General features: G+C 38.7%; 1 protein-coding gene across 1 annotated transcript; it reads left to right on the forward strand.

The window, feature by feature from the left end:
• Nucleotides 1-31705: 31705 nt before the first annotated feature.
• On the forward strand, nucleotides 31706-32434 carry LOC124924563. The gene is made up of 2 exons (XM_047464583.1): nucleotides 31706-31836; nucleotides 32056-32434. The coding sequence occupies exons 1-2, from the start codon at nucleotides 31706-31708 to the stop codon at nucleotides 32432-32434; spliced, it is 510 nt and encodes a 169-aa protein (XP_047320539.1).
• The last annotated feature ends 39655 nt before the right edge of the window (nucleotides 32435-72089 follow it).

Consider the following 72089-nt stretch of genomic DNA (forward strand, 5'->3'; position numbering starts at 1 on the left):
TTAGGTCGGGATTATTAGGTCCTAGGTCGTACATCTCGGTACTTGATATAAAAATCCTCGGTCGGATTTTTTAGTCCTAGGTCTTAGTCAGGACTGATGATCGTCGGTCGGACCTCTCGATCCTAAAGAACACAAAAGTGTAGGGTTTGTATTTTTGATTTAAGCTTGATTCTTTGATCCAAGAGTTTGATAGCTTGAAAAAGCTCTCAAGAACATGTTGATCATCATATCAAGGTATAAATCAACCTAGATGATAATTTTTTTATCAAAATAGTTTATGATCAAATATAATTTTTGATTTTAAAATTGTTTTGTGGAGAAATGAGTTATCCAATATGATAGGATCGGCTTAATCAATAGAGACGGGGGTCTGGCGATTGATGAAGGCTTATGAAAAACTATTTGAAAGAAATATTGTTAGGGATTTAATTCGCTTTCTATTCTACGCAAACCCTTATAAACACTTGAAACAGAAATAAGGCGGAATTGTTTACTTAGGTTTGAAGTTCGATGAAGAATGTGAAGATGACAGAAATAAAAAGACATAACAGTTTGTTTATGGATGTTCGGAGCAAACTCTCCTATGTCACCCCTTCTTCCACCCACCTGAAGGATTCACTATAATATGATTCAAATCAAAATACAGTTTGCACACACTTAGCTCACTATTGAACAGAACACACTCTGTTCAATTTACAAGATGAAGAATATCACTGAACTAAAGGTGTTTTTGATTCTAGCTCTCTCTTGATTCACACACAGTACAATCAGGAAAGCAGCTCACAGCTTGAATATTCAAATAATTGATTACACAGTAATTCCAGTAAGCAAGATGATCGAGAAATTGTAGTGAAGCCGAGAGATTGTCCGTTATCCTTGAGATTTGATAAATACTAGGCAGAGACTAACGATCGAATATTCAGAATGATACGAGGCACTCTTCCATTAAAAAGCCTCCATAGTACACAATAGGTTCTGAGCACAGGGATCGTGGTCTTACACCAACTGGTAGTGCGTCGAATATTCTATTAGAGATGTACCTGCAAAACAAGTAATGTGAGCGAAATTCTCTTATGTGGCATTCGTTGGTTGGTTGCGTATAACTATCGTACTAATCTTCACTAGAAAGTGGAGCAAGAGTAGAGTACAACTATAGCACATGGGTAGGCGAGTGCTAACTTCAAGCATACTACTTAAGCATAGCATTAGACATATTTCAATTAGACGACCTCGTCTAATGAAATCAAACGTCCCTGTCTAAAAGAAGAATCCATTAGACCACCTGGTCTAATGGGATTAAACTTACGTCTAATTATAATCACTTCAGACTAATCTGAAGGAGTTAGACTAACCGTATAACTTTCACCAATTAGACTTCACGTCTAATCTTTCACAAACCATTAGACTGCACGTCTAACTCCGCTGAGTTAGACTGCACGTCTAATTCTGGTTCTACTTCAGACTTGTCTGAAGGAGTTAGACTACACGTTTAACTTTAAGGTTTCATTAGACTGCATGTCTAACTCCACGAGTTATACTGCACGTCTAATTCCGAATTCATTAGACTGCAAGTCTAACTCCACGAGTTAGACTGCACGTCTAATTCCGAATTCATTAGACTGCACGTTTAACTCCACGAGTTAGACTACACGTCTAATTCCGAATTCATTAGACTGCACGTCTAACTCCACGAGTTAGACTACACGTCTAATTCTGAATTCATTAGACTGCACGTCTAACTCCACGAGTTAGACTACACGTCTAATTCCGAATTCATTAGACTGCACGTCTAACTCCACGAGTTAGACTGCACGTATAACTCTACGAGTTAGACTGAACGTCTAACTCCACGAGTTAGACTACACGTCTAATTCCGAATTCATTAGACTACACGTTTAACTCCACGAGTTTGACTGCACGTCTAATTCCGAATTCATGAGACTGTACGTCTAACTCTACTGAGTTAGACTGCACATCTAATTACGAGTTCATTAGACTACACGTCTAACTCCGATGAGTTAGACTGCACGTCTAATTCTAAATTCATTAGACTACACGTCTAACTCTGCTGAGTTTGACTGCACGTCTAATTACGAGTTCATTAGACTGCACGTCTAACTCCGCTGAGTTAGACTGCACGTCTAATTCCGAATTCATTAGACTGCATGTCTAACTCCACGAGTTAGACTACACGTCTAACTCCACGAGTTAGACTACACGTCTAATTACGGAGTCTATTAGACTGCACGTCTAACTCCGCTGAGTTAGACTACACGTCTAATTCCTCTAGTTAGACTGCACGTCTAATACTACTTAGTTAGACTACATGTCTAATTTCGCTAGTTAGACTGCACGTCTAACTCTGTGCATCTAATGTCAAATCGGTCTAATGAATCTTATTAGAGCCAAGTCTTATGAAATCTGATTTCGATACACCTGCATCAAAACGCATAAATCATTTCATCATCAAAATCCCAATAGTCAAACTATTTCAACACTTAGTCAAAATAATTTGACCCAACAATTTCCCCCTTTTTGATGGTGAAATTGAAAACCTGCATATATAATAAAATACGCATTCATCATATAAATTTAAACAAACCCCTGTTTACATGCAAATATATCATTCAGAATAACAGATTCATAAACATCCAAATATGAATATTTTCAGAAGAAACACACAAAATATTGTTTAAAAAATAATCAAAATACGTTCATAATTAAACATTATCAAAAGATCTTCAAAAACTTCATCTTAAATGAGAATAATTTCTATTCTAATCTTCTTCTTCTTTCTAATCGTTTCTCTGGAAAGGATAGTCTTCAACCTAGGAAGTCTTTAAGACTGCAGTTAGAGGAGGGTTGAAGACATCTCTTTTCCTTTTCTTGGACTTGAGCCTCTTCACCCTAAGAACGTATTCTACAACCTTCTGGTTGTTCAGAATTTTGGAAGGAAGGTGAAAGCTTTTACCGGGTACATCCAGAAGGAAGCAAAGGAAGGCGCCAAGAGGACCGTCAAAACCAAAGATAGTCTTTCGGGCACAAACCATTTTAACAAGGTTTCCGAAGAGGAAGCTTGTCCAGTTGACTGGCACACCCATTGTGATAGCCACCATCATCTCGAAAACCTTAGAACAAAACATGTAGGAAGATTCTTTGCCGAGAATAGATTTAGAGATGATTTCACTTAGAAGAGCAAATTCATTTTTCAGGAAATTTTTCTTCCCATAAATATCCATTTGAGGAGAATCAGAGAAGACTTTCATCATAGTAAACATGATTTCAGGAGGGGAGCGAGGAAACTAATGAATACCTACAGTGGGAAGTTGAAAGAATATACCGAATGAATCTTCGGAGATACAAATCATTTGGCCCATAACAATCTCAGCAACGATTTTGTCCTAATAGAAAACCGTTGTTTTGAAGAATTCACGAACCAACTGTTTGTGATAGAGATGATGAGGGGTGAGAAAGTTTCTCAGCCCGGAGGCTTTCAAGGATTTAAACATCTTAGCCATACCCGGAGATTTCAACGTGGAAACTGATTTGAAGTCAAGTTGAATGGATTTCGGAGAGAAGGAAGTCATTTCGACTTGATGAGCAATAGCTTAGTCGATTCGAATTCTAGAGAGAGATGGATTTGGAAGAACTCTATCTTTAGAGTAAATTACTCATTAAATATCAAGGTCTAACGTGTAGATAATATATAATGATTACTCCTACCGTCAAAAGTTCAAAGGTCTGTTCCCAATAAATATAGCATTTAATATTATCATGAAAACGAATAGTTAATCCTAAATATGCAAGCAAAAGTTGTTAGAAATATTAGTCATTCCTTATGTATTGAGAGACACGTGTCTTTAATTCTTTTGAGGAATGACTGATTTGATTTTTGGCGGGAAAATGCACTTGAGCAGATACATAAGCAAATGACAGCTGTCCAAATAGCCAGAAGATGAAAGATCTAATTACACCAGTAGTTAGACGTTTATTCTCCTTTTCACATTTTCAAATTTTTCTTGGAAATCAGTCTAGTAGACGTATACGTCTAATTATGTAAGAACACCACGAGCAACACGCGTGTCTGGTTAGACGTGAGCATCCTCTTGCTCATGACGTAAAAACGTCTAACCTCTATTAGACGTATCCGTCTAACCATGCAGGTTAATATAACCAAGACAAATATTCCAAAGGAATATTAAACTGCTAGAGTAGACGTACGTATAAATAGCTGTTTTTCTCAAACCCTTAATTCTTAGGACATATTAAGACCTTTGTGTTTTATGTTTGTTCAGTTACGTTTTGAACAATACGTTCCCCCTCAATTTATTCACTCAATCACATCAATCAAGATCAACAAGACCCAAAATGTTTATAAAGTGAGAGAACTTAGCTACGGGTAGAGATGTTTATAAAGTTAGAAAATAAAAGTGGCGGTTGTTCTTATCCTTCCGGTGATGTGTTGGAGAAGATGGTCGTAGGTGAAAACGACGTTGTTTTAAGGTTGGGGCGCGTCCCATCAACGGTCAATTCAACGTCGTTCGCGTTTGGGCATTTCGTTAGCAATTTGAATAATGGGTGTTATCCATTCAATTGCGACGCGGGTGCGCGTTCCTTTTGTCATAGAAGTTACACTGGTGTGTTTAAGGCGTTGGACGAACATCTAACATAGATCTAATGGGCACGGTTCCGATTGTATGATTCATTCCGGATTTTGGCTACACCCGATTACTATTTTATTTTTATTTTAAAACCTTAAGTATTTGTTTAAAATTGATTTTTCTTTTATCATTTTGACTTTAATTTTAAATGCACAAAATATTGAAATAAATATAAAAAATATTTTACCAATTTATTTTATTTATTTATTGTATATATTTAGGTTTAAATAAATAATTATGGGGATGAAATGTGTACTTCATTTCATCCTAAATTATTTATTTTAATTTCTGATTTTTTTTTTCTAAAATTATTTTAAGATAAAATGAGTACACATTTATCCCAAATAATTTTATTTTTTACTTAATTAATTAGGCTTTAATTATCACAATAATTGATTTAATTAAGTATTGGCCATTGAGCTAATTATTTTGATTTCATTTATTCAAAAATAAATCAAAATAATTATTTTATTTTTATAAATTGATGTGTAGTGTTTTAGTGTTTACAGTCACACTTTCATGCATGTTTGAGAAAAATGAATCATATCATTCTAAAGTGAAAAAAAACAAAGATCTCTCCCGTCGAAACATATTATGTACACAACGAAACGAGTAAACTTTATGACTAAATCCTAAATCAGATATTGTTTCAGATACCAAGTGAGTTTGAATATCTCTAAAAAAATGATATGAATGAGTATCCATCTTAGTTCATTCTCTCGTGTATTGTTAAAACTTTTTAGACTCTGTGAAGAGGTGCTGACGTTTAAAACATTAATCTCAAGGTTAAGAAGATTAGGGAAATTATCCAACTTCTTAAAAAAATGATGAAAAGAGAGTTTGATTTTAAATGAAGAGTTGTCGAGCAAAAAGATATCAATGAGAAAAGTATTCCTCACAAAGTTGAGACAGTGAAAACATGACTGAAAATCTCGCTAGGTTTGTTGATTTGTCAGATATACCGATGATATTTCAAAAAAACAGAAAAATAATGTTCACTTATGTGAAGGTTGAGGTTTTAAAATCAACACTATGCAATAATAGTGCTTTTTATGGGTCTCGTAACACTGTAAATGCTTCGTCCCGGAGCTAATCATGCGATAATAGGATCGAAATCTTCACTGATTTTTAAGATAAAAAAGAAAAACATCTTGGTATTCACCAATCTGGTTTTCGAGCTTGCATTCATTTTAGCATGAAGTTAATCATGCATTTTTCATAGAGTGTTTTTGAAGTTTTAAAATATGCACATATTTGTTACTAGTCAAGGCTAACAAATGCATTATGGTCACGGCCTAAGAGGTTGAGCCTTCATTCATGCATCAAGGAAGAAAACACATGCATGTTGTTGGGTTATTTATTTCACTTTGAATATCGAGTTTGGGAAATCCTCAAAATAGGAAGTAAGGATTATTTATATTCGTCTTATGTCACAGATCCAAGAGAGATATGTTAAGTCATGAGAGTCAGTAGTCTTAAGCGTGTTGTACCCATCGTATGTCATAGATCTAGGAGCGATCTGTTGTGTAACAAGAATCAACAACTTAAGAAAACTTTACTCGTCATATGATCCAAGAGTGATCTATTGTGTCACTAAAGTTAGAAGCCTTAAGCATACTATAATCGTCGTATGTCATAGATACATGAGCGATTTGTTGTGTCACAAGAATTGACAACCTTAAACGTGGTATAAACGTTGTATGTCACAGATCCATGAGCGATCTGTTGTGTCACGAGAGTCAGCAGCCTTAAACGTGTTGTATTCGTTGTATATCACATATCCAATAGTAATATGTTGCGTCACAAGAGTCAGTAATCTTAAGCGTGTTGTACTCTTCGTATGGCATAGATCCAAGAGCGGTTTGATTTATCATGAGAGTTAGCAACCATAATCGTGTTGTACTTGTTGTGTGTCATAGACGTGGGAGAGGTATGTTTTATCTTGGGAGTCAGCAACCATATTGATGATGTATTCATTGTGTATCAATAGATACGGGAGGGATTTGTTGTGTCATGAGAGTCAACAACCTTAAGCATGTTATACTCGCCGTATATTTCAGATCCAATAGCGGTATGTTTTATCATGAGAGTCAGCAGCCAGAAGCGTGTTGTACTCGTCATATGTCATAGATCTAGGAGTGGTTTGTTTTATCATGAGAGTTAGCAGTCATAAGCGTGTTGTACTCGTTGTGTGTCATAGACCCGAGAGCGGTTTGTTTTATCATGGGATTCGTTATCCATGGCGTGTCGTACTCATCATGTATCAAAAGATCTGAGCATTATTTACTTTTGTTCCGAGAGTCAGCAACCATAGCGTGCTTACCCATCATGCATCAACAGATCCTGGTGCAACCTGATACATTCTTGGAATCGGTAGCTTAGCGTGCTAAATTCTTTACTCGTGTCTTTTTTTGAGTGAGAAGCCTGGACATGTTGGACTCCAAACTTGTTACACAAGTTTCTCAACATTTATCGATGTGAGAAATTATTGTTTTCTTTGAGTGGGTCCTTATCTTAGTTAACAAGGTTCTATATTTGTTACACAATTGGTTTGTCATCCTTGCAATGAAAGAACTTGTTCTTTTTTTTTTTTTGCAGATTTCTCATTAACTTTTTCTTTGAGAATTTCATAAACTTGATGTTTTCTATATAAGTGGCTCATTATCTTGCGATATGAGAACTTAATCATCTTGAGGATCTTTCATCATCGGTTTGATGAAATTCTTTAATATGTTGTTTGTTTTGGTTCTCTTAGGACATAAAAAGTGGACATCTTACAATGTCATTGTCATGTGTGATTTTTGGTGGTAGGCTTATGGAATATTTGAAACCTTCGTAGCCAAAATCCAAATTAGCATCCCAATATGAATTTCTGTCAAAAAGGTCCGAGTTCTGTTTCTATCATCGATGTACTTCCTAAATCATCGTGGTCAGGTAATCAATAAAACACAAGATATTCCACAATTCAGGGTTGTCAGCTTGTTATCAATTTTTTTTGTAGGAGACACTAATTTAGAGAGTATCTCTTCATCTTTGATCGTCAGATAGAACTGCCTATGCACATCATCTTTTGAATGTGAATGGATTCCTTATACAAGGACAAATGATTGCAATATACTATGCCTGTATATATTTCTATCATGTACATATTTTTGCAGGGATGATGTTATTGTCACGCAACCGATTCCTCAAAACATGTCATCGTTATTAAAGGTAAAGTAGAGAAGAGGGTGCATGACATAAGTTGTATCTTTCTTCTTTTCCTTGGTATTTTACATGTTGGGGTTACAAAATTGGTGCCTATTTGAACAAGCTTGGACATGTATTTTGAAAAGTGTGAGGTCATCTTCTCCAAACTCTGTTCAGAGGGGCATTCTGTAGGCACTCAATTTTTACACCCCTTAAATTAAAATGGATCTATCTGGTTTAGTGTAATGTTCATACTTGATTATTAGACTGTGAGAACAAAAAAACTTACTTTGATAAATTGGCTTTGAGGGACCCTCGAGTAGCGGTCTAAATGCCAGATTTCAAAAGTACTCGAGCTTCACCTTTAATGACGATGACGTGTGTCGTGCATCTTCTGCTCAACTGGATGCGAATTGGAGCATGGGGTGACTTTGAAAATTAATATTTTTTTGGCTCAACTATTTTGAGCAAACAAGATAGAATTTGAAAGGTATTTGAGTTAGCTTTCATATGATACCAAGTAGCGCTCATGGTTCGACATACAGCCATGTGAAGTTGCTCGTAATCCAAGTTGTCTACTTCAAGACTCATGTTATTCCATTGATATTTTTATGGACCTGTGGCCCGTCTTGAAATTTTCTTCTAACACCAAAGTGTAAACCAACAAACTCACATTTCCAATGCATACTAGCTCAGCCTAAATCGTGGCCTATATCAAAGGTTATGGTTGTTTGAAATTTTGGTTGATCTAGAATGGTATGAAACCGAAACTATAAAAGGCCTAACTTCAAAAATTCATAACTCGATCTACACTTAACCATCTGGTCGGAGCAAGGACTTTAAATTAGCGTGATCGGTTACCTATACAAGAAAAATAAGTTGAGATGCGGCTTATGAGGATTTTAGGTCGATTGAACTCACTGAAATAGTTGTCGGTTTGCCTAAATACCCTAATTCCTAAGTTAACCTTTGTCTAAAGGGTATATAATGGATTCACATCATTAGATTAAGGGACTATTACTCAATTGATAGATTTCATACTTAAGAGGATGGAGAAAGACATGAGAACAAAGAAACCAAATGAATATCATCATGAAGGTGATTCCGACTAACTTCAAAGTTTCCGGCGAAGGTCAGTTCAAGTTTGATTTCCTCTTCGATTATGTTGCTTCAGGTACATCTCTTTATTCTACTGGCTTTGTAATTGATATATGACGTTAGTTTTGAACACTGACATTAACATTTAATTGAAACACAATTCGTTTGATTTAATTTATATTTGATAAATTGATTGAATATTGTTTAGATTCTTGTTTGATTTTCGATTAAACATTAGCTGATAGTGTTTAGGTTACTTGAGTCTAGACATAGAAAGAGGCTAGATCAAGACTAGCCTCATTTCTGAAATTTCTCCTCGATGGAAGCATCAACAATTGGTTGTCCGTGGAAGAACTGTCATCCAGATCTTCAGCGACGTTCCAGAAGACTTCTTCGGCTAGGCATAGGTGCATTCGAGGTTTAAGCATTTCTCTTGTGATATCCATAGAGATAATGCCTCAACGAACGATGAGTTAGTAGAGGTAACCATCGCCTGATTTTCAGATCTATAGAGGAACAATCTTTGTTTCCTCTGTTTTTATTCCTATTTGATGAAATGTTTTTTCAAGACTTTTAATACTCTAACGAATCTCCATATCGGCGAGTTCTAGCAAACTGAGGCAGAGAAGAAGTCATTACGACATCATTGTCGGATGTTGGAGGTTTCGATTAGAATAGAATAGAACTCTTTTGTTTTGTAATGCGACAAAACAGCAAAATGACGAGAGCTTATTCTGAGGCAACTTTCGAGCACGCGAACTTGCAGGATGTTTGGAAGGAGGAGCGGCTGTAGGTGGAAGAAGATGAACGGACGTCGTCCGATTTCCTGAACTTCTAGAGAGCGTTCAATTTGACAACTGGACTTCTTATACTTATAAAATCGTCAAAGAACTTCTTATTTGGAACTAATTTTAATTCTGAATTAATTCAACCCTTGAACTTCAAGCCTATGTTCAAATTTAACCTAAACTTCCAAATCTGAATTATTTTCTGAGAGAATCAAAAGGTCTTCATAAGATGAAGTTGCATGATGTCATTGAAGATTTGAAAGCATATGAGTTCGAAATAAAATCAAGAAATGAAGATGAGACCTCGGCTTCAACAACTACCAGAGCTCTAGTGACCTCCGTGGTACCAGCAGCTCCAGTACCTGTCAAATCGGCTGAACAGTTCAGCTATGATGCAATGGCCATGCTTTCCAGGAAGTTCGGAAAGTTCATGAAGAAGAACCAACCCACTAACTCATACAACTACAACAACTATAACGGTAACAAAGCTAGCGTTCTCTTCTTTAATTGTAATTCTTTAGGTCACTACAGATCGGAATGTCGGAAGCCAAGAAGAGACGATAGAAAGCCAACCGATCAGAACCAAAAGGAAGATCAACAATCAAACAATCAAGGTAAGGAAATCCAAAAGGCATTACTAGTTGATGATGGTGGAAGCCAGTGGGCACAAAGTGATTCGGACAGTGATGATGAATGAATTAGATGTCTTATGGAAAATGAGGAAGAGTTATTCGACTTTGCCTTTGTGGAATTCACCCGAGAATATTTGATTACTGCACTTAATGACATGGTCATTGAGTATAGGAATCTGTCTAATCTCGTACCAACCTGGCTAAAAAATCAAACCAGTGGAACGATTGAACTATCCTCTAAGAATGAGAAGTTCAAGGAGATAGTCCAATTGTTGACTGAAGAAAACGAAAGAACTAAATACGTGATTGCTGCATGAAAGAAATATAGGGATGTTTTGAGCCAGATGATGAGTCATCAAAGACCTCATAATTGCATGTTCGGTCTACGCTATGACAACAGCAATCCAGATAAGTCTAGATCTTCTAACTGCAAAGAATTGAAACTCAGTAAAGACAAACTTCCATTTATAAACTTTGTCAAGAGTACATCAACCAATAATGAAGCAAGTCATGATTCAGAACTGGAAAAGGAACCAACATATGTAGGACCAACCGACAAGTCGCGATGGCTTAACCTAGAGATTAGGAGAGCCAACCGACCGGTTATGCAAGAACACGACAAAAGGTCACAAAAGTTTCATCAAAGACCATCATCACAATACAATGAGGTATTTAAAGGCAGACATCAGACAGAGAGATGTCAAGCCTGTGACAAGTAGAACTATTAAGACTATTACATGGAGTTCATTCGATTAATTCGAGTATGAATTCCCAAGGGACTAATTAACCGTGTGACCCAATTAAATATGGGTACTAAAGGGTGTAAATAACTGTATTTTGCAGGGTAAACATATCAAGCGATTAAAGGATTCAGAATGGTATTTGGACAGTGGGTGCTCAAGGCATATGATGGGAAACAGCAAGTTGTTAACCGATATTGTGAAAGAATCCAGTTCAAAATTCATTTTCGGTGACAACTCTAAGTGTAAGGCTGTGGGCAAGGGTATGATTGTCCATTGCAACCTAACCATATATAACATATTACTTGTTGAAAATATATGTTTTAATCTACTCAGTATTAGTCAAATGTGTGACATAGGATATACTGTCGAATTTCACAAACAAGCATGCTTAGTTAAAAACCAACAGGCAGCACTTTGTTGATAGGGCATAGGATATGAAACATTTATAAAGTAGACTGGAAAACTAAATGTCTTATTTATGTTTTCATAATTGCTAAAAATGATCAAAAATGGCTTTAGCATAAACGACTAAATCATTTGAATTTAAAAACAATCAACTATATTTGTTCTAAAGAACTAGTTCAAAGAATCTCTAATATGAAGTTTTTAAAAGATAAAGTATGTTCTGCATGTCAAATGAGTAAACAAATTAAATCAACTTTCAAAAATAAGGGAAACATTCAATTGAGAAGATGCTTAGAACTTCTTCACATGGATCTTTTCGGACCTATTAGTATAACTAGCTTAGGAGGAATGAACTATACTTTAGTCATTATTAATGATTATTCTAGATATACTTAGTTTCCAAAAATCAAGTTACCCCAAATCTGATTAAAATGCTTAAAAGAGTACAAAATGAAAATTTTGTACGTATTAACAAAATCAGAAGCGATAGAGGCACCGAATTTACTAATAGGATTCTAACTTCATATATTAAGGAATCCAGTATTAGACATGAGTTATGTAGTGCTACTCCTAAACAAAATGGATTAGCTGAGAGGAGAAACCGGACCCTCAAGGAAGCTGCAAGATCCATGATAGCCAATTCGAGTATCGCTCAAAATTTTTGGGCAGAGGTTATCAATACCGCATGCTATACTCAAAACTGGTCCATGATAAATAAACATCTTAATAAAACGCCTTTTGAGGTTTACCATGACAAGGTTCCTAATATCCAGTACTTTAGGATCTTTGGTTGTAAGTGTTACATCCACAACAATAGAAAAAACTATTTGACCACTTTTGACACTAAATCAAATGTTGGTATCATGTTAGGATATTGTGAAGTCAGTAAAGCATATATAGTTTATAACAATAGGACTCTTATTGTTGAAGAATCATCCCATGTTGTATTTGATGAATCTTTTGAAAGTAATACTTCCTCAACCATTGACCTATCTAACATATTGGAAAATATAAATATTCAATCTGATAGTGAAGATGAAGTTTCGGTCTACCGAAGATTCGTTTATTATCAACCAGTTAACTACGCTGAAGTTCTGCAAGATCATGCTGCTCCACAACAGGAAGTTGACGCCTCAGAAACGACTGAGGAAGCTGGTCGGCCTGACGTTGATCAGCCTACCGGTCTATCTAACCTTGATCAAATAACTGGTCGGTCAGAAAGCATATCAGGACCGAACTTTAAAAGGAACAAAGATCATCCTCCTGAGATAATTATAGATAACATCTCTGCACCCATCAGAACTAGGCATCAACTGTTAGAAGAATATGCAAATTCTGAAATTTATTTAACAAAATGAACCGAAAAAAGTGGATGAAGCGTTGCTGGATCCCGATTGAATCCTAGCAATGCAAGAGGAACTAAACCAGTTTGAGAGAAACAAAGTCTGACATCTAGTGCTAAGATCAGCAAATCAATCTGTCATTGAAACTAGATGAGTCTTTCGAAATAAACTCAATGGAAACAGTTTGGTTACGAGAAACAAATCTACTCTAGTGGCCCAAGGATACAAACAGGAAGAAGGCATTAATTTTGAAGAATCATTTGCTCATGTTGTCAGACTAGAGGCCATTAGAATCTTTCTAGCATTTGTTGCATTTAAAAATTTCAAAGTTTTTCAAATGGATGTTAAAAGTTATTTCCTTAACGGTATCATATATGAAGAGGTGTACGTAAAATAACCTCCTGGTTTTAAAAATCCTGCTTAGATTAGTTATGTTTATAGATTAAACAAGCTCCTAGAGCATGGTACGATACACTAACGAAGTTTCTGTTTAATCACAACTTTACCATATGATCTGTAGATAAAACCTTATTCAAATTTGAGAAAAATGAGCACATATTACTTGTACATATCTATGTAGATGATAGAATTTTCGGGTCAACTAATCCAAAATTGTGTGATAAATTCTCTAAAATGATGAGTAATAAATTTGAAATGAGTATGATGGGAGATTTGAGCTTCTTCTTAGGCCTTCAGATTCGGCAGATTGAAGGAGGAACATTCATCAATCAGGCTAAATATACAAAAGAGCTATTAAAGAAATTTGGCATGGAAAGTTGTTATACTTCATCAACCCCAATGAGCTCCTCGATCAAACTAGATAAGGATAAAGATGGTCAAAGTGTTGACATCACGGCATATCATTGAATCATTGGATCACTTCTCTATTTAACAGTAAGCCGACCAGACATTCTATTTGCGGTTGGAGTCTGCAAGAGATTTCAGTCTAATCCTAAACAATCTCATTACATTGCTGCTAAAAGAATATTTGAAATATCTTAAAGGAACTCAAGATGTGGGACTGTGGTATCCGAAGGATTCCAGTTTCAATTTGACGAGTTATTCTGATGTAGACTACGCAGGGTGTAAAGTAGACCGAAAAAGTATCAGCGGGTCTTGCCAGTTCTTAGGTGACTGGATCATATCCTGGTACAACAAGAAGAAAACGTCTGTTGCAATCTCAACGGTATAAGCGGAGTACCTTGCAGCTGGTAGCTGCTATGCTCAACTTCTCTAGATTCAACAACAGCTAAAGGATTTCGGTATTACAGTTGAGGAGTCCCCAATATTCTTTGACAATACAAACACCATTGTAATCACATATAATTCGGTGTTGCACTCAAGGACAAAACACATTGACCTCCGACATTATTTTATCTAGGAGCATGTGACGCAAAAACATATTCTGCTACAATATGTTTCAACCGAACAACAAGTGGTCGGTATCTTCACCAAGCCATTCTAGGATGCTAAGTTTACTCACTTTAGAAATATCTTGGGTCTTGTTGTTATTGACTAAACCTTTCCTTAACATACCAACATGCATTTAGGGAGAAACTTCCTCAAAAAGAAGAACATTTTATATTTTGCATTCATGAAAAACCGAGCATGTTCTCAGGAAGAAGCTTTCTCTTCTCAAAAATGTCATCTTAGTAGAAAATCATGATTTCGGTATTTTCTTTAAAACCGATCGGCTCTTTCAAATTTTCGGTATTTTTCAAAACCGGTCGGACATTTACATTTATCTCTCATGTGCATAAATTTAGAAGGAAAAAGTCTCAGACAAATAAAACCGGACAACTCTCTTCTTTTGAAATCGGTAAAATTATTCTACTAAAACAAGTGTAAACAAAACTGAATGGCTTTAGTGAAACGGAGAACCGATTAGTTATTTCTTGACTGAACAACTACCGCCCGATAAAATTTCCGGTTTCGAGCAGAAGCGGTTTTTTTTCAGGATCAAATAATTGATCTTATTAAAACCGAAGTTACAGACAGTCGACCGGTTACTTACATGAAAAATTTTGATAGTCTCATTTTCCATTCAAAATGGGACAGCTGGCTAGTATTTATTAGTACTTGTTTGAATATATTCCTTGTGAAAAAGCAAATATTCATTCCTCAAACAACGTGAAGACCTATGTCTATCACTATTTAAATTGGAAAGACTAATATCCTAGTCAAAACCACTTTTCTAGAAATAAAACGGCTACATTTATTTATCCATTGAAATCTAGGATGAAATCCTTTCTTATCCAATAGTTACTAGGATATATTCCAAGTTACAATCCTTCTATATAATGAAATTCTCACAATACCGAACAAAACACTTTTAAAAATTTTCAAAATTATCATCTCTCAAAAGATCATCCTTACAAGATTAATCTATTTCTTTCCAATAACACTATCCTCGTAGATTTCGAATCAATCCTATCCTGTAAAGATGAAGCGGTATCCTCTATGTTTAGGTCTCTAGAAGCAACTAGTTTAAGACCATTTCTTGAGGATCTCTATTCTATTAACAACGAGGTAGTTCTTGAATTCTTCAAGAAAGATAAGTTGATCCATGGGGATCTTATCTTATCTATGGTTCGAGTCAAGCAACTCGTCTTCAATGAAAAAGACTTTGCACAAAGCTTCGAGCTTCCATCTGAAGGCTTCTCTGATTTCTCATTCTCAAGTGAAGTCATCAATGAGATGCTTCCCCACTTCTCTCATTCTCTAAATCTAATCGAAACTCGTGGAGCTAAATTACTCCTACAAACCGAATTTTAGATCCTTAGTGAGATTGTTGGAAAAATATTCTCGCCAAGGAATCAACCAATCTCTATTCCAGAAGAACCTTTGAAATAATATTTTACATCACAAAAGGTATTCCCATAAACTGGTAGAAGGTAATCTTCGACAATCTAAAGAAAATAATATCTTCAGATCAGATGATGACTAGCTATGCACCCCAACTATGCGGTCTCTTCTTTGACATTGACCTCTATCTCGGTCTTGGAGCCATACTTCACCCATCCCAACTTCTCACAAAGGAAAGAGTGCTAGTTTATATCAAAATGGTGGAAAGAGCAAGAATTAGAAAAGAAATGAAGTTCGGGTCCCCAAGCTAGTAGTGTTAGGATTCAAATCTATCAAATGTCTTCGTTCGGAAAGCAAATCGGTCATCTTGCTTCATGAACCGGTTGTGCAAATGTCTTTATTTAACTATAGTTTCCACTAAGTATTAATGAAATTGCGTAAATTAATTAAGAACTTCGACTTTCATTTATTCTCTTATTACCTTGTTCTCATGAAATTCGGGCATACTTTCAGGGAGAATCGGTCGCTTCTCATAAAACCAATCGATTCGGTTTTTCGCCCAGATAATTGATCGGTCACCTTGAAAAGAAACTGGTCAATTACTCTTTTGAACCTTTTGTAAATATTCTTTGAAAAGTTACCTTACACAATCAATTCTTGTTCAATGCTCAAAAAGTGATTCTTCGGGTAACGTGAAAAGACATGTCTCTTAATGACCATCATAACAGTTAGATATCTTCGCCCAATGGACTCTCGGATGACCCTCAATGGGTCTCTCTTATGCCTATTTAAGAATGATCTATCTTAGAACAACTCACAACAAGTTTATATCAAATCTATCTAAAGTCTAAAAATTCTTTCTTCAAGATCTATCCCTCAAAATGAATCTAGCATCCGCTCGCACCTCTCTTATTGTCGATTTCGATTCAGTTTTAACTCTTGACGACTGTGAAAGTCTCGAAATTGTGTTTGAATCTCTGGAAAGTACTGGACTGCAAAAATTTCTTGAAGGATCCCAAAGGATCTTTGAAGAAGAAGTCATTGATTTCTTCGCAAACGGTAGAGTGATTGAAGGTTTTATTGTGTCGAACGTGAGAAGAGAATCCATCACGGTTGGAGAGGAAGACTTCAAACAACTTTTTGATCTCACCACCGAAGGTTTCTCCGATTTCTCTCCATCCCCAGATAATTTCATCCAAGAGATGTCCTTTCTTTTTTCAAACTCTCTAATTCTGGTAGAAACTCATGGAGTCAAATCTAGGTTATGCCCTCACATCCATATCCTTAGTGACATAGTTGGTAGATTCATCTTGGAAGAGGAATCTACTCACTTCTACACAAAGAAAATATTTGAGATGATGATCGCCATAGTCTGTGGCATTCCGATCAACTGGTCTCACGTCATTTTCGAGAATCTAAAGAAAATAGTTTCTTCACCACGAACAATGATCGGTTATATTCCTTAGATCAACAGCTTCATTCTTTCCCTCAACATCAATCTCGACCGAGAATATACGTGAGATCATCTAACATTCTAACCAAATAAAAGGTCGAAAGTTTGATTCATAGGATAGAGGCAGCAGAAATCAGAAGGGATAGAATCTGAGATTTTCAAGTTTTTAAGTTATTTTAGCCTAAGTAAATGTAAACCAGTTATTTTGCCCTAAAATCAGTTATCTTCTTTGAATCGGCATTTTATTAATGAAGTTATTTCCTAAAATTTGCATTTAATATATGTTTTTGAAGAAAAATATTAATTAAAGGGTAAATCATTAAATGTCCTTGAATCGGCATGCTTGAAACGATTATTTATTTAAGATGCAGTTAATACATGTCTTTAAGATCATTGATTAAGGTTTAAACTTTTTTTTAATTTTTATCTTGGGAAAAGACCCACTTACAAATAAGGCGTCATTTTTTCCGGTTTTGAGAGAACGTGGGGTCACACGTCAAAAAGTCACCGTTCATTACCTGTTTTGGAAATAAATCACTTAACCGACACAATATATCATATATAAGGAAGACATGCCGGATTTTAGGATCATATCTTATTTGCTAAACCCTAGAATATCTCTAAAGCTCTAACCTCTCTCTAGAACTTTACTCATTCTCTTTCTTCGTTCAAACTACAAAATGGGAAGATATAATGCCCTGTTTAATCACATTGTTCAGGTAAACTTCGAATGAATCAATTAGGATCTGTCGAGATGCGGAAGCTAATCCAATCTATCGAGGAATCTAGCCTGAGCAACTTTCTAGACGGACCGACGTTCTATTATTCGGAGGCGATTCGTGAGTTCTTTAACACGGCGAAGTTAGTGAACGGATCTATCAAGGCCAAAGTTAACAATGTAGAGTTCACTATCACCGAAAGCCTATTCGCTAAAGTTCTAAAACTTCCAACAAGGGGTCGGGATTTCTCGAAACAACTTTCTTACATCTCGACATCCAAACTTCAAATGATATTTTCCGATACCGATATGCCGGTACATTTCAACAGGAAAAAGAAGTCCCTGAAGTGCGAATACCGGGTCCTATGCGATATAACTTCTAAAGCACTTCAAGCAAAAGGGGAAAATTTTGACAGCCAAACTCGATCCAAGTTCGACATGATGGGCGCTATTGTAAGAGGCGACTGGATAAACTGGGGGCGTATTCTCTTTAATATTCTATGTGAAATGGTCACCCCTAAGTCCACCAGAAGTCTTGGTTATGCAATACAGATTGGCTGAATTCTAAACCATCTGAACCGTCCCCACTGGTCCAGGAACTCCTCTTCCCCACAGCAGAATCTTAACCTTCGCTAGCATAGGGAGATATTTCATTCGAGCAAGCAAGGCTAAAGGATCCATGTTCGGAGGACCTAGCAATCAACAGACTGGCGAATAAGCCGCTAGCAAAGAGACCGATAGCGGTTCTAAGCTCCCTAAACTAGTCGATCAAACAGAATAATTTCAAAGACTTCGGACTGTCGTCGAGTCTACCGCCAGTGCTGGTAGTCTAGCTAAGATAAAGTAGAAGAAAACCGATGAGATCTCCTCAGGTCAGGAGAAACTTCAACATGAGGTAAATATTCCAACCCCACCTCCTTTTAATGCCACATCTGTTATTCAGAAGGAAGCTTCGATACTTCTTAATACTCCGATTGAACTTGCGGTTTTAAAGGCTCAACCGGTAGTATCCGATATTATAAATCAAGTTGTTAATGAAACCGACCGGATGGATGAAACTGATCGGATAAATATTGTTGATGAGACGGGTCAAATAGTTTAAACCGACCGGACATATATTATTGATAAAGCTGATCTGATGGTTAAAACCGATCAAGAAAACATTGACAAAACCAGTAGGTCATCTCTACCGGAAACTGATCGGTCCACCATGCCAAAAACAGGTCAGCTAGAGAAGGCTGCTACTGGTCACACAAATGCAAGTGAAGAGAATTAGGAGAAGATCCCAACCGATATCGTGGACACTCCGATTTTAAATGAGAAGGCAGTCAGAACAGCTGTTCCAAACATCAAAGATGATGAAGAGGCTGGGGAAATTGTTAAGCTTATCCTTAATGAGGTTGATGAGAAAGCAAGTGAAACTCTCGATCTATTCTATGCGTGGGAAAACACAAGGCTGGAAATGAGCTTCGATGAAATATTTCCTAAGGTTCCAGAAGAGAAGAAGTGGTCTGCCCTCGTGTCTTTGGAACAGCTGATCTTCTCCTTGACAAACACTTCATCAGTGACTGATGCCTTGATAAGAAGCAAACTTTTTGAGGCAATTGCTAGAATAAAGGTGTTGCTCCCTATCATAGAGAAACGCAAAGAATATTTTAACCTAAAAGGGGCCACGACAAGAGAGGATAAAAACGTACTTGTATTACTAAAGGCTGCTATGGAGGATTTTCTGGTCACTATCTCTAAATTTGAGGAAGTGCCAATATATGTTAATGAAGTGCCCGTAACGGTTGAAGAAATATCGACGTCTACACCAGTTGAAGAGGGGCTTATTATTCAAGGTGAAATTCAAACTTTCGAAACTGAGCAGCCATTAATTGAAAAGGGACAAACGTCTAGGCCTACGTGGACTTCATCGGAGGAACGAGAGTTGTTTGATGGGTATGATGTCAAAGGGAGATGTGTCAAAGAACAATACCATGGATTCTCTAAACAGACTTGGGATGAGGTTACTGAAAGACAGAAAGTCACTTCAGCTGAGAATTTAGACTCCGATTTGTTGAAGTCAACTTCTAATGAAGAAGAAAATGAGGATAGGCAAGATACCGCCAACTCCAACCCACTACTTGTAGGAAAAGAAATTGCAAATTCTGCCAAATCTTTATCAGGTAAGTATTCTGATCAAAATAACAAAACAAGGGATGATAGTGTTAAAAGACATGCCTGCACGGAACTGTCCCTTCAAATCAGTTCTCATGGGGTACTACCTATTCAATCCAGCGCCTTTGGTTCAACTCGATCCACTTCTAAAGAAATCCCAAGGCTGGACACTAAGCAGATACTCCGAAACATCCTAGCTCCATGAAAAGCTTCTATTGAAGCCAAATTGGCTGAATCAGACAAAGATTGAGCATCCTCATCAAGGTCTCACAATCAGGAATTGGCAACGGTGAGGCATGAATTGGGACAGATAACTCCCATCATCACCAAAACACTCTCGGTCGTTGAAGTCGTATCATCACAACTCTATGAACTGGTTAATTCTCAAAGTGTTGTCAATACTAAGAAATTAAGGGAGCATGAAGAAATTTCCCGTTGTATTCAAGAATAAGAAGATGCGAAAGCAAGGCCGCTGAAAAGGATGATGAAGAGGTCGCACGTCATCTTCAGGAGGAACTCAATGCAAATAAAATATCCATGTCAGCTCCTACCGCCGAAAAGTCTAAGACGGTTAAACGGAAGAATACCAAGAAGTCTGAGGCAGTGGAGAACGAAAATCCGGAGAACGAAAAACCGAATGATGATAAACCGACAGATGATGAAATATCGGAAGAAGAGGATGAAATATCATTGATTCAAAGACGTAGAATTGCAATATCTCAGCCTCAACCGGAAGTACCTCCACTAGAAGTTCCACGTAGTGCTCAGTCAAACCGAAGAATACGAAGAGGTGGCGGGAAATCGGTTGAGCACAATGCTGAAACTAACATTGGCGGTCAAACAAATTATGGTTTCATGAACAAATAGATAAAAGAAGATCTCTCACAACCGATTTCAAAAATGAAAAGAGGGAGACACTAAATTTTACCCTCCTATTTATCCTTTATCTACTATGCCTTTACTTTCTGTATTTTTGGGATTGAAACATCTGGTTTACGTTTACTAACTCTATTTATTATATTTATTAAACATGAATGCCTCATGATAAATCTGTTTTAAAAATGCTAGTTTTGATAATTTTAAGAGTTAAAACAATCAAAAAGGGAGAAATTGCAAGAAAATAAATCACCATTTTTCATAAAAATAAACTGGCTTTGATAATTTATTCCAAAATATCAAAGAGAGAGAAATTGTTAGAATCTAAATTAACTTAAGCGGACAATGATTACAAGATTTTGAATATTTAGATTAAATAATCAAAAGGAGAGAAATTGTTAGATAAATTAGATAATTAATTTGTAAGTAATTAATTATCTAAAGAATTTAACCAAGTTAGTTTTTGTGTAGGATAAAGAAAATCAGAAAGTAAAGAAGTTCGGTTTTTCCTTAAAAGACAAATGCAAAATTCAGCGGAACCGAAAACCGATAAAATTCAGCAAAACCGCAACTGGAATTATATCTTCAGCTCTATAAAGACAGCGCAACCGGTTATCTATTCGGTTATCTATTAAAGAATCGCAACCGGTACTATCTATTCGGCTTTATAAAGACGGCAAAAATTGGTATTATTTGACCGGCTTTATGTTCAGTCATTCATAAGAAGCGGAACTGGTAGTGGGTCGGTTCGGTAGTGGAAATCGGCTCTACCGCTCAGCAAGCTGATCGGTAGACTTATCGGTTATATGTTATGAAGAGGAAAAGGTAGACCGACCGGCAGTCTGACCGGTAGTATTTTCGGTTTATAAAAAACGGCGCAAACAGTAGTTTGTCTAGTAGTCTATCTAGTAATATCTTCGGTTCTTATACATGAAGCGAAACCAGTAGTATCCTTTCTTCAGTATATGCGAAATCGATAATCTGATCGATAGTTTGACCGGTTATTCACATGAAGGAGAAATCAGTAATCTGATCGGTAGTTTTCCCGGTTAGATCCAAGAAGCGGAACCGGTTTTATGCTAAGACTGCTTTATACTAAGCGCAGCCGGAAGTTTTCTATTTAGTGTTTTGCAAAATAATTTCGACAATTACAGAGGGGAGTCTTCACATGTTTAGACTGTATTATTTTTATTTTAATACAAGTCTGTTGAAGCTTCTTGGGAGCAGAAGCCTGCCAAATTAACTTAGACTACCATTTCGGTATAAGTTCGATATAGTCCACTTGGAGTAGTTGTCTATCACATTATCCCAGACAAGCCAAATCATTAGAAGACAAATCTGCATACTGATCTACTCCTCGGAAATCATTAATCAAATTAATGCCATGTTGACTTATTATCAAACAAGATCAGAGGATATCCCAAAGTTATACTACACTAATCCTCAACCAATCAGATTCAAGAAACGAAGTACCATCAAGGAAATATATCTGTTGAAGAAGAATATGACTATTGTCATATTTCAATTTTAGAGAACAAAGCTCAACCGGATTAACTACCTTTTAGAATCTTGAATCTTTCGCACAACATTTTCTCAAGCTTTCAACTTTTGCAACCTTGCTCACGTTCATTTCAATGTGTGTTAAAAATTCAAAGTGTCTTAAAATTTCATCTATTTTGTGTGAGTAGTAAGTATTGTAAGTAGACAGAATTTGTTTCTGTTCAACAGAGTGAGCTTATTAAAAGGTCGAAAAGAGCAGTTACTAAGTCTCGGTTGTTCGACATAAGTGTTGTAAACGGTCTGAATATTCTAAGTTAATATCCTTCTCAAAGTTTTAGAAGAAGGGGTAACGTAGGAGTTTTATCTCCGAACATCCATAAATCATGTCTTGTGTTTTCTTTCACTGTGTGTCATCTTATTATTGTCTAAACCGTGTACTCATTGCTTCAAGTTTAAACAAACACTTACACGCTTGAACTCGGTTCAAGAGTTTTTGACAACTTGTGAAGTATAGAGACCGATAATAACCTCTAACAGGATTATTATCAACTTGTGTGTGTGTAAGCAGTCACCTTAAAGAGAACCTCAGTCTCCTTCGGCGATCCCGATCCTAACACACATAAAATTAATAAAAGACTTTAACTTAACAATTTCTCCCTTTTGATTATTTAAACTAAATTATCAAAACTCGATAAGTTTATAACGTCGATTAATTATCCTAAGTTTATTAGCGATTTTAATCTAACAAATTTTCCATCTTTGATTGTTTAGAATAAATTATCAAAGCCAGTGATATATATCTAGCAATTTCTCCCTTTTTGATTGTTTATCCTAGAAATGATCAAAACCAGTAATTGATTATATTTTAAACATGTACTAGTCAATTTTCCCTATTTGATAGCCAAGTCAAGAAATACAACCAATTAGTATCACTTAATTCAACAAAATCAAGTCAAAGGTTCACAAATAAAAAGACATAAATTAAAGAACTTTTTGGATCCCCCTTGTAGTTCTTTCTTCATTGTCCTCCATCAATTTGGTCACAAAAATTTCCTCGACCACCAGAGTCACGTCCATGTCTTCTTCCTCGTTGGGCTCAAGAGCCACTGCCTCGGGGAGCAGGATCGGACCTATTATGAGCAATCACCTGACTACTTGAAGAGGGCATACGTCTGGAATGGGAACTAAGAGGGTGAATATTCCCTTGATTCGCCATTTCCGTTAAAGTCATATTGTCAGAATCATCCACATCAGCATATTGTTTAGCAGCCTTAGTAGCTACATTCTCCTCATCTTGAAATCTGCGCGCAACTGCATCAGCTTCTTCAATTCATTCCACTTCAGTAGTCTGGAGAGATTTAACCATTTCCATCATTTGAGAGGCAAGAAGATTAATGGATTATTTTTTCTCGCCATGAAGAGTGAGATTCTTGTTGTGATTCATGTTGAATAGGGATTCCATCCTGGTTAATTACTTTCTCATTCTCGAAAGCTCGTGTTTCTCACAACATTTCCGTATGTGGTCCTATGAGCTACAGCTATCTCAGTATGCGCAGAAGAAGATGGTGCATGCAAGCTCTCTATGCGGTCCAACCTTAAGCTAAAGGATTGGAATGCCTCTTGCCACGGACCCAGAGCCTCCATGACAATTTGACAGATATCCACTGTTCTTGGAGACTCCTCTTTGGAATGAGAATGAGTAGAGAGGTGGGAGCCAAGAGGAACAGAACGAATAGGTGCAGGACGAGAACTTACCTGAATGGATAACTCTAGTTCTGCATTCTGGATTGGAGCTTGAGGATTAGGTGCAGAGATTATTGCTTGAGGAACGATCTCATTTCCAAGAACTTCATTTCTCAATCTATGTATATAGCCCGAAATTTCTTTAGAATTGATAGTCATACCAGGGCGAGATATAGAAGGAGTCGGCTGCTTGAACTTTTGAACTTCAAAAATATTCTCCTTAGCAGCCTACTCTTCTAGAGGAGACTGTTGGGTCAAATTATTTTGACTAAGTGTTGAAATAATTTGACTATTAGAATTTTGATGATAAAATGATTTATTCGCTTTGATGCAGGTGTATCGAAATCATATTTCATGACACTTGGCTCTAATGAGGCTCATTAGACCGATTTGGCATTAGATGCACAGAATTAGACGTGTAGTCTAACTAAGTGGAGTTAGACAAGCAGTCTAATGAATTCCGTAATTAGACGTGCAGTCTAACTCGTGGAGTTAGACGTGCAGTCTAATAGATCTCGGAATTAGACACGCAGTCTAACTTAGTGGAGTTAGACGTGCAGTCTAATAGATCTCGGAATTAGACGTGCAGTCTAACTTAGTGGAATTAGACGTGCAGTCTAATAGATCTCGGAATTAGACATGCAGTCTAACTTAGTGGAGTTAGACGTGCAGTTTAATGTATACGGAATTAGACGTGCAGTCTAACTTAGTGGAGTTAGACGTGTAGTCTAATGTATACAAAATTAGACGTGTAGTCTAACTCAGTGGAGTTAGATGTGCAGTCTAATGTATACGGAATTAGACGTGCAGTCTAACTCACTGGAGTTAGACGTGCAGTCTAATGTATGCGGAATTAGACGTGTAGTCTAACTTAGTGGAGTTAGACGTGCAGTCTATAAGATTGTGAAAGTTAGACGTAAGTCTAACTCCTTCAGACAAGTCTAGAGTAGAACTAGAATTAGACGTGCAGTCTAACTCAGTGGAGTTACACATGTAGTCTAATGGTTAGTGAATGATTAGACGTGTAGTCTAACTAGTGAAAGTTAGACGTGTAGTTTAACTCCTTCAGACAAGTCTAAAGTAGAACCGGAATTAGACGTGCAATCTAACTCAGTAGAGTTAGACGTGCAGTCTAATGGTTAGTGAATGATTAGACGTGTAGTCTAATTAGTGAAAGTTAGACGTGTACTCTAACTCCTTCAGATTAGTCTGAAGTGATTGTAATTAGACGTAAGTCTAATCCCATTAGACCAGGCGGTCTAATGGATTCTGCTCTTAGACGGGGATGTTTGATTTCATTAGACGAGGTCGTCTAACTGAAATACGTCTAATGCTCAGCTTAAGCAGTATGCTTGAAGCTAGCACCCGCCTACCCACGTGTTATAGCTATACTCTACTCCTGCTCCACTTTCTATTGGAGATCAGTACGATAACTATATGCAACCAACCAACGAATGTCACGTAAGAGAATTTCCCTCATATTACTTGTTTTGCAGGTACATCCCTGATGGAATATTCGGCGCACTACCAGTTGTTATATGGCCATGATCCTTGTGCTCAGAACCTTCTATGTACTATGGAGGCTTTCCAATTGAAAAGTGCCACGTATCATTCAAAAGATTCGACCGTTAGTCTCTGCCCAGTATTTATCAAATTTCAAGGACAACGGACAATCTGCCCAACTAATTGAAACAATCTCTCTATCATCTTGCTTGCTGGAATTACAGAGAGAAATCAAGCCTTTGAAAATTCATACTGTGAAGCTGCTTTCCTGATTGTACTGTGTGAATCAAGAGAGAGCTAGAATCAAAAACATCATTAGCTGAGTGATATTCTTCATCTTGTAAATTGAATAGAGTGTGTTCTATTCAATAGTGAGCTAAGTGTGTGCATACTGTATTTGATTCTAATCATATTATAGTGAATTTTTCCGGTGGTTGGAAGAAGGGGTGACGTAGGAGAGTTTCTCCGAACATCCATAAACAAACTTCTATGTTCTTTCATTTCTGTCATCTTTTCATTCTTCATCTTGCGCTTCAAAACCAAGCAAACAATTCCGCCTTGAATCTGTTTCAAGTGTTTACAAAGGTTTGCGTAGAATAGAAAGCGAATCAAATCTTTAACAAGATTTCTTTCAAACCGTTTTTCATAAGCCTTCATCAATAGCCAAACCCCCGTCTCTATCGATAAATCTGATCCTATCAATTGGTATTAGAGCCCTGTTTCTATTCTCAAGCTTTTCCTGAAAAATGTCGACCATAACCAAAGATGTCAATGCTACAGCCATTCCAAATTTCTCTCGAGAAAACTACATTGTATGGAAGAAAAGAGTTCGTGCTCATCTTTCTTCTATTCATGACGACATGTGGAGTGTCGTCACAGAAGGTCCTATCAAGATCGATAAGGAGAAAGCTGACTGGACCGCTTAATAAAAGAGGCAGAACAACCTCAACAACATGGCTCTTGATGTTCTGTACAGATATCGCGATGACAGCATGTTCGACTACATTATCGAATGCGATACTGCCAAAGAGGTCTGGGATAGACTCACCCAACTGTGTGAGGGCAATGAGCAAACCAAGGAAAACAAGATTATGGTTTCTACTCAGTAGTTTGATAGCTTCAAGATGCGTCCTGGTGAAACAATGAACGACTTCGACACCCGATTCAGCAAGATTGTCTCCTCCCTATCCATCCTAGGCAAGACCTATAGCAATAGGGAGCTTGCTATCAAGGTCATGCGTGCTCTTCCAAGGGAATGGGAAATAAACACTATGGCAATGAGAGAATCCAAAGATCTTAACAAGATCTCTCTCTTTGATCTCTTCGCTGATCTCAAGGCCTATGAGTTCAAGATGAACTGTAGGATGGAATAAGATCAACCCACATCCGTTATCATTGTCAAGGCGCTGGTGACTGCTGAAGATCCACCAACCGCTCCGGATGTGAAGATGGCAGCTCAGCAGCTGAGCAGCGACGCCATGTCTCTCTTTGTGAATAAATTTAGCGACTTCATGAAGAAGAGCAACTCAAACTCAAACTCTTCAAATTCTAATGACAATAAAAAATCTAAAGTTAATGTTATTTGTTTTAACTGTGGTATTAAAGGTCATTATGCATCGGAATGCCGGAAGCCGAAACGTGAAGATGTCAAGGATGATACAAAAGAGTTGTAGGCTCTTATGGCAGGTGACGGGAAGAACAAACAAAGCAACCGTGATTCTTATTTCTCATCCAGTGAAAGTGATGAAGAAGAAGTGACCTTCTTCATGGCAAGAGAAGATGAAGAAAGGACTCAGGAGACTGAGGTATTTGACTTTTCCTCAGAAAGGTTTTCAAGGGAACAACTGGTAGCTGCATTAGATGACATGGTCATCGAGTACAGAAAGCTAGCAGAATCTCTAAATGAAACTAAATCTTCACCAGATGTAAACAAACCAAATCGGTTTCAAACTGAAGAGTCAAATGTTTTTGAAAAGAAGATTGAAGAGATCTCATTTGAGAATGAGATGCTCAAAGAATAGATTCAAACCCTTTCATCTGAAAACAAAAGGTTAAACTATGTTGTCTATGTATGGACAAGGTTCGGAGAAGCTGTCAAATATAAGATCAGCAAGTTAAAACCTGCTAGATATAGATCCGGATTGGGATTTGATAGCAATGACCCTAACCTGTCATGCAAAAAGTCCATCTCAACTGACAAGCTTAAGCCAATAAGTTTTGTCAAAGGGAATATGACTGACATTGAATTTGATCCTATTCATGAAGAAGTAGCTTTCAAAAATGAAATAATTTATGTTCCGCCAATTATTAGATGGCCTAAGAATAAGCTAGAAGCAGCTAATAAGTCTGGCAATCTAAAACCTGACTCTAAGTCAAGGAATTTTAAAAGAAAGTTTTTTTCAAAAGCTAAGGGATCGGTGGCTAGCAGGAAGTCATCTGCTAAGTCAAAATCCTATGCATTAATTACAACACAAAATGGGAAATTCATCAGAATAACTCAAATATGGATTCCTAAGGGACTAATTGATCGAGTACCCAATTGAATATGGGTACCAAAATGTGTAAATAGTTTCTTTTGTAAGTGATGCGGGAGGATTGCAGGAAGAAAGCAAGAATAATACTCTTTTGAGTACACAGCCTGGAAGATCAATAATGGCTTTTTCCATTCTAGTAGATTAAATGTTTTTATTTGTTAAAAAATTTTGGTCTTTGGACCACAAAAATTGTCTTTTATTCTTTTCTATCCCTATACAAAATGAGAGGGAAAATTATTTTGAAAGTAAAGATACTCTCTAGACGAATATTCTTAATCGGTCTATTAAACAAGTGTGTCTAATAGAAACGGGTTGTAATTAGACGTATTTTTGCTCAAAATCTATACATCTAAGTCTATATGTTGAGGTTTTAAACCTACACGATTAGACGGACACGTCTAATAGACATTAGACGTATTTTTATACAACATGGAATTAGACGTATGCGTCTAATGGACCTATCCGTCTAATAGACGTTTAGTTATATGGATTTGTGCAGTGAGAAAAACGTCTAACTACGTGCCGATTAGACTGATCAAGGACAGCTGTCCCACGTGAGGAATTATCCATTTTTCCCGCTCAAATATCAAACAGTAATCTATTAACAACGTGAAGACACGTGTCTTTTAAGTTTAAAGAAAATGACTGATATACCCTCATTTTTAATGATGACTCTTGAAAAGGACGTCTGACATTTATTGATGGGCCATACCCTTAAGAAAAGTGACGGTTATTCTGTATAACTTTTCTCTATCTATATAAGGATATCCTTGCATGAGTTTGAAAGCTTTTCATCTCTCGAAATCCTTAAGAACCCTAATTTTCTTTGCATTCCTCTCTATAAATCTCCCTGAAATCTTGTGTCTGTTCAGATTCCTCTAAAAATGTTGAACAAAAGAATCACTCTAGGTCATTGTACATTGCAGGTGGACTTTCCATCGGTCTACACTTTCGATCAGCCGGAAGTAGTGGATATGTTTAGAACCCTATAATATTCTGGATTGAGAAAGTATCTTGGAGGTCCATTCATATTCTATGAAAAAGAAGTTCGCGAGTTCTTCAAATCTGTAACAATGGTGGGAGAATCTATCGTAGCAACCGTCAACGGCGTGGAAATATCTTTCGATGAAACTGTATATGCGGAGTTCTTTGAACTTCCGACGGAGGGGCACACGTTCGACATGATTCTTCCAGCAGATATTATGCAAGAGATGAAGAAGGCCTTTTCTGCCGATCGCTCAATGATCCATGTAAATGAAAACAAGAACGTCCTCAAACCCCACTTCATTTTGTTGAACGATGTGATAACAAAAGCTCTCCAAGGGAAATTTGGTTCCTTTCATCTCTATAGTCAAGACCGTTTTGACTATATGTGCGCCATCTCAAAAGGAATCCAGGTAAACTGGGTATCTACCCTTTTCCAGAACCTTTGCTTCTCTATCTGCCAGGCAAACAAGGAAAGCATAACGTATGCGGCTCAACTGAGTCGATTGATGGAGCATTTGGGGGTTCCTATGGGTGAACCTGAGTAGATCAACACTCCCAGGTATTCTCTGCCCTTACAGTTGCTAGTACCATAATAAGAATGAAGAACAATATAGAATCTGCTTCTGGTGCGTCTAGTTATCAGACAGGTGGTAAGCCCTCTACTCGATCCAGACAGCTGTCTGCTTCCATTATGTCAACGGGGGCAAAGAGATCAAAAATTGTGAATGAATCGGAGGCCAGTTCCTCTAGTCTGAAAAGCTCCACAAAGAAGGACTCTGAATTAGTCGATTAAAGATTAAGGCAAGATCCAGGCGTACTTGCTGCTACTCCCATGTCCTCTCTGTCTTCTCTAGCGACCATCCTAAGAAAACCCTCGAGATCCGGTGTCTCGAAAGAAAAGAAGTCGAAGGCGCCTCGCGCGTCTGAATCAATGAAGGTAACCTCTTCTAAACCTCTGGCCGATGTGCCTAAGTTTAATGTTCCTATGATGGAACAAGATGAATCTGTTTTTAATCCGGGAAAAGAAACTGTTGAAGGGCCCGCTGTTGAGTCAGCTGGTTCAAACAATGAAAATCCTAACAGGACTGAGTCTCTTGTTGTTCAACCCGATCAAGTAGCCCCAGGTGCTACAGAAATTGCTCAACTAGAACAAGGTGCAGTTCTTACCCTTTTTGTTGGTAAATCTGCTAAAGAGGAGTCCTATGTTCCTATCAGAGAATCTCCCTTGCCAAATCCCTTTTTAAGAATTTTTAGTGGCCGGTAAGGTCACTCGTGTAGAGCTCCCTGTTGAGCTGCGCAAGAAATCCCAATCAGCGTACGAATCGATGTGTTCCGCAAGGCTGTCATGTGGAATTGTGTTTAGTGAACCCAAACTTGCTCCAAGACCCGTCGAGGTTTTTGGAAAAGGTAAGAGTATAGAAACCCATGTTTATGAAGAAGTATCGGAGGCAACAAGCATTGTTGACCTCGTGTTAGATCAAGTCAAAGCCATTGCGGCTGAGAAGTTGGAAATTTTTTAATCATGGTCCCTGGAAAGATTGTCTGTCAAGTACAATGAAGCCCTGTCAAATTCTGCAATAATCCGAGTATGGAAGAAACGTGTAGCCAATGAGAAGAAAGTTCTCAAGTGGGATAAAACTTCAGAGGTGGCTGAAGCTCTAAAGAGAAAGGAGCTTGTTGAAGCATGCTTAAGTGGAAGAGCATTGTTCCCAATTCTTGAAGCCAGAAAGGCTAATTTTAACCTAGTTGAGAAAGGCTCTGAAGTGGAAGTAAAAGTGTTGAAGAGACTGGATGACATTAGGGATAATTACGTCTTTGTGGCTACCCGATACGTTCATGGCGCTAATTGCTCTAGAGCAAAACCTTTTGATGATGATGAACCGATGGATATCTTTGATGTTAATGATGATGCCGATGAGCTAGATGCTGCTCTTTTGATTGAATTTGGGAATCTTTCTACTAAAGAAAGACGTATTCTGGATCAACCCATTCAAGAGAATCCTCATGTAGAAGAAAAAGTGATTGTTCAAGAGCCTGAACAAGCTCTTCTAACGAATGAAGAAGAAGTAGTTGAAGAAGATGTTGTTGAGGAGTCTGCTCAAGCTCCTATTGATGAAAATGTTTTGATATCCCCTGTTGTGAGAACAGAGGAAGCCCAAGAGAAGGTGGCTGAGGTAACTCAGCCAGAGATTATCATATCTGAGGGGGAACCCTCCAAAGACAAGGATGTTGAAGAAGAAAGTTCCTCATCTAAGGAGGAAAAGGACCAATATTCAAGCTATGCCAGGCCCCTTCCATTCCCCAAGATCATTGCGGGAAGTGTTCATGAAAATGTCAACAATCCTCGTCACTACTCTAAAGATCTGTATACAAGATTTCAGAGAGCTGAAAGTGAACTGTTAGAAGAAGAGCAGAATGAAGCTGATAAGGTAGCTGAGAAGAATCAACCGGAGCAATCCATGCAGATTCATACTCATTTTGAACCTATTCAGAGTATGGCAGCAGAGTCTTAAGAGAATTCATCCAACGAAGAATCCTCTACTGAAGGTATCAAGCTTCTAAAGTCTATGACTTTTGTGCTCTCATCTCTTAAGAATAGCATGATAAAGGCTTTGAACACCCAGGAAGAAGAAAGAAAGGAATTTGCTGAAGTTATCAAAGTTCTTACTGAATATGACAATACTCTGAAGAAGAACACGTATGAGACTCACGTCTCAAATTTAAACTTCTCCAAATTTGAAAAGAAGCTCTACAGTCGTCAATCTGAAATGATGGGCCTTGAAAGGCACGTCAATGATGACCATCATAGGGAGACTATGGATGAATTCAGCCTAATGAAGAATCAGATGGTGGAAATTCAAGGATGTTTAAGAATAACAGATGGTGAACGATAGGAATTTGCTGACTCTATTGCAAGGAAGTTTCAAGCAAAGGAGAATGCTAAAGCTGATGCTGATAGAGATCAACCTCGAATCACCCAAGGTGAGTCAAGCAGAAGAAGTGACGGTGTGTCAACCGGCACTAGATCCAGACGAGCTCCAAGTAACGATGAAAATCCTAGGACAACTAAAAGAGGCAGAGGTCGAAGCGGTGGTGATCGTGGAGGCCGAATCAGTGGTGGTGGTCTCGGTAGGCAATCTGGGTTTGATCAAAGAGGTCATGCCAGTGACGGTGATCGTGGTGATAGACCAAGTGGAAGCGGTCGTGGTGGTCGCAGTCTTCCTCCGTTTCTAAACATGTTAACCGGTCAAGACATGAGCCCAGCCGATCCTCGAGTTAAAGGGGGAGAACAATAATTTCTTTTCTCTTCTCTGTTTAAGTTTCTCGAACAATGTTTCTTTGATGATGTTTTGAATATTGGTCTTGGAAGTTTGTGAAGTGTGATGTAAGTGAACAGGGTTTGTTTATTTATATGATGAATGCATATTTTGGTAAAATGATGCAGGTTTTAAATTTCATCATCAAAAATGGGGAAATTGTTGGGTCAAATTATTTTGACTAGGTGTTGAAATAATTTGACTATTGGGATTTAGATGATAAAATGATTAATGCGCTTTGATACATGTGTATTGAAATCATATTTCATGAGACTTGGCTCATTAGACCGATTTGGCATTAGATGCACAGAATTAGACGTGCAGTCTAACTCAGTGGAGTTACACGTGCAATCTAATGAATTCCGTAATTAGACGTGTAGTCTAACTCGTGGAGTTAGACGTACAGTCTAATGAATTCTGTAATTAGACGTGCAGTCTAACTCGTGGAGTTAGACGTGTAGACTAATAGATCTCGGAATTAGACGTGCAGTCTAACTCAGTAGAATTAGACGTGTAGTCTAATAGATCTCGGAATTAGACGTGCAGTCTAATGTATACGGAATTAGACGTGCAGTCTAACTCAGTGGAGTTAGACGTGCATTCTAATGTATACGGAATTAGACGTGCAGTCTAACTTAGTGGAGTTAGACGTACAGTCTAATGTATACGGAATTAGACGTGCAGTCTAACTCAGTGGAGTTAGACGTGCAGTCTAATGTATGAGGAATTAAACGTGTAGTCTAACTTAGTGGAGTTAGACGTGCAGTCTATTGGATTGTGAAAGTTAGACGTAAGTCTAACTCCTTCAGTCAAGTCTGAAGTAGAACCGAAATTAGACGAGCAGTCTAACTTAAGTGAATTAGACGTGCAGTCTAATGGTTAGTGAATGATTAGACGTGTAGTCTAGTGAAAGTTAGACGTGTAGTCTAACTCCTTCAAACAAGTCGGAAGTAGAACCGGAATTAGACGTGCAGTCTAACTCAGTGGAGTTAGACGTGTAGTCTAATGGTTAGTGAATGATTAGACGTCTAGTCTATTTAGTGAAAGTTAGACGTGTAGTCTAACTCCTTCAGATTAGTCTAAAGTGATTGTAATTAGACGTAAGTCTAATCCCATTAGACCAGGCGGTCTAATGGATTCTGCTCTTAGACGGGGACGTTTGATTTCATTAGAAGAGATCGTCTAACTGAAATATGTCTAATGCTCAGCTTAAGAAGTATGCTTGAAGCTAGAACCCGCCTACCCACGTGCTATAGTTGTACTCTACTCCTGCTCCACTTTCCAGTGAAGATTAGTACGATAGTTACATGCAACCAACCAACGAATGCCACGTAAGAGAATTTCCCTCATATTACTTGTTTTGCAGGTACATCCCTGATGGAATATTCGGCGCACTACCAGTTGTTGTACGGCCACGATCCTGGTGCTCAGAACCTGATGTGTACTATGGAGCCTCTCTAATTGAAAAGTTCCACGTATCATTCAAAAGATTCGACCGTTAGTCTCTACCCAGTATTTATCAAATTTCAAGGACAACGGACAATCTGCCCAACTAATTAAAACAATCTCTCTATCATCTTGCTTGCTGGAATTATAGAGAGAAATCAAGCCTTTGAATATTCATACTGTGAAGTTTCTTTCCTGATTGTATTGTGTGTGAATTAGAGAGAGCTAGAATCAAAACACCATTTGTTGAGTGATATTCTTCATCTTGTAAATTGAATAGAGTGTATTCTGTTCAATAGTGAGCTAAGTGTGTGCAAACTGTATTTGATTTTAATCATATTATAGTGAATCCTTCTGGTGGTTGAAAGAAGGGGTGACGTATGAGAGTTTCTCCGAACATCCATAAACAAATTGTTGTGTTCTTTCATTTCTGTCATCTTTTCATTCTTCATCTTGCGTTTCAAACCCATGTAAACAATTCCGCCTTTAATTTGTTTCAAGTGTTTATAAAGGTTTGCGTAGAATAGAAAGCGAATCAAATCCTTAACAAGATTTCTTTCAAACTGTTTTTCATAAGCCTTCATCAATAGCCAGACCCCCGTCTCTATCGATAAAGCCGATCCTATCAGAGACGATTCAGCACCTGTCGGAGGAGCATTTTCAAGTTGATGAGAAGAAGAGGGAACTTCATCAACTACGGACGAAGGTTTTAAACAAGCTTGATCTCTCTCATCCTCTCTCTCACTTCCTTCGGACTCAGAGAGGGTAACACATGTTGAAACTTTCTCACCATATGGAAACCCTTCTTCCCGCATAGATTCCCAATGGAGCTCCATATCATCCTTAGAGTGGGAAACTGATCTTTAATAAAAGGCCGCAAATGATTACCAAAGTGAAACATTTGAAAGCGACGTTCCTCTACAGAAGAGCTCTCCTATTCTATTAGATACAGCTTTGATTTTTCTTCATCTCCCTCGAAGATCTGTTCAGCTCTGAAGATAAACTGAACCTTTCTCTAAGGAGGTGGCATGTCGTCAAAGAAGTCCATTGGCTCGTCCTCATCATAATAGTTTAAGTCTGTTCGAGTAGTAGGAGCCCGAAGTTCATCTGAACTGGAGGATTCTGTACCATCTACGAATTTAAGAGAAGTAGAATAGTACTAATCCATTAGCCCGCTAAGATAGTTCACCACCTCCGCGTCTATTTTCGAAGTATCATCAAAGATATTGAAGTTCCTTCTACAACTTTTATAAAATGGGAACATTGCACGACCTCTCACATAGACAAGAAATTCTCTTTGCTTGAGGGCTTCAGAAACATCTTTTGTTTTGGTCAAGGAAAATATTACATTTTCCAATCTCAGCATTTCATTCCATTTCTCTTCTTTTACAACCTCTAGGAACATTGCACTAAAGCTTGTGCATAGTCTTGTGCTGAGCCAAATATTGAATAGATCAATTTTACCTTGGCAACAACTTCAACCTCCTCGATTATCAGATTAATGGAGGCTTGAGCTTCAGGAGTGACCTCAAGAGGAGAATTTGGCGATGGTTCAGCAATGCTTTTCCCTTCCCTTGTAACTTCGACAGGTTTCGACTCTAGAACAACTCCCCTTATCACGATCCCTCTAGATTTTCTCATCTGGGCAAGGGAGGAAAAGCCTATTGGGATTTTGTCTGTTGAAACAACATTTGTAACATCTTCCACTTCCACATCGATAGCAGCCGAAGAGGGCAAAGCCTCTTGCTGAGTGAAAGGGATAGGGACTGACTTAGTGGCTACCGCGGACACTTTATCAACATCTTTACATGTTAAGGATATTTCAATGGCAATTGGAACCTCCTACTGGATAACCAGAATAACATCGGATGGAACATTAGCAAATACCGTTTGAACCTCTAAAGCCGCAAGCTCAACCGGAATATTAATAGGGGTTGCAGCCTGCACTTGGACTGATTCTTCTTGAACACCTTCTAGCGGTGAACATGATGCAACAAAAGGAGGAGGAGTAGAAAAAAATTACCTCAAACCGAGTTTTCTTATGGGATGAGTTGATTTCGCCAAATTCTCCAGGTTTGTCTCTAACAAAATTGTTGGAACTCGCAGCTGATTCAACTCCAGAAATTTTGAGTCTCTTTGCAAATATCGAACAGTTGGAAGTGTTAATACATTTATAATTTCCCGTCGATTTACCATCGCTTGACTATTGTCCGGAGGCCTCGGAGTTAGACTCCTTGCCCTTCTTTGTTTTGGTGATATATCTTGCAACTGATATGGAATAAACGACCATATTGGGATTTAGAGGAGTACCTGGACCGGTGAGCACTCTCATATGCTTTAAGATCCAGCCAATCTGGACTGAAAAGCCCAGACTTCTTTTAGTATGAGGGGATACCATCTCGAAGAGGATGTAGAATAAGACAGATCCTCAATTCACGTCTACTCCCCTTGTTATCGCAGCCATAATTTCAAACTTGGATTAAGTTATTGAAAAGGATCTTTCTCTCCATTGGTGTGATTTGACATATATATCGCAAAGAATGCGATACTCACTGTTAGATAAAATCAGACCGGTTCAAATAAATCTAACTTAAATAAACTTTCCATGCAGGAACAAGGAACCGGACCGGATAAACAAAAGAACCGGCTAAAGAAACTAACCGGTCAAGCTAGTAAACCGACCAAGAATACCTGGAACTTGACCGCACAAAGAAAGGATCGGCCAAAACTTAAAACCGGAAACATCAAACAGCCGATCAGCCACAAGGCAGAGGAATAACCGGAAGAAGTCCGGTTACATCACTCATACCAAAAGTCATTCGGTTAAGACAAATGGCCGACCAGTACAAGAAGACAATTCGGGTATCTGTTGAGAATGATACCAAAGGAACAGACCGAACACTTCCATATCCATACAAGTCTGAGGAAAGACTGTAGGCTGCAGAAGACAGTACTACCGGATCTCTCCACTTCGGGATAAGTCAGAAAGAAGATCTTCCAAGTACAGACAACTGTCCAACAGACAGTGCCTACATTGAGTAAAAGACAAACCTAGCAGGTCTGTCTTACATACCGGAAGAACAGACTGCCAAGTCTGAGGTTGACCATTAGGTCTGAGGAAACGACCGCAGGTCTGAATCTCTGAAACACTGAATCACTGCACCTTTGCTCAGCCAATCAGATTCAAGGCAGTGAAATATGACCGTTGGCATATTTCACCTATAAAAAGGGCAGTTGAAGAAGAGTAAATGCGGGACACAGCGCGACACAGTGGGACAAGTGAGAAACTCTAAGAGCATTTATTCTACAAGTGATAAGACTGTGTTGTTCTAAGAAAGCCTAAGTGCTAAAGTTAAAGTGTGCTTTACAATTTCGGTTTAAATTGTAAGAGTGTTATCGAGCAGAAAATAAGTCTCGATCGGATTGTACTTGTATTCCTTAGTGAATATCCTTCTCGCGGTTTCGAGAGGAAGGGGTGACGTAGGAGTTTTATCTCCGAACATCCATAAAATCTGTCTTATTATTTACTGTCTGCCGGTTTCATTATCTAACCGATCCGTACCGCTATAACCGACTTAACCCTATCCAAGCCGAACTTCCAGATTACCGAAGCCGACCCATCAAATTTCAAACCTCCATTACACAATACTGATTCTGCCTATCATACAAGTGTGCCGCTTCAACCTGAAAGCAAACCTCTTCCGCGCTTGAACCTAGTTCAAGGGTTTGTGACAGGTTGTGTAGTATTGAAACCCCGGTGTTAATCTCTAACCGGATTAACCACCACCCTTCGAGTGAGAACCGCTAACCGGTCCAACCCCCGGTCCTCTAGCGGCTACCTAGATCCTAACAATTGGTATCAGAGCAGTTAGTTTCAATACTCAAGCAAGCATGTATTAGTATAGGCCTCCAATGCTAGAAGGTGATGACTTTGCCAACTGGAAGGCACGCATGCACCTGCACTTAGTCACATTGGATGATGAAATGGAGTCCATTCTGACCGAAGGACCGATATTCATTGATAAGGACAGAAAGGAATGGACGGCTGAAGATAGGAGAAGAAACAACCTGGATAATCATGCTAGAAACCGGATCTCCAACAGTGTGGACAGAAATACATACTGCAAGATCAGAGACTGCCAAACCGCGAAGGAGACATGGAACACGGTTATCCAGATCTTTGAGGGAAATGAAAGAACAAAGGAGAACAAGATAATGGTGGCCACACAGAAGTTTGAGAGCATCAAGATGAAACCAGGAGAAACTATAAAGGAATACAGTGACCGGTTCACTGGTGTGTTAGATGAGTTAGCAACTTTGGGCAAGAAGTATGACAACAAAGAGGTAATTATGAAAGCTTTGAGATCTCTTCCAAGTACTTGGGACATAAAAACAATGGTAATGAGGGAATCAAAGAGCCTACGTAAGATGAAACTACACGATGTATTCGAAGATCTTAAGGCATATGAGTTCGAAATGAGATCTAGGACTGAAGAAGAAGTCTCGGCCTCAACATCAACTAGAGCACTAATCACATCTACAGAACCGGTTGCACCTGTATCGACACCTGCACCTGTACCGATCAGAACCGCCGAACAGTTCACCGAAGATGCCATGGCAATGCTCGCACAGAAGTTTGGGAGGTTCATGAAAAGAAGCCAACCGACGAACAACTACTATGGTGATAAATCCAATGTAAGATGCTATAACTGTAACTGTTTGGGACATTTTAAGTGGGAATGCAGGAAGCCGAGGAGGGATACCCAGAAACCGGATTATCAAAATGACCGAAACAATTATCAACAAACCGGTGAAGGAAGTGAGGTACCGAAAGCACTGATAGCCGACGATGGAGGAAGTCTATGGGCTCACAGTGACAATGATGATGAACTCACGTGTCTCATGGCAAATGAAGAACAGGTATTTGACTCTCCTTGTGAGGAATTTACTAAAAATGAATTATACAATGCATTGAATGACATGGTAGAAGAATATAGGAACCTACTAGCCATGCTACCTAAGCACCTCAACATTAGAACCGATCCCATAGTACCCATTCCGACAGAACCAGAGGTACTCACTATAACCGAACCGGAGGTCGTACAACCTGATGATACTCATACCTCAGAAAACGAGTTAGATCCTAAGACCGAACAATCTAGTGAACCGACTAGAGAATTAACCGAGGAAGAAAATGCCTGACTTCAATATAAGATGGCCGCCTATAAGAGATCTAGTGATATAGTAAAGAACATGAATAGACACTACAGACATCCTCGTTGCAAGTTTGGCCTAGGATACACAGAGAATAGCTCCAAAGACCGAAAACCCATAGAGAAAGCAAGGCTTACAAGAGGAAACTGTCCCTTTATAAAATTCCTTAAAAGTTCCTGGACCGCTGAAGAAGAGGAGACCTCATACTATAGGGAAGAAAAGCTAAAATACGACTATGTTGGTCCAACCGAATCCGAGAAATGGCTTGACCCTGTGAAAAGAAAAGCTGAAATCCTCAAACATATGAAAGCCTTTCCTGAACCGCGTAGGTCAAACCACAGATCACCGAACCAAAGACCATCACCATTTAAGACCTTTGTAGAAAAACCGAGATACACGAGACCGAGTGCCAAAAGAACAGTTAAAGCCCTAGCAAAGAAGACCGTCCGGTTCATCAAGGTTTGGATACCTAAGGGACTAATCGCTTGTGGACCCAAGTAAATGTGGGTACCAAATAGTTGTAAATATGTACATTTTGCAGGATCCAAAGAAACGGCTAGGAAGCTCTGAATGGTTCTTGGACAGCGGCTGCTCCAGGCACATGACCGGAAACAGTAATATGCTAACCGACATCAGAGCAGTAACCGGTGCTTTAATCACTTTTGGTGACAACTCAAAAGGTAACACTGTGGGCAAGAGTAAGATTGTCCATGGTAACCTAACTATTGATAATGTACTTCTAGTTGAAAACCTACGTTTTAACCTACTTAGCATTAGTCAGATGTGTGATGCTGGATACACGGTAGAATTTCTTAAACATGCATGCTTAGTTAAGAACTCTCAAGGTATCGTACTACTAACCGGAAATAGGATAGGTAACATTTACAAGGTAGACTGGAAATCTAGAGTAGAATATCCTATATGCATGATAGCTAAGACTGATCAAACCTGGTTGTGGCACAAGAGACTAAACCATATAAACATGAAAACTTTAAACTACATTCGTGGTAAAAAGCTAGTTGAGGGCATTCCTGATATAGTATTTAATCAAGATAAGGTCTGCTCAGCATGTCAAATGGGTAAACAAACTAGGTCAACCTTTAAGAGTAAAGGAAATATCCAATCTAGTCGATGCTTAGACCTTCTTCACATGGATTTATTTGGACCGATTCAGGTCATTAGCCTAGGAGGTATGCTTTAAACCATGGTAGTTATTGATGATTACTCTAGATTTACATGGGTAATATTTTTACCATCTAAACGTGAAACCGTATCAAACCTGATTACACTTCTTAAGCGCCTGCAAAATAAAAAATCAACTCGCATTAATAGCATTCGAAGTGATCAAGGAACCGAATTTACCAATAGTACATTAACCGCATATCTTGATGAATCTGGCATTAGACACGAGTTGTCTAGTGCTAGGACTCCTCAACAAAATGGCCTGGCCGAGAGAAGAAACCGGACTCTCAAGGAAGCCGCACGGTCCATGATAGCCGATTCCGGCATTGCTCAGAAATTTTGGGCTGAGGCTATCAACATTGCATGTTATACACAAAACTGGTCTTTAATAAACAGATTTCACAACAAAACACCGTATGAGGTTTATTTTAACAGGGTTCCCAAACTTAAGTACCTCAGGATTTTCGGTTGTAAGTGTTATATACATATAAATGGTAAGACCCAACTCACTGCTTTTGATGCAAAAACCGATACCGGGATCATGCTAGGATACTCAGCAGTAAGTAAAGCATATAGAGTATATAATAATAGAACTGCAACCATGGAGGAAACAATTCACATTGTTTTCGATGAATCGGTTGAAAGAAATACTGTTTCATGCTTTGATCTACACAACAGATTGGAAAATAACAATATTCATTCTGATAGTGAAGATGAGACTCCGGTCTTCAGGCCGTTTGTCCATGACCAAATGGGTAACATTGAAACCCAGCGGATCAAGCTGTTCCACAACAGGAAGCTGACACTTCGGTCCAATCCGAGGAAGTCGGTCGGTCTGACAATCTTGTTCAGCCTACCGACATGTCTAGCCTTGATCAAATAAACGGTAATTTGGTAGACACTCCTGAACTGAACCTCAGAAGAAACAGTAAACATCCTCCTGAGCAAATTATAGGTGACCCTTCAGAACCTGTTCGAACTAGGGGTCAACTTCTAGAAGGATACTGTCCCAGATTGAACCGAAAAGAATAGATGAAGCATTGTCAGATCCGGATTGGATCTTGGGAATGCAAGAAGAGCTAAACCAGTTCGAGAGTAGTAAAGTCTGGTACCTAGTCCCTAGACCGAAAGATCAATCGGTCATAGGAACAAGATGGGTATTTAGAAACAAACTCAATGAGGACGGTTTGGTCACGAGGAACAAAGCCAGATTAGTGGCTCAAGGTTACAAACAGGAAGAAGGCATTGATTTTGAAGAATCATTTGCCCCTGTAGCTAGGATTGAAGCCATTAGGATTTTTCTAGCCTTTGCTGCTTTCAAAAACTTTAAGGTTTATCAAATGGATGTTAAAAGTGCATTTCTGAACGGTGACCTACGTGAAGAGGTGTATGTTGAACAACCACCCGGTTTCAAGAGCGCTGCATTCCCAAACCATGTATACCGGTTAAATAAAGCTTTATACGGTCTAAAGCAAGCACCTAGAGCCTGGTATGATACACTGACCGCATTTCTAGTACAACATGATTTCACCATTGGTTCAGTGGATAAAACTTTGTTTAAATTTGAAAAGAAGGAACATATCCTACTTGTTCAAATTTATGTAGATGATATTATTTTCGGTTCCACTAATCCTAAGCTATGTGATAAGTTTTCAAAAATGATGACTGACAAGTTTGAAATGAGTATGATGGGAGAATTAAGTTTCTTCCTAGGTCTTCAGGTTAAACAACTCAAAGAAGGAACATTCATTAGCCAACTTAAGTACACCATGGAGCTACTAAAGAAGTTCAGGATGGACACTTGCTCCTCGGCGGCTACTCCAATGAGCTCATCAATTAAATTGGACAGGGATGATGAGGGCCAATCGGTAGACCAGATTGCATACCGGGGCATGATCGGTTCCCTCCTATACTTGACAGCGAGTAGACCGGACATCCTGTTTGCAGTTGGTGTATGTGGGAGATTCCAAGCAAATCCAAAACAATCCCACTACACAGCCGCAAAGAGGATACTGAAGTATCTAAAGGGCACACCTGACGTCGGTCTGTGGTACTCAAAGGACTCGTCCTTTAATCTAACAAGTTACTCAGATGCAGACTATGCAGTGAGTAAGATTGACAGGAAAAGCACAAGCGGTACGTGCCAATTCCTAGGTGACCGACTGGTGTCATGGCACAACAAGAAACAGACATCGGTGGCCACATCCACTGCAGAAGCTGAATACCTGGCAGCCGGAAGCTGCTGTTCACAATTATTTTGGATACAACAACAACTGAAGGACTTCGGTGTTATAGCCGAAGAGTTCCCGATTTTCTGTGACAATACAAGTGCCATTGCAATCACCTACAACCCGGTTCTCCACTCCAGAACCAAACATATCGACATAAGGCACCACTTCATCAGGGAACATGTCACGCTGAAACATATTCGGCTGGAATACGTATCGACCGATCAACAAGTAGCCGATATCTTCACGAAGCCCCTACAGGAAGCTAAGTTTTCTCAATTTAGACTTACTCTCGGTTTAACCGACATTAGTCAGATCCTTCCTAAGGATGCTTAAAGGGAAACCGGTTCGGACAGATAAAACCGGTAGTTCCTCCTAAACTGTTGGACTTCAAATTTTCATGATACCTATGGAAGAACCGCCCAGCTCATCAGACAAAGTAAACTGACCGACTACTTGGTGCATGCACCAAATAACCGCATCGGGATGAACAACTGACGACTGACCGGTTTGGAAGTAGGTCATCCTAGATTATTTGAATTCCAAACAGAAGTGGAATAATTATCAGTGTTTAGAGATATCTGTTCTGAAACATTGCCCTTTCAAAGTAAACTGGTCGCGCCTAAAAAAGACGTGAAGATCTTTTGATATCTTTCACAGTCCAGGCCTATGACCAACATCCTAAACTGCAAACCTGCCTATTTCATGCAAAACTTCTTATCCTGTAGTTAATAGATATCATCTCATTTAATACTGGACAATAGGATAGCCCCCCAACTAATATTTAAGTGAAGCAAACATTCACCAAAACATTCAAAAGACAAAAGATCACTCTCTTACTAAGGCAAAAATGTCTCAGTTCCCCAACATCCTTCAGGTTGATTTTCAATCCTGCTCAAGCACAGAACACTATGAGGTGTACAAAATGATCAAATCACTGGAAGATACCGGTCTTCGGTACTTCCTGGACGACAAGCACACCATTTATCCTAAATCCATTTTGGAATTCTTCTATCACGCCAGGGTGTTCAGAGGGACCCCCCACTTTGAAACTCACATTCAATCTAAAGTGGGAGGTATCATCTTTGACTTCACCAAAAGGGACTTCGCGCGGTGCTTTAGCCTGCCAAAGCACGGGTTGACAGATCTAGATGTTCCAGCCGACATAAAGGCCGAAATCTCCATCGCCCTCGCACGGTCAGACGAACCGGTTGAGGATCACGGCACAAAATCGCACTTGAGAGCTGAATATCAGCTCCTCAATGATGTGATCGGGTGGAGCATTTTCGGGAAAGATGTCACAAATACCTACAGTACCTCGAACTTCAACATGATGGCGGCTATAATCACCGGTACACCGGTGAACTGGTCCAGGGTGCTGTTTGACGTCCTTATCTAGATGGTTGGCATCCGATCAGTCGGTTTCATTCCCCAACTAAGCTGCCTTTTTGTGGAGCTTGGTGTTCCAACCTATCCCGGAGAAGGTTTGAACCAAGCCCAAGTGCTGACTAAAGAAGTAACCGACTCCTTTTATGAGCGGTTCGAGAGAGCTTGGAGGAGAAGAAACCGCCGCAATAACCGCAACGGGGTCGTCAACTCTCATGAACACTAAGTCACTCCTTCCTGCACCCGGTCGTTTTGCTTCATGCACCGGGTGCATCCTTATCCAACCTATCTTTGATCGTTTCGGCTTGATCTGTCTTCTTCGGTTTCACTGATGTTCCGTTTGATTCTATGCTTTCTTCGTTATTACCCATGCCTTTTTCGGCACTATCTATGTCATTTTCGGTCTCGTTTGATTAATCTCGGTTATGTGATTGCAATTAATGAAAAAGGGAACCTTAATTAATAAGATAACCCCCAACCACCTGAACATTTAATATTCAACTAACTTGGTTACTTCTCAACTAATACCTACCTCGGGTTCCGCAATCTGCCTCTTCCCCATGCACCTTGGAAACATAAAGATTCATTTGTCTAATAAAACAAAACTCACAATCAATGGTTATATTTTTCCCTCCAAAACCGATCCTATATAAGGAGCCATCCTCTAATCAATTTACCACATCCGAAAGCATAAAACACTTCTGAAATCCTTTGAATTCTATCTCTCTCAATATCGTAATCATGCCGAGCCGAACTTTGGGAAACTTTCTAAGCATCGATTTCGATTCATGCATGGAGGAATGGGACGGGCTGCCCGCAAAGAAACTCATGTTCGAATCACTCATCCTTACCGGCCTTCGACCATTTCTCGAAGAATCCGGTCCGATTCTGATTGAGGACGTTAAAGCGTTCTTCAGAAGCGCCTGTATTAGGGGTAATTACATTGTCTCCACGGTGAGGGACCACACATTCTGGATCGATGAAACCGAGTTTGCCACTCTTTTCAACATCCCACAGAAGGGTTCTCCGATTTTCCACCTCTTGAGGGGCTTGACGAATTCTATTACTCACTCGTCTTTTCTAGAACCATGGAACCGGTGGAAGACCATGGGCCCAAAAACCTTCTGGGCAGACATGCCCAACTTCTTCTTGAGATCGTCACTCGGTCCATTCTTTGTCAGTCCCCTAATCAGCGGTACTCAAAGAATACCTACAATATGATGACCAACATCTTCAGCAACAAGGCTATCAATTGGTCCACGGTCATCTTCCAACGTCTGAAATCCATGATAATAATCAAGAAAGGTCTTGGTTTTGCACCTCACATCAGCAAACTAATCCTATCATTCCGACCAGAGTTCGGACCGGGCACATCGGCCGCCCCCTAAAACATTCTTGACAAGGATTCGGTGGAGGAAAGAATTTCTAGAATGTTTCTTCCATAGACTGTAATTTTCCATTGTTTATGTATGCCTATTCCAATACCGATTTTTCTGTCGGTTTTCTTTCTGCAATATTTCTTGAATTCAATATCATTTCAGTTTAAATGACCGGGTCTTCTTAATACTTTGAATATTTATCTAAGTAACCGGTTAACATGTTCAAACTATAATCGCGCCCTTATCCGGTCACATAAAATTGCTTAAACTGAAATAACCGATTAACTCTAGAAAACCGGCACTTCATTCGGTCTCAAAAGAAGAGTGCGTCGTCAATGGCGTAAGCAAAAGTTTTGAAGGGAAATTTCCCGCCCAAAACTCCCGCCCCCCCGGTTTACCGCCCATGGTTTGGCGCCTTCTCTCTCCCGCTCATGTTTTGCCGCTCTTTTCAACTTGGATGGAAATTTCCCGCCCAATGTTGATGGGACGGTTGGGCTTCCAAACCGCATCTATAAAAGGGACTCTCGGTCATTTTATTTCATTCTCACGCGAATCTGCTTTCTCTCTCTAAGCTCTCTAACTCTCTGAAGCGGTTATCTCTCAAACTCTCTCAAACTCTCTAAGATGGGGCGTGATTCGGCTTTGTTTAGGCACCTATCTTAGGTGGATTTCGAGGAAATCCGGCTGAAAGGTACGTCCGAGGCAAAGGAGGTTATTGACCGGGTAGTCAAAACCGGTCTGGAATATTTCCTTGGCGGTCCTCATGTCCTCTACAAAGATGCGGTCGAGGAATTCTTCAAGACCGCAACTATCTCCGATGACAAAATCACCGCAACTGTATGCGGTACTGAAATAGAGCTCACCGAGGCATCGGTGGTAGAGAGCCTGCGCCTTCCAACAACCGGCCAAGATGCAACGGCGGACATTGAGCTCAAAACCTTTGAGGCAGCTTGCCAGATTCTATCGGCAACTAAAGAGCCAATCAAAGTATCCGGCAGCAAATCAACGTTGAAGCCAAAGTATATTCCAATCTGTGACATCTTCGCAAGAGCGATTCTGGCAAGGGGAGGAAACTATAGCAACCTAACAAGGGACAAAATCAGGATGCTGATCGGCCTGATAGAGGGAAGAAAGGTCAACTGGGCAAAAGCGGTGTTCAACAACTTAATGGATATGGTGAAACCGGATTCAAACCGGTCGTGGGGATACGCCGTTCCTCTCGGTAAGATCTTCCTTCACCACAATCTCAACATCGGTCCCGGCGTCGTTGTCGCAAATAGATGCCTCATCAGATCAAAACAATTTTTAGAAAGGAAGCAGTCGGCCCCCGGTTCCACAGGTGGCCGAAAGAAGAAAGCCGACAAGAAAGCGGCCCCGGCCAAAGCAAAGGCCGAAAGCAAAGGAAAAGAGAAAGTAACTTTCTCAGAACCGCCGCAGCAGACGGAGGATGAAGAGTCGGCTTCCCGCTCTGAAAGAACCGATACAGAGAAGACCGAGGACGAAAGATCGGTCAATGAAGACGAGCATTCGGCCCAGAGCCCCAATAATGCCGGATCTAACACCAACCCTGAGACCACCGAAGGTGGTGAAGAGGATGATGAAGAGGATGGTGAAGAAGCCGGTGATGAAGACGGCGACAAAGATAAAGAGGAGGCCGAAGAAGCAGAGGCCGATAGGGTAACTCTAAAACTCCTAAAGATCGCCAAAGAGTGGGCCGAGTCGATTGAGGAGTTATACCTGGAATGGCACGAGCACCGGTTCGGCACACCGTATAGAGAAATCCTACCGGGCCACACAGACTTGGAATGCATCCATAGACTAGAGGAGGTGGAGGACCTGATCATGAATCTCACAAACTCCAACACAATTCAAGAGGTATTACACCGAACTTGCCTCTTAAAACCAAAGGTCCAACTACGAAAGCTAACCACACGCATCCGGAAAATTACGGAAGAGTTCGAAGCGGTGGGACCGGAAGACACCTTAACACCGCGGGTGTTAGAAAGGCTTGAAAAAGTCAAAGGAGACCTCATTCAAGAAATTGACCGACTAGAAGCAATATGCAGTCAAAGAAAGATACCGATCTACACTGCTCCCCGGATCGAAACAAGTCCGGATCACTGCACAACACCTCCAAGGGAGAATGCGGCATCAAAAGAATCCGATGAAAGAGCGGATACTAAACCCACCGGGCAATCCCCTCCTTCACAACCGGAAGTCTCCGCATCAGACTTCACAAAGGAATGGGTTGAGGGCCGTCTCCAAAGGTTTGAAGACTCAACAGCAGAACGGATTGATAGCCGCATACAAGAGTTTGACGAGTCCGCGGTTCAGCCGTTCAAGGAGAGATCCCAAAGAATCGTTGGCTCGGCACTCAAGTTCGCCGACACCACAAGGTATCTCTTGAATAACAATCGGGACCGACTCTCAGAAATCGACGAAGATCTACAGGAAGAGGCGGCTCTGCGCAGCAAATACTTTAAACGAACCGTAATTTTGGAGGATTTGACCTCCGAGTTAAAAGAAGACTTCGACCGGCTTGAAAGAGAAACCGATCAACGATTGGCGGAGGTTGCTCAAGATCTGGTCGGCACAACACTCGGACGGGTCTCCGAACTCGAGAACAAAAATGTGGGTCTCGAGGCCGAACTTAAGGCACTTTCCGAACAAGTTGCCGAATTGCTAAGGGTAAAGATGAACGCGGACGCCGCGGCTGTAGCGGCTGATGCCCAAGCGGCTAAGAGGGTCCAGGATGCGCTGGATGCCGAAGCGGGTAAAGAGAAGGAGGCACCGCGATCATCCCAACTTACCGAAGAGGAAGAGGAAGCCGAGCGGATTCGAAGGTCAGAGGGCATGTTCCCAGGACTTGCTAAGAAAGCAGCCGCTCAGGCTGCGAAGGATGCTGAGCGGTTGGAAAGGGAAACACGGAGGCTGGAAGGCTTCGCAGCCGACAACAAGAAGAAAAAGGCGGCCGTCTCCGTTTCAGCGCCGAAAAAGCGAAAGAGGGAAGCCCCAAAGAAAGTTCAAATAGCCGACCTGCTCAATGAGGTCACTGAAACGGTCATCACGAGTACATCGCAGCAGGCTGCTCTGGTCGAAGAGGATGAAGTTGAAGAACACCTGCAGGCCCAGTCTACAAGACAACGATTTCCCGAACCGGCCAGTCAACCGCAACCGAAGAAGAAAAAGCGGAGCATATATGACTTCTCGGACTCGGAATAGGGGCTCTCTTTCCTTTACTTGTCTTAGTGCTTTTACATATTGTGTTATTTTCGGTTATCTATCTTATATATAAAAAGGTATTTTTTTGAAACCGGCCATCTTTTGCGTTTCCACTTAGTTTTGATAATTTTAAATAAAATAATCAAAAAGGGAGAAATTGATAAGATAAAAGATAAGACTTTTCCAAAAATTTTCTCAAAATTTTTCGAAAGATTTTCCTAAGTCAATTTCAAAAATCCGGACAATTAAAACAACCGGCCTACGGTTGCAAACTTACATGATTTTGATAATTTTAAATAAAATAATCAAAAAGGGAGAAATTGTTAGATAAAATCAGACCGGTTCAAATAAACCTAACTTAAATAAACTTTCCATGCAGGAACAAGGAACCGGACCGGATAAACAAAAGAACCGGCTAAAGAAAACTAACCGGTCAAGCTAGTAAACCGACCAAGAATACTTGGAACTTGACCGCACAAAGAAAGGATCGGCCAAAGCTTAAAACCGGAAACATCAAACAGCCGATCAGCCACAAGGCAGAGGAATAACCGGAAGAAGTCCGGTTACATCACTCATACCAAAAGTCATTCGGTTAAGACAAATGGCCGACCAGTACAAGAAGACAATTCGGGTATCTGTTGAGAATGATACCAAAGGAACAGACTGAACACTTCCATATCCATACAAGTCTGAGGAAAGACTGTAGGCTGCAGAAGACAGTACTATCGGATCTCTCCACTTCGGGATAACTCAGAAAGAAGATCTTCCAAGTACAGACAACTGTCCAACAGACAGTGCCTACTTTGAGTAAAAGACAAACCTAGCAGGTCTGTCTTACATACCGGAAGAACAGACTGCCAAGTCTGAGGTTGACCATCAGGTCTGAGGAAACGACCGCAGGTCTGAATCTCTGAAACACTGAATCACTGCACCTCTGCTCAGCCAATCAGATTCAAGGCAGTGAAATATGACCGTTGGCATATTTCACCTATAAAAGGGGCAGTTGAAGAAGAGTAAATGCGGGACACAGCGCGACACAGTGGGACAAGTGAGAAACTCTAAGAGCATTTATTCTACAAGTGATAAGACTGTGTTGTTCTAAGAAAGCCTAAGTGCTAAAGTTAAAGTGTGCTTTACAATTTCGGTGTAAATTGTAAGAGTGTTATCGAGCAGAAAATAAGTCTCGATCGGATTGTACTTGTATTCCTTAGTGAATATCCTTCTTGCGGTTTCGAGAGGAAGGGGTGACGTAGGAGTTTTATCTCCGAACATCCATAAAATCTGTCTTATTATTTATTGTCTGCCGGTTTCATTATCTAACCGATCCGTACCGCTATAACCGACTTAACCCTATCCAAGCCGAACTTCCAGATTACCGAAGCCGACCCATCAAATTTCAAACCTCCATTACACAATACCGATTCTGCCTATCATACAAGTGTGTCGCTTCAACCTGAAAGCAAACCTCTTCCGCGCTTGAACCTAGTTCAAGGGTTTGTGACAGGTTGTGTAGTATTGAAACCCCGGTGTTAATCTCTAACCGGATTAACCACCACCCTTCGAGTGAGAACCGCTAACCGGTCCAACCCCCGGTCCTCTAGCGGCTACCTAGATCCTAACACTCACACTTTAGATGTTTCTTCTTCTCGTTGTAACTGACGGAAACATCAAGACCAAAAAAGAAGGTTTGCATTTCGATTAATATATCTGCATGAATCTCTTTAGAAAAGTCCAGGCCCTTCGTCGGAAGCACTAGGATCTCAGCAAATGTGGCTTCAGATAGAATAATATCGGTTCCCTTCACCTTCGCAAAAATAGAATCTCCGATGATCTTCGCTGAGTCAAATAAGGCATGCACATCCTCGTCGTAGTTATAAATGGACCCCCAAAGAACTTCCTAAGACCGGAAGCCTCAAGAGATCGGAAAACCGCCTCCATCTCTGGTATCCCAGATTTGTAGATGGATTCAAAGTCCACATGCATGACATTGTTAGAGAAAGAGTTTTCTTTAGCCGTTGCAAGAATCTAATAGAACTAAAGAAGATGAAGATGTTTTTCTAGAGAGAATGCAGAGCAGTCAAAATTTTAGGGTTTAGGAAAATTTAAAGAATAACGTGAAACGAAATTTTTGGCATGCAAAATGGTTTTAAAGGACTGAACGAACATGTTTCAAACCTCACTCAATGCAAGGGAAGACAAACTGTAACACTAATGAGGCGTGTTTCCCAAACGCTATGATTGAAAAGAAGAAGGCACCATTTTAAAAACCCATTATTATTTACTACATTAATCATAATAATCTTGTAAGAATTATATTATAAAAATTATCAGAAAAAAATTATAAATTAACCCGCATCTCCATCAATATTAAAAGGACAGAAATTAGTCAAAAATAGAAATTCAACAACATCAGCTCAATGAGTTAATAATTAAAAATAAATTAAAGAAGTTTGGGATCCCCATTTGACATCGTTGGAAAAATTAAAATTCTAATAACTTTGGGGGCCTAGAAGCCTTCTTCTCTTGACCTTTCCTCTTCCTACTCTAATGATATAGTCATAGACTTTGTCATTGTCCAAAACATAGGAAGACTTAATGCGGACCCCAGGTCAAACATTAACTCAGAGATAGGTGAGTAGCATGCTGAGCTTAATAACATACCTAGTTGGCTTCCTTAGAAAATAGATCAGGTTCACCAAGTTATCGAAGAGAATTTTTGACCAGTTGATGGATATACCTCTGATTATGGACACCATCATCTCAAAAATCTTTTTGGAGTAGACATTAGTGGCTCCCTTATCCAAGAGAGATTTAGAAATTATGTCATTGAGAATAGAAAACTCATGTTTTAAGGAAGACTTATTACCATGAGTTTCGATAGGAATGGAGGTATTTGAGAAGATTAGCTTCATCTCGGATAGAATATCGTTTGGAGAGGTGAGAAATTCTAAGAACCCCTCCGATGGAAGTTCGTAAAATAGAGCAGATGTTTGTTCAGAGAAGGACACTGCATCTCCTTTTATTGTTACCAGGATAATTCTATCGCCTATTATCCTCGCAGACTCAAAGAACTCATGAATTTCTTTTTCGTGAATGATAGGGGATCCCCAGATGAACTTCTTCATGCCTGAAGCTTTAAGGGATTCGAATATTGTGAATATCTCTAGAAACATTGAAGAAGAGACAGATTCAAAGTTTATGTGCCGAGTGTTTAAAGAAAAATATGTTATTTCTTGATTTCAAATCATGAATGAAGGAGATGACTTTTAGTTGTGGGCAGTTCGGATTCTCAAAGAGATTTCTAGAGCAAGAAAAGATAAGAACTTAGAATCACTAAAAGGATAGTGAAACACTTCAGATATGTAAGTTACTCTTTATAGAGTATGACTAACACAAAGCTACAAGTTTTTAAAAAAATCATCATTTACTTTTAAAGAAACGTGTTCCCAATAAAGTCATTATTTAATAGAGAAGACACCATTTAAGAACCATCATAAATTCCATCAAACCAAGAGAAACATAAGAAAAAGGACTATTAGATATATTAGTTATATTTTTAACATTGAGAGACACGTGTCTTCAAGTTATTCGAAATATGACTATTCAATTTCTGAGAGGGAAAGGTACATGGACACAGATAATGACAAAATAAGACAGTTGTCCCATTTTGATCTGAGGATGAGACTACCGAAACTTTCATGTAAATGGCCGAAATAGATGAGATGTCCGCATATCCTATATTTAAGAAATCGGTTATTTATTTGAGAAAAACTGCTTCTGATTAGATCAAAGACTGACCGAGCGGTATTTTGTTCAAAATATAAATAATCGACTGGCTTAAATCCCAAGTTGCTTAAGCGGTTTTCGGTCAAATCTATAGTAGTTTCGGTCGAATGGTCTAATCGGTTCAAATTGAGAAAACCGTCTGGTTGATTTACTAACTCATTTCCCTCTAAACTTATGCAAGGTATATGCAATAAAAATGGTTTTATAGAGAAATTTCTCCCTAAATTCATGCATGGTATTTTTATTAATACAGGTGCAATAGAAATAGTTTTAAGAGAAAGAGATTCTCCCTAAATGCATGCTGTGTTTTTAGAAAATTTAGTTAAGGTCAAGAAGACCCAAAATATTTCTAAAGTAGAAAAACATAGTCTCTTGGAGTGGCTTTGTGAATATGTCGGCCACTTGTTGATCTATTGACACGTATTCTAACCGGATGTGCTTCTACGCCACATGATCTCGGATGAAGTGGTTCATGATGTCTATGTGCTTTATCCTCGAGTGTAACACCGGATTATAGGTTATAGCTATGGCGCTGGTGTTGTCACAGAAGATGGGCAACTCCTCAACTTGGATGTCGAAGTCTTTCAGTTGTTGTTGAATCCACAATAACTGAGCACATCAGCTCCCAGCAACTAGATATTCTACTTCAGCCGTTGAGGTTTCTATGGAAATCTATTTCTTGCTATACTAGGAGACAAGACGATCACCAAGGAATTGGCATATTCCAATGGTGTTCTTCATGTCCACCTTACAACCTGTATAGTCTGCAACAGAGTAGCTAATTAAATTGAAACTGGAATCCTTCAAATACCACAGTCCCACATTTTGAGTACCCTTAAGATATTTTAAAATTCTTTTAGAAGCTACATAATGGGATTGTTTAGGGTTAGCCTAAAATCTCCTACAGACACCAACAGCGAAGAGGATATCTGGTCTAATTGTTGTTAGATAGAGCAGGGAGTCGATGATCCCACGATAGGTAGTGATGTCACACTTTGACCATCTTCATATTTATCAAGATTGATCGATGATCTCATTGGTGTTCAGGTAGTAGAGAAACTCTCCATGCCAAACTTCTTCAGTAGCTCCTTTGTGTACTTCGCCTGTTTGATGAAGGTGTCTCCTTCAAGTTGACGAACTTGAAGGCCCAAGAAGAAACTTAGCTCCCCCATCATGCTCATCGTAAATTTATTTGTAATCATATTAGAAAATTTTTCACATATCTTGGGGTTAGTTGACCCAAAGATAATATCATCAACATATATTTGAACAAGCAAAATATGAGAATCCTTAACAAATTTGAACAATGTCTTATCAATAGAACCTATGGTGAAGTCATGCTCAAATAGAAATTTGGTAAGTGTATCGTATCAGGATCTAAGAGCCTACTTAAGGTCATATAGTGCTTTATCTAGTCTAAAAATATGGTTCATCAAGGTAGAACTTTTTAAACTGGTAGGCTACTCAACGTAGACCTCCTCATTAATTATCCCGTTAAGAAAGGAACTCTTAACCTTCATTTGAAAAACCTTGAAGTTTTTAAAAGCGGAAAATGCCAGAAAAATTCAAATGGTCTCAAGTTTGGCCACAGGAGCGAAAGACTCCTCAAAGTCGATGCCTTCCTCCTATCTGTAGCCTTGGGCCACTAATTTAGCTTTGTTCCTTGTAACCAAACCATCTTCATTAAGTTTGTTGAGAAAGACCTATCTAGTTCCAATGACACATTGATTAGCTAGTTTTGGAACCAAATGACATACTTTGTTTCTTTCGAACTGGTTTAGCTCCTCTTGCATTGCAAGGATCCAATATGGATCAAGCAATGCTTCGTCAACCTTCTTAGGATCAATCTGATAGATGAAAGAATAGTTCGCATACTCATCTAACAGTTGATGTTTGGTCCTAAGAGGCGCATAGGGGTTACCTACTATTAGCTCAAGAGGAGGATTTCTGTTCCATTTGAAGTTTGGTCCCAAAACATTTTTTGATCGACCTGTTGGCTTTGAGGGATCTGATCGACCGGTTATTTGATCAAAATCTGACCGACCGGTTGACTCAGCATTATCCAGACTGTCAGTTGCCTACTGAAATATAGTCTTGTCTTATTGAGCTTTAACAGTTTTAGTCGTCCGGTCAGAGGCAATGTTTCGGTTGCCCTTGTCTTCATCTTCGCTATCAGATTGGAGAGTTGGAGAGTAGCAGCATCCATTCTATTAAACAAATAAATGGGTATTGTGGTGTTACTTTCGATAGACTCATCAAACACAACATGGGATGATTCTTCAATAATTAGAATTTTCTTATTATATACTCTATAAGCTTTACTGACTGAAGAATATCCAAACATAATACCAACATTGGATTTGGCATAAAAAGCGGTTAAATATTTCTTTCCATTATTATGAATGTAACACTTACAGCCAAAGATCCTAAAATATAGAACGTTAGGAACTTTGCCGTGGTAAATTTCATAGGGTGTTTTATTAAATCTTTTATTAATCATTGACCGATTTTGAGTATGACATGTTGTGTTGATAGCCTCTTTCCAAAGCTTTTAAGACACTCCGCAGTCAGCTATTATTGATCTAGTCGCATACTTCAGGGTTATGTTTCTCCTTTTAGTTAAGTCGTTTTGCTGTGGAGTTCTGGCACTAGACAACTTGTGTCTAATACCGGACTCCTTAAGGTAAAAAGACAGAGTCCTGTTAGTGAACTCAGTACCCCTATCACTTCTAATTTTATTATTGCTCACCGATTTTTTATTTTGTACTCTTTTGAGCATTTTAATAAAATTAGGAGTGGTTTCATCTTTAGAGGGTATGAAAATAACCCAAGTAAACCTAGAGTAGTCATAAATAATTACTAAGGTATATTTCATGCCTCCTAAGCTAGTTATTTTGATTGGACCGAAGAGGTCCATATGCAAAAGCTCTAAACATCTTTCAGACTGAATGTTACTTTTACTTTTAAAAGTTGATTTGATATGTTTTCCCATCTAGCAAGCAGAACAAACTTTATCTTTTGAAATTTTCAACTTAGGAATACCTACAACTAATTCCTTAGAGTAGATAGAGTTAATAGTCTTAAAATTTAGGTGATTAAGTCTCTTATTCAAATGTCAGTTTTGATCGTTCTTAGCTATCATGCAAATAGGATTAAATGGTTTTGTTTTTCTAGTTGACCTTATAAACGTTACCTATCCTATGCCATGTCAATAGAGTACTTCCTTGTTGATCATTAACTATGTATGCATGCTTGCTTATGGAATTCAACAAGATATTATATATCACACATTTGACTTATACTAATCAAGTTGTAGCACAAATTTTCAACAAGTAGCACGTTGTTTATGGTGAGGTTACCATGGACAATCTTACCCTTGCCCACGGTCTTACCCTTGGAGTTGTCACCAAATGTGATTCTTGATCCAGATTCCTTTACAACATTGGTTAGAAGCTTGCTATTTCTGGTCATATGCCTTGATTATCCACTGTCCAAGTACCATATTGAATCCTCCAGGCAGCTGACCTATTTAACCTGCGAATAAAACTATTTACAACCTTTGGTAATCACATTTAATTTGGACCACGGTTAATTAGTCCTTTGGGGATCCATACTTGTGTTATTTTGATGGATCTCCTAGTGTTAGTCTTAATAATTTTACTTGCATTAGGCTTGACATATCTCTTTCTGTCTTTTGATGAGTCATTATGTTTTGAAAATGAATTTTGATGAGGCCTCCTCGGCCGCTTGTTATGTTTACGTCCAGCCGACCGGTTGGCTTTCCTTCTCTCAGGATTAAGCCACCGTGACTTATCAATTGGCTCCACATACTTTGGTTCCTTTTTAGTTATTGACTCATCTGTATTGTGATTCGCTTGATTGTCAGTTGAGGTACCCTTTACTAAACTTATAGAAGGAAGTTTACCTTTCGTGGGTTTCAACTTCTTGCATGACTTGTCTGGGTTGCTACTGTCATAGCCTAGACCAAATTTGCATTTGGTAGGCCTTTAATGACTCGTCATCTGATTGACTGCATCCCTAGATTTCGTCCATGTAGCAATCACATAGTTGGCTCTCTCGTTTTCTTTGGTCAACAGTTGAAGTGTCTCTTCAAGCTTCTCATTCTCAAAGGATAGTTCATTTATTTTACCAGTTGTGTTGTATGGTTGAGTTGAAATGAGATACGACAATTTCTTGTACTCAATGACCATGTCATTGAGTGCAGTAATCAGGTCCTCTCGATTGAACTCTTTAGAGGCAAAGTCAAATATCTCTTCATCGTTAGCCATGAAGCACTTGATGTCTTCGTCATCACTGTCACTTGAGGAGGTGGAGTTCGAATCACTTTCGGCCCACTTGCTTCTACTTTCCTCTGCCAGCATCTCTTTCTGATCCTTCTTATGATTGGATGATTTATGACCCTCCTTATGTTTCTGATCAGCTGGCTTCTTGTCATCTCTCATTGGCTTCCGACATTCCGACTTGTAGTGACCTAAGGTGTCACAGTTATATTATCTTTTCACATATTTCCTTGGCATAGGAACATGCTTTGATTTTCCAAAACATGTTCTTGTCAAGAGTCTTGTACAGGGTGTTCTTGGCCAGGTTATTAAGGTTGTTCTTCCTCTTATCTTCATTGGTCCATTCACATATTGGCTTCTCAATCTTTATCGGGCCATCAGTGATAACGTACCACATATCGTCATCTTGGGAGGCCAGATGCACCTCCATGTGAATCTTCCAATCATCATACTCGTCCTTGCTGAACATGGGAAGCTTGTTGACATAATACATGATGATATCTAATTGCTTGAGAATATTAACAACTCGCTCTGATACCACTTGTTAGATCGGGAACAACAATGGAGAAGGAGGTCTGACTATGTTGAATGCTCATACACTTTAATTTGATATTAACTCTGTTAGAAGTTAATATATGTTTCTATTCTTCACAAGTATTCACAAACTCTTGAATGGAATCAAGTGCAGAATTGTTTGTTTAGACTTGAAGCGGCGGATAAAGGGTTGGAAGATTTGGAAATTAAATAACACAAGACACAAAGTTTGGTTATGGATGTTCGTAGTAATTCTCATACGTCACCCCTTCTTCTCAACCTTGAGAAGGATATTTACTAGAATATTTAGTTTGAATACAACTCTTATACAAACCCAGTCGGACAACTAGGACTTAGACACTGCCAGTTTCTAAACTCCTAGCACAACACACTTTGTTAAATATAACAACCTTTGTTTAACTTGCAATACTGAAATCTCACACAGAAAGAACAGTATGTAATACAACTTAATGATCTAGCAAACTTGAGAGCTTGAGCGCTTGAAAGTTCACACAAAATTGCTTAAGATTCGTGAATGCAGCAGTGAGACAATCATGAAAAAGGTTGATCAAAGGGGTGGTTGCAAATTGTCCTTCAACTTCTCCTTAAATAGATATCTCCTCAACAGACAAATTTTCTTCAGAGGACATATGTCCTCTTTCGGTTAGATGTGTGTCAAAATAGTACATCAGAGATTATGCTATTGATCGTGGATGTATTAGATGATGGTTATCCGCCGAATATTCTTTAGGAGATCGTGGTGTATTGGGAACGTACATCACATGCAATTTGAATTAGTTTGGCACGTGGTAGTCTTCTATAGGTTTAGCTCCGCTGTTGTGTCAGACTTCCAATAATGAATGCTTGATCAAATACCGAATTTGATCAAGTACCGGAAACGCTTCATAAAACCAAATTTGATCAAATACTGAATTTGATAATATACCGGAAGCGCCTTGTATAAAACCGAACTGGTTAAATACCGTAAGTGCCTTGTATAAAACCGAAGTAGTTAAATACCAGAAGCGCCTTGTATAAAATCGAACTAGTTAAATACTGAAATTGCCTTGTATAAAACCGAACTAGTTAAATACCAGAAATTCCTTGTATAAAATCAAACTAGTTAAATACCGGAAGCGCCTTGTATAAAACTGAACTAGTTAAATACCGGAAGCGCTTAGCAGAAGCCGAGCCGAACAAAATACATGACGTGCTTCTACAAAATACCGAAGTTGACATAAAACCGGAAACGCTTCTCTAAAACCCGATTTGGACAAAATATCAGACGCACTTCTTCAAAATACCGAATTGAACGTAAAACCAGAAGCGCTTCTCCAAAAACTGATTTGGACAAAATATCGGACGCGCTTCTTCAAAATACCGAATAGAACATAAAATCGGAAGCGCTTCTTCAAAAACCAATTTGGACAAAATACCGGACGCGCTTCTACAAAATACCGAAGTTGATCAAATACCGGATTTGATCAACTACCAGGCGGATTCCCTTTCCGGTTTTTTTCTTCATTTTGACCCTACACATAAACAATTTAACACACCTCAGTTTTATTAATACACTTAGAATTAAGAAAAGACTTTACCTTAACAAATTTTAATATGAGGGGATATATAGCTGAAATTAAACCATCACAATAAATTTATTTATCAATCTAACGATTGATAATTAATCCAACGGGCTATCATTCTTAGACTCTTGAAATTTCTAGACTATTGACATTAAATCTAATCCATTAACATTTAATCTTAAATTTTACTCAAAAAAATTAAATTTGAATTTGATATGAATTTATATTTATTTGGATTAAATTACATTTAATTTATTTATTCAAATTCTCATTTTCATTTAATTAATAGAATTGGTATAAAATTCCACGAAATTCTCCATGTTTTCCCGCAAAGTAAGCTCGGTCGGGGATGGTGATGGTGATTTCTTCTTCACTCACTCTCAGTCTCATTTCTCTATCTCTAGCTGAACATTCTTCACACCTAACAAATTGGCTAAATCGTTCTATTTCTAAGGGATCTAGATGGAGGTTATTTTTAGTTTTAAAACTTTCGGTTAAAAATTCCTGAGTTGTGTTAGGCTTCCTAACGACGAGCCATGATCCTGGGGTAGTTTTAAGTTAATCTTTATATTTTTTTGGTCATTTTGGTAGTTTGTTTGCCTGTTTCGGTGCATTAATTATAGTCTGACTTCCAATTTTACAAATAATTGTTTCTTCGTTGTTTTTTTGGTATTTAGCCTCATTTAACTAAGGAAGAGTGATAAAAAGAATTGGACTGGTTGGATTTGTTTCAACCCACTCTGTTTCTTCTTGACCAAGGCACCCTACTCCCTTCTACTTGGAACCCTCCACCCAGGCTTAGTCTAGGACTGAGTCCGTTGCCTTGGGTTCGGTCATGGCTAAGTCCAGACCCAATTCATCTAGTGTGAACCAGTCAACCATATGTTGATCGAACGAGGATCTAGTCTCCAACGTCTTAGGTTTGGCCACTGTCATCGGGCATCCGCACCTCTTTAGCAGCGATGAGCGGTCGACCGTCGCTCGCGGCGGTCCGATGGCCATCCACTGTCGTTACCACAGATTTTCCAATGAGAATTTTATTTTAATTTGTGTAATCAAAAATAAAAATAACAATAATTCTATATATTTTTTTATTTGTGTAATGAATATTGTGGACGGGTGACTAGTCTTATTAGAGCATCCCATCGGTGGGTGAAAATTTGATGCGGAGACAAATTGTACCGGGTACATACATGAATGGGAGTATAGGTATAATAAAGGAGAGAGAAATGAGAGAAACAAATATTTACTACCATTACAAATAAAGAAAACAAACTAAAAGTAGTTCCCACCTGACATGTTGTTTATTTTTGATTAAAAATATAAAATTATTGCTTTTTAATTTTTTTTAATTGATAAAATGTGCATCTCTTTTATTTGTATACAAATTATTGACAATTTAATATCCTAAATTATTTTTAAAATTTTTTAATTTTTTAATTTTTTAATATAATTTTATTTATTTAAATAAATTAATATAATTAAAAATAAACAAAATTTATTTGAATTATTGAATTAAAAAATATTGTATGAATTAGATGTTGTAGATGGTGGAACCTTAAAATAGTAACAATTGTACCTGCAGTTCAGATCTTCTGCTACCGATTGCCGTGTTCCCCTGTGGCGGACCAATCAGATTGCAGCATTATTATTTTAATAATAAATCAATCTGGGTAGGAGACGGAGGGAGGGAGAATCCGGAATCCGGGTTTAGGCCCGGGTTCACACAAGACGCCGTTAACGGAAGCGCCTGTTACCGCCAGGAAATAATAATATAATATAATAATCATATGATACCCAAATAAGATATCTTCGCTCCGGGCACCGTGTCAGAGGGGAGGGTGAGATACGATGGGAGCGAAGATCTACACGCCCGTTGCACTGACCCTCATGTAAACCCCCCATACCCACCCATGAGATGACCGTCTACCGTTCATGAAAATACACTACATGTCTATGTAAAGACCAAATTGACATGGATTTTATATTTACGTTTATTAAATATTAATTTAATTTATTAAAAAACACATGCAGCGATATAATATTCGCTTCAATTAATTCAATCTTTTTTTTTCAAAGAATTTTTATTTAATTTTTTTATTTAATTTTTTTTGCCTCGAGACTCTCTGGAGCGAAGATATATTTGTTTCAATTAATTTTAATTAAAACCTCATGTAAACCCCCCAACCCACCCATGAGAAGACCGCCTGCCTGCCATGGAAAGACACTAACCCGTTTATGTGAAGACCAAAATGACATGGATTTTATATTTCCATTTATTAAATATTAATTCAATTAATTGAAGATGACATGCAGCAACCGAACAAATCTTCGCCTCAATTACTTTTCTATTTTTTTCCTTTTTTTTATTTCTTTTTTTTTGGCTTGAGACCCTCATGAGCGAAGATATATTTGATTGAATTAATTATAATAAAAACCTCATGTAAAACCCCCATACCCACCCATGAGAAGACCGCTTTCCTACCATGTAAAGGCACTTACCCGTCTATGTAAAGACCAAAATGACATGGATTTTATATTTCCTTTTATTAAATATTAATTCAATTAATTGAAGATGACATGCAGCAACCGAACAAATCTTCGCCTCAATTACTTTTCTATTTTTTCCTTTTTTTTTATTTCATTTTTTTTGGCTTGAGACCCTCATGAGCGAAGATATATTTGCTTGAATTAATTATAATAAAACCTCATGTAAAACCCCCATACCCACCCATGAGAAGACCGCTTGCCTACCATGTAAAGGCACTTACCCGTCTATGTAAAGACCAAAATGACATGAATTTTATATTTCCGTTTATTAAATATTAATTCAATTAATTGAAGATGACATGCAGCAACCGAACAAATCTTCGCCTCAATTACTGGCTAGTTTTTTTCTTGTTTTTTTTATTTCCGTTTATTAATAAATGTTAATTCAATTAATTTAAAATGACATGCAGCGATATAATATTCGCTTCAATTAATTCATTATATTTTTTTTTTATTTAAATTTTTTTGCTGGAAGAGAATATTTGTTCGCCTAGACCATGTTCCATGTAAAATGGATTGAATAGTCGCTTCTCGAGAGAACACTTATTCGCCCCTAGTCCCTGTGTCATGTTACATGGAATGAATAGTCGCTTTTCGAAAGAAGACATGTTCGCCCCGGTTACATGAATATATATACCCCCTAATATGATTATTTTATAATCATTTCCGCCCGATTCATCTCTCTCTCTTCCTGCCTCCTTTTCACGGCGATTCGTAACCGGCTCCCCGTCGACCGAACCTGAATCCACATCTTCACGACTCCACAATGGTACGTATTCCTGAATAGTAACTTTTCATATTTAGGATTATGGAACTACTACACTAGATTCTGTTATGTGATGTTGTTGTCTCTTTAATCTTTAGGAAACCCTACTCTCAAAATGTCACCTTCACTGTAAATCAATGTTATTTAGGAAAAATTACCTAGTGTTAGGTTTTGGGATATTATTTCCATGAAACCCTAGTACATACTAACAAAGACCGTATTTTTTTTCATGCACGTGCAGGCAACCGCCTCAGCATCCGTCCAAAACTTTGGCAAAGACTGGATTTTATGCCCAAATCAATTAACAAGTGAAGAGATAGTACTCTTCGTGACATTTCTCCCTTTTTTTTCCATATTGTTTATGTTTTCATCCTGTTTAACTGAAATATTTATGATTGTTCTTAAACAGCACTTGATGCAACAATATGTTAACACATGTGGTGCCACGGTGACAATGAGGTGGCGAGACGATGTGACCCACGTCATAGCATCCACCGATTCTAATGGTGGATGCGGTCGCACTATCAAAGTATTGAAGGGCATATTGAACGGGAGTTGGGTCCTTACCATTGATTGTGAGACTCTGTTATTCTTAACCCTTTACTGTTAACTCAATATTCATTTTCACATATATGAAACTAAAAACACCTATTGCTTTTATACAGGGATAAAATCATCAATCAGATTTAACTGTTACGTGGACGAGGAACCATACGAGGTGCAGCGAGATAATCATGGGACTGTGGGCGGTCCAAGAGCTGGCAGAATGCGGTATTTGAACAATGTAAGTTTTGTCTTATTCCTACTCCTCCATATGATATTCAATTGTCCATGATTACTAATAATGTTTTGTATTTTCTTTCAGCTGCCGAAACTCTTCGACAGTTACACCTTCATATTTGCAGGGGAATTCATCTCGGCTTACAAACTGGATCTTATGGGGTTTGTAATTGCTGGAGGAGGTACAACTAAAGAAATGGAGAATCCATTTGTCGAGCCCGAGGACGACAAAACTATAGTTGTATACGACAAGTCTCGGCACGATGTTAATGAACTTGTTTGGGTATTTGAGGCAGAGAATCCTCTGAAGACATATTTGGATGTGTTTGGTGTTCCTCACACAAGCTTGCTAGAATCCATTGCTGCTTGTGATTTGCAGCCTTTGTTTTTGTAATAGACATGTGTTGGTTTAATTTGTTACTTAATATTTGAATATTTTGCATTCTTGAAAATTCAATATCATATTTGATTTCAGATTTATCTTTTTTGTTCTTCGAATTGTTTTTTTTAAAACATCAGCCTTATATTTAACTAAATCTTGAAACATTAAGAAATAATGTATAACTTGAAGTATAAATTTGATAAATAATTAATATTTTTTAAAACTACTGTCAAAATAATATTTCTAAAACAATTGTCAAAATAATAATGTGAAGAAATCTTCGCTTACTGATTGATTGATTGATTAATTTTATTTCATAATAATTTTTGTCATTTAATTATTAAAATGAAATAATTTTTTTAACAAGTCACCTCACCGCCACCTAACACCTGCCACCTTTTCATTAAATGCTGCATGCAGCAAGCCATGCTGCTAAGCTAGACAAAGTTTGTACTCTTCTCTCTCTCACCTGTACGACCATTTCTTCGCCGGAGTTATACTACATTGTCTACCATCGACCTCTCCTTCGCCGGAGACTTCATTATAATATCAATCCATCTTCCTAAATTATAAAATGGTATGTTTTTGAATGTCATCTATACCTTCTTTACTTTTCGTCCCAACCTTTTCTATGTTTTTTGAATACTCAACATGAAATGTTCTGTTCTGTTTGATTATCAGGAAGGAACACATATCAGCGAGAATGATATGGACGAGAATGATATTAATGATTTAAGGTAACATTGTTTCACTTCTCCAATTTTTTTAGTGCACATGTAAGCGAAGATCTCTTCACTAATATATTTTTAGATAATATCTTATAAAGCGAAACTATATTCGCCTAATATTACAATCTTCATAATGTTGAAGTGAAGCTTTCTTCGCTTATATTGTTTTCATTTTCCACTAATCTACAAGTTCTGGTTAGTTGAACCTTTATTTTCCACGTGTTCAAATTGAACAGCGAATCTGCTACTTGTCGTCGTCAATTGAATTTCGATGGAAACGGCCAACCTTTGGAGGACATTGAAGCCAACTTAATTCCACTTTTAGGTAGAGAATTTGAGAGTGAAGAAGAAGGCTACGTATTCTACTTAGCATACGCTAAACTAATAGGATTTGGTATAAGGCGCAGTTCAAAACATGTAGACAAGGAGGGTAAAATACTGGATAGAGTTTTTTGTTGTAGTGCACAGGGTGAACGGGGAAAGGACAAACGTGATGTCTATGTGAAACGTAGACGTTCTGTGACTCGGTTCTGTTGTGAAGCGAAATTGAGGATAAAGAGGGCAGACAATGGAAAGTTCCAAGTGGTAAATTTTATTAGTGATCATAGTCATCCTCTTGCAAGTCCAAAGAAAACTCACCTGTATAGATGCCATAGGAATATTTCTGCAGTTGCAGGCTTACATATCGAGATGGCCACTAACGTGGGAATTCCTCCTAAGTCATCACATGCTCTAATGTCTAAACAAATCGGTGGAAGGGAGAATCTAGGTTTTCTTCCTGAGGATTACAAAAATTACCTGCGCACGAAAAGAACAAGAGAGTGTAATTTTGGGGAAACAGGGGGTGTATTAGAGTATTTGCAGAAAAAACAATCCAATGATCCTGGTTTTTATAATGCTTTTCAACTTGATGCGGACGATTTGATAACGAATATTTTTTGGTGTGATTCCAACATGCGGTCCGATTATTCATACTTCGGAGACGTGGTCAGTTTTGACATCACATACAAGAAGAATAATGAAGGTCGTCCAGTTGCGCTTTTTGTAGGTGTCAATCATCACAAACAATCAATTATTTTTGGAGCAGCTCTATTATACGATGAAACTGCGATGACTTTTGATTGGTTGTTTGAGACTTTCACCAAAGCTATGCATGGGAAAAAAACCAAAAACCATTCTTACAGATCAAGACGCGGCCATGGCTAAGGCCTTGGCGTCTACATGGCCCGAAACAAATCATCGTCTCTGTATTTGGCACATATTTCAAAATGCAGCCATACATCTTAGCTCGGTGTTCCATAATTTCAGAGATTTTTCTAAGGATTTTTCTTCGTGTATATATGATTTTGAAGAAGAGATAGAGTTTGTTGAAGCTTGGAATCAAATGTTGACAAACTACGGGCTTGAAAACAACGATTGGTTGAAACGCATGTTTAGCATCAGGCGAAAGTGGGCATTAGTCTATGCACGACAAATGTTTTGTGCTGATATGACGACAACACAGAGAAGTGAGAGTATGAACAGTATGTTGAAAAGGTACTGCTCCTACAAACACAAGTATTTAGAATTTTTCAAACACTTTGAAAGACTACTCGATGAAAGAAGATATGATGTGTTGAAGGCTGATTTCAAATCAATTACCAGCCAACCAAGTCTTAACTATCCAGTTTTGATCTTAAAGGATGCCTGCAAAGTTTACACCCCAGAGGTCTTTAAGTGCTTTGAACAACAATGGTTTATGTCGCATGATTGTGGTGTAGAAATGTTAGAGGATGTCGACACACACAGAAAATACAAGGTAACACCCCACACTAGGAGATGCTCTCATACAGTTACAGTTCATAAGAATGACGATAAGAATATCGAGTGTAGCTGCTGTAAATTTGAATTTGGAGGGATTTTGTGTGCTCACATCCTAAAGATTTTCACAACGATTGACGTGTTAAAGATTCCTCCGGCGTTGATATTGAAGAGGTGGACAAGAACAGCCAAAGATGGAATATTTGGAACTGATCCAATCGTGGACAGTACTAATATTGATCCGAGTGAGCTTCATAACATAAGATACAGAGATTTGTGTGGGTTTTCCATGCATTTATTTACCAAGGCAGCCGAAAGAGATGACACTTACAATCATGTCAAAGAAATCATGCTGAGCCAGTGCACGTTTGTGGATAAAAAATTGCAGGAGAGTATGAATATGCAAACTCCACCAACCGGTGTATCACGTTCTGCCGAGGGTGCCCCTGTTCAAGCAAAAGGAATAAAAACTAAGAAGCCCACAAATTCTGGTAAGAGAAGGAAAGGTGGACTGGAGAAGAACTCAAGAAAACGAAAATCAACAAGAATAACTAGTGAATCACATATTCCGGTATGAAATTGCTGACTTACATTCTTTACTAATAATTGTGTTATTAATATTCATATAATAACATACTTTTAAATAAATTTGATATCTCTTTCCAGCCATCAAGTGCAATGCCAACGACAACTCCTCAGTTCTCAACTCCTCAACAATGGGACGAAAGTTTCAGCATGGACGCCAATACTCCGTTCACTGTTCTTTTGTCATCTCAACTATCGAACTCCAGTTTCATGTGAAATCTGATATGTATATAGTATTGTATGTATGTTGTATTTGAAACCAAGAATAATGTCGAATGTATGCATGCGAAGTTTTATGAAATACCAAATGAATGACCACACTAATTCATTTCTAAAAAATTAAAAACACCCAAATCAATCGAATATTTATTCGCCCCCAGTCAACTAATATTAAGTATCCTTATAGTTACAAATGGAGAAAATGAAACATAAAACTGAGGCGAATATGTGTTCGCTTGAACCTCACCACGTGTCTCGGGCGAATATTTATTCTCCTTATATTTGTTTGTATAAATTGATATGTATGTTGAAACTGGTATTTACATGTCGGGGTAAGTGCAGTGACATGACAAGTCATCCGGCTTCTCATGGATGAGATGGTTGCTTTACATGAACAATAATTTGAGGCGAATATGTATTCGCTTCAGATTAAATGAGGCGAATATTTATTCTCTTCATATTTTTTTCATGAAATTCGAGGCTTCACATACATATTTTATGAAGAAAAGGTATTTGAAGCGAATATTTATGCGGCTCATGTTTCTTTCACTTAATTTATTCATTTAACACATAATTGAACAAGTGTTTGAAAATCAAATTTCATAAAAAACAATCTGAATGTACACATCTTCACATCTTCATTAGTGTGAAGATGTGAAGTAAAAATTTTTAAGAATTGAAATTACACAACATATTCTTTATTGTAACAATAAATCATTACAATTATATGAATAGTTTAATTACACCATCTGTCTATGAGTACATTATTGTACTCATGTGAACTAAAATTCTTTGTAAAATTTAATTACACAATATGTAAACAGTTCCTAATTCATTGACTTATCCATTTACGGCAGGAATTGTAGACCTTGCTCCTGGCCTTGTTGAGCTCCGATCCAATGACACGCCAACAATATTCCATCCTCAATGTCTTTATTTGGTTCCTTACATTTCTTTTAACGCCAAAGCCAGTTTTCCACCCCTTCACCTCACCTTCATACGTCTCCATGTGTCTCATGCAAAAAATGCCGCAGTCATTGTAATTCTTTGAATCTTGCCATGGCAATTTCAAACAAATCTTTTCCAAACCGCCATACTTTTTAGAAAGAACGGGGTCTACGTCGTTCATATATTGTTGAATGTAGTCATCCTGATACATCATTACAAACAACATTATGTAATGTATTTTATTGCTACTAGAATTCTAAAATTGAACTATTTTAAATTTTAATTGTAGTGTCATACCAAGATTTGTGCATTCTTATATCTTCTTTCGAAGGGCGATTGCATAGGTGCCTGCCGGTTATCAATTACTTGAAATTGCCTTTGTATGAAGTTATAGCAAACCAGGTAGAAATATCTGTCATCAATGATTGGGAAAAACAACTGTGGATAGAATTAAAAAAGATTAGATTTGAACTGAGTGGTAAATGATATTATAAGGTATCACACCCAGAGATGTACTTACGAGGTCCACTTCCAAGAGGTTCATTTTCGAAATTTGGAAAGCCCGAGCTTCTAGACAGAACCTGTCATTGAATTTGTCTCGGGTAGTTATCCCACCTTCACGAAAAATCTGTTTACAGCAGTCTTTAGTCTCACAAGAATAACATAATTGATAAATAACAGTGCTAGTACAACTTACTGTGAGCACGGTTGTGTAGAAAATCTTCTTGTAACGACGTTTTACATTTTTCCTAGAAACGTCGTGCAAAATGTATGACCAAACGTCAATAATCATACTGTCTACCCATGTTTGATCAGCCATTGTAAGCATGTCCCCGCGCGTCACGTGTAGACATAGGTTTTCCGCAATAAATAACATTTCACTGCATGAAAACAGCAAAACATGTTTCAAAATGGTGTAAAATTCCTATTTTTTATGAATAATTAAGCATTTGCAGGAAACATTACCTTGGATCAAGTCCTCCAGCAAATACGAAACCCACAAAAATCTTCTGAAAGTTTGTTAGTTTCTTTTCATCCCTAAACATTTTATTGAAATGTGGGGTTTTCAAAGCTGGAGGCAACTCCAATGCTTTAAGCCATTCTTTCGTTTGCATGTTTGGACGAGAAGAGCCAGTTTGAAGTGGCGGTAGTAGACTGGAGATGCCTTCTTCAGGTTCATTCTTTACTATCTCCAAAGAAGAGGCCGTTTGAAGTGGCGGTGGTAGACTGGAGATGCATTCTTCAGGTTCCTTTTTAACTATCGCCAAAGAAGGGGAGTTTTTGTTGGTTTCGGTTTTGATGACATCGGTTAACCAATCAGTTTTCAAATTTCGTGGTGCTTTTCTTTGGACATTTAAGGCCTTTGAAGGTCCTACTTCCTCTTTTTTTTGGATAATTTGGGTAGGAGGCAAGGCTGGGGTTGTTGGAGTGCTGGTGTTCGTGTTGGTTTCTGTTTTGGGAGTAATTGGGTGGGCTTTGGGTTTGTCTTGTGCCATTGGAGGGGGTGTGGTTTTGAGTGGAGGAAGGGGGTTGGCTTTGTCTTGTGCCATTGGAGGGGGTGTGGTTTTGAGAGGAGGAAGGGGGTTGGCTTTGGCTTGTGCCATTGGAGGGGGTGTGGTTTTGAGTGGAGGAAGGGGGTTGGCTTTGTCTTGTGCCATTGGAGGGGGTGTGGTTTTGAGAGGAGGAAGGGGGTTGGCTTTGGCTTGTGCCATTGGAGGGGGTGTGGTTTTGATTGGAGGAAGGGGGTTGGCTTTGGCTTGTGCCATTGGAGGGGGTGGGGCTGGGGTTTTGGTATCTGTTTTGAGTGGAATGGGGTTCTTGTGGGATTGGGGTGTTGGTGTGAGGGTGGTTTGTGTGTGGTCTAGGGTGTTTAGAGGATGGGTGTTGGATTTGGCTTGGTTGTCTGCGTTGATATTTTTTGGGATGTTGGGAGAAAGGGTGCTCTTGTTGGATGGGGCCGTTGGTGGGTGGTTGGCTTTTGTCTTTGTTTCGGTGGTGGGGGTGAATGTGTTATTGTTCGATGGGGCAGTTGGATTGGTGTTGGCAGGGTTGTTGGTAGGAAGGGTGTTGCCTTTCGCTTGGGTGGTGGCTTCTGTGTTGGGGTTAATGCCACTTCCTCTGGGCTGCTGCTTTTTTTTTTTGGTCCAGACTCCGCTGTAAGCCTTCCCCCAGGATTGCATTGGAGTTTAGCACCGTGGCCAATGGCTCAAATGCAGACTGTACAAGTTCCATGGCGTTTATCTGGTGCATCTCATTCAGATATTTAGCCCCTTGTGCCAATTCTTCGGCAGCGGCCGCAACCTTCCTCAAACATGACGCCAGGTTTTGTGTAATTGGAGCATGCTCAGTTGGATGGTCATCTCCAGTTTGTGGTGGTGTTGGCTGCACATTTTGTTGCATCGGTGGTTGCTCATTCGGAATGGCTATGCGAGCAACCACCCTACCATGTCCAAACCCCCCCTGTGCAGCCTCATACTCAACCCTTTCATACATCTTCTTCTCGTCCCAGCATCCTAGAATAGGAAAACTCCTTGAGATCTGACTGTTTACCTTGAACTCAACCACACGGTCCAAGTAGCACAACTGATACATTAGCATGAACAAATATATGTTACGTTCAAAGTCATCAAAAAATTATGAATGGACAACCTCCAGCCAATAGATTTCTACACTCACCAAAAGAAAGGTTAATGGTCCATGGAAATAGGATGTCTTCTTTGCTTTCCACTTATAAACACTGTCGACTAGCCCGTCTAACGTGAACTTGCACCAGTTGTAGTCTTTCATTTTAGATACATCCTGGAGGGATTTCAGTACTTTGAATCTGAAAATAAAAAAGTAGTGACTCAAGCCATGTAAAATGATATTGAAGTTCTAAATGAGATCACAGAATTAATGCTAGGTTCTTTGGGTTTACCTGCACTGTGGATTTTGGGATGTCCACAAAAAACTGGATACAACAAACACCACGAAGTCCATCTTGAAGTTACTGTCTCCTTCTGTGTTCTGTAGAATTTTGTCAGGCATTTGGTAGGTTGAAGGACCTCCACTGTTCTCGAATCCCCATCTCCTTCTCCACGCCGTGAGATGGTCCTTGTACACCTTGTCGTCCGTGTGATTTCCTAAACACTCTGCCACAACTAATTCACCTCTGGGTATGTTCAATACACATTGAACATCCTCTTCATCAATCTGCATCTCCTCTCCACTGTGTAGGACGATGCTCCTCCTTCTGGGATTGAATAGACTCACAATGCACCGTGAGAATTGAAGTGGGCATTTTGATATGCCAAGTGACAGAAGGGAACCAAATCTTATGTCCCTCACAGCCTGCTTCTGTTCTTCAGATAACCTGTTAATCAGGTGATGAAGGCCCGATGGAGAGGTTCTGCTCTTGAAATCGACATCAGGGTCACGAGTCCTTCTTCTTTTCTTCTGAACCTGGTTCTCACTAAGTGCTTCATTCGCCGCGTTGGCCAGAATATCCAGTGGTGTCGTGGGCGTGCCTGATGCATCGGGTTTTCGTTTCCTTTGTTGAACACTACATTATCATTAGCAAATTGGATTACTTACCTAATCCAAATATAGTCAAATTTTAACAATTGTAACATTCGCGTAATTACCTTAGTGTGTTCACTTCAGTCGTGGATTCAGTATATGGAACTATTTGCATATCGGAATCCTGATTCTGAGATGTTAAAGTCACATTTAGATTCGAACGACCTAAACTAAGAAAACGAAATAGACACAAGCATGCAACTGTTAACACTTCTTACCATTTTCGCTGGAGCCGAAGATACTAACCGGAAGAGAAATGGATTCGTAGTCGAAATGCCGGAGACGACAGCGCTAGGTCAGATGGTAAAATAACCTGGGTGTATTACGGCCGGATTCGGGCTTCAGATGTTTTACAGTTTTACTTTGCAAAGTGCACTGTTAGTGTGAATGTATTTTCATGAGGCCGTATCGGTTTTCACAAACATGAATAAGGAGTTTCTCATGAACTTCGTACGAGTCGAAGCGATATTCGCTTTTGTAGTGTGAAAGGTAATTATGCATTATGAAAAGTAACATACTACAATAGACGATGATGTATTCGTGCAGAACTCCGCAATGTACGAATATATCTTCGCTTAGTACATGTCTTTCTTGTTTCACATTATTTGAAAAAAAATTCCCACAAAATGAACAACTATTTGCTTCTCAATGCTGAATAAGCGAACAAATCTTCGATCTGCCAATCTAACAGATCGTATCCAATCTAAAGGAATGACATTTGATTCGATGGTAGCGATTGACTGGCCGTCGTCACAAAGCCTGAGACTTTGTGACAGTTGACTTGACATGTGGAAAATTTTTTGGCGCTTCATTGTACTAATTTCCTTTTTAATTGAGCTGTCAATTAAATTTAATTAATTTTTTTTAAATATAAATGACAATGTATATATTTTACTTTGACACTCATGTAATAAATATAAGGTTTGTTATGTATGAATAATTTAATATTTCATATAATGTTAATTATAGTAAATGTAATTTTTTTATTTATGACCGTAGTATTCAGCATTTTCTAATATAAATTTTTGGTTTCGATAATAAGTGTAACAAGATAAGA

The sequence above is a fragment of the Impatiens glandulifera genome, chromosome 2, assembly GCF_907164915.1.
Source record: "Impatiens glandulifera chromosome 2, dImpGla2.1, whole genome shotgun sequence".
Taxonomy (NCBI): domain Eukaryota; kingdom Viridiplantae; phylum Streptophyta; class Magnoliopsida; order Ericales; family Balsaminaceae; genus Impatiens; species Impatiens glandulifera.

Excerpts from the sequence above, each read along its gene's own strand:
- LOC124924563 (XM_047464583.1), top strand. The coding sequence starts at position 31,706 with ATGACTTTTGTGCTCTCATCTCTTAAGAATAGCATGATAAAGGCTTTG. Across the intron at positions 31,837-32,055 it reads AATACTCTGAAGAAGAACAC|GAAGTTTCAAGCAAAGGAGA; the intron begins GTATGAGACTCA and ends CTCTATTGCAAG.